This window comes from Lonchura striata, chromosome 2, assembly GCF_046129695.1.
Source record: "Lonchura striata isolate bLonStr1 chromosome 2, bLonStr1.mat, whole genome shotgun sequence".
In the NCBI taxonomy this organism is placed as follows: Eukaryota; Metazoa; Chordata; class Aves; order Passeriformes; family Estrildidae; genus Lonchura; species Lonchura striata.
In genome coordinates this window covers 59,797,160-59,869,248 of record NC_134604.1, presented here as the reverse complement: position 1 = coordinate 59,869,248, position 72,089 = coordinate 59,797,160, and the positions used below count along the sequence as shown (strand labels likewise).

Sequence of the window (72,089 nt, the reverse complement as noted above, 5' to 3'; positions counted from 1 at the left end):
ATCTGAATTAATATATCCCTAAAAACATAATGAAAACAAACATTTGGGATTCTGCAGATTCATGCAAAGGATGATTGCTGCCTACAAAAGTCCTTTCACTGACATAGATTTGTTTTCACTGTCTGTTCAAAAGTTGAGGTGTGTTGGTCAACCCAGCTGTTTCAGGACAAGGAGTGGGAATCAGATGCGTGGTCTAGAATCATACTTGCAGATGTGGTGAGGAGTAATGTGAGGAAAAGCCTGCTGCATGCACACACAACATCATCTCATCAAGATCTTTGCTTTGGGCTTTGAGAAAGATAAAAAAGAGAAATAACAAATGGAAAAATACATCTCTGGAGTTTTTCTAAAAGGCTCTGTTAGGCCTTTCAAGTGTAATTTTGTTTTATGTCACAGAAAAAAAAATAGTCATCTTTAACAGCTGCTAATTGATTGGGCTGGGATCATATGACCCATCAACATCCTTTCAATCTATTTCATAGTGAGCAAACAGAGAAAGGATATAATTGAAATAGAGGTAACAGGACAATCCAGAGATACACCCTATTTTAACAGTCACCTTAAAATGCCCTTTTCTTTAATGTTCCATTTTTGTACTACATGTTCAGAAGACTTCAGTATTCATTTAAAGAGCTGCTCAGTACAAACTGAAAGGCTAGTCTAGACAGTTAAATTGAATAAAAACAACAGAAGCACAGAGTAGATAAAATAGAGTTCAGCCCAATCTGCCATAGGATTTAGTAGCCCTTTGCCAATTTTTTTATTTAGACTGAAATTTCCCTTTCTGTGTGTCTGCTTTAGGCCAAGATTTTTTTTTTGTTGTTTGTTTTATGGGTCTATCTATAGATAGACACGCATACACTATTTATTTGAAAAAATATCACCAGTTTCTGAGTGTGGGGCAAGGCAAAACACTAATTTCTCTGTGTGTTTCCTCAAGACACCTTTTGTGTCACTAGACTACAGGTGTTCAGATTTGACAGCAAGGCTTCATCTTGCTCAAGAACTTGCCCAGTACTATTAAGAAAACAAAAATCATGTCTACATGGGGCTTGGTTATGAGGGTTTGATAAACTACCATGTGTGCAGGCTTAATAGAGGGTTGCCAGTGCTTTATGTGCCCTGCTGTGCCCCAGTCCAGGGCTCAGAGAGACTTTTCCTACAATTTCAGCCATAGCCAGAAATGAAGGGTAATTAGAGTGAAGCATTCTCTTCCATCTTTCCTACCTTTGATGCCCAGGTACTGGAGGGGAGAATGCCAGCAACAATCTGAGTCCAGCCTAAGGAAAAGAGCCTGGAATATTACTTGGAAGAAGAAAATTTAGGAAGACAAACAGAGACATCAATCCATGTAAAAATAGGTTACAGAAGGAAAGTTAGGAGTAGATACAAACAAAAAGGCTCTGGAAAGTAAAAATTAAACTATTTCCACAGACCCATTCCCATCTTTAAAAAAAAAAAAAAAAACAAAACAACCAAACAACAACAAAAAAAAAACCTATAAAACACACACACACAAAAAAAAAACAGAACCTCCTCTTTTATTTTTTTTTTAATCTAAACAAAATTGAAAATCAATGTGTCCTTTTTTGTTCCAAATCACGAATCCTGTTAGATTAGATGTAGCTTTCACTGTGTTGTTGTCAATTCTGCTAGAACATCTAGTGGCCCCACAGCTCTGCTGCTGTTGATGAAATCATGTGGCCCCTCTCTTAAAGACCAAGAAAGGGGGTAGAGAGGGAATTAAGTAAGAAAAAATATCCATTAACCTGGGGATTTCTCACTTGTAGCATCCTGTGACCTGGCATTTTCCTACCTTCAAAGTGCAGCTGCTGATATTCACTTGCAGCTGTGAATGCTCAGCTCTCTCACAAATCAGAGCTGAGGCTGAAGATGGACTCCTAGAAAACAAGAGCAGCACAACAAAGCATCACTTCAGTATCTGCCTAGAGAAATGAAGGAGGTGGAACCCTGCCTCGCCCTCTGCACAGAGAGCTGGAGACAGACATTTTGGTTTGGGTGGCATCATCCTCATTGCTGATGGAAGACACAGTATTTACGGTCTCACAAGGGGTCCTTGTTGTGGCATTTTGTGGCTGGGAGGCAATAAGCACAGTTGGCCCTGTGATTAATTTCTCTGGTGTGCCTGTGTGACAGCTGGATTGGGAGCAGCCTTCCTGCTCCCTGTTTACATGCCCAGCGCTGGAGTGGTTTGAATGCACTGTGACCTAAATGTACTTCCAGAGTCAAGGCTGACCTACTAATATATAAAGATAGATCTCTCTGAGATTCTGAGTGACACCTTTCAGGCAGATAAATTCATTACATTACACTGCCTTGCAAAACCACCTCATCCACTAAACCAAAGAAGAAATTCTAAATTGTCAAATTAAGTGTGACAGCTCTGCTAACACAAGAATATGTTGCTATCTCAGGTGAATAAACTGAAAATCTAAACTATCAGCTGAGGAAAATATTTGGAAAGGCATCCTGTCTCATGATACAACCCAATAAAAATGCAAACCTACCCTAGCTGTAAAGTTTGGTGTAGCAAAAGACAGAAACATAGAGCAGGATACAACGAAATAATTTGTTCTCTAAGGGTGGACAAATTTAAATGTACAAAGTTATTTAATTGCTGGGTCAAAAAGTGTTTTACTTGCTTTATGGAAAGGTATTGATCCAAACACTGCTATAGCCTAACTTCTTCTTTGGAACGTATTAGAAGTTCAGTGCAGAGTCTTAGACTAAGAGGTAACTTGTGCAGAATTAGACTCTGAATTCTTTTGTTTTGTTAGACTCTGAATACTTATATTTGTTTTGGCCTTTTGCATTGCTTTAAACAGAAGGGAAGAGCATGTCTTCCTTCAATATCCTTTCTACCATGCTGAGAGTATTGGATGAGATCCTCAGATTATTGGGATTTGAATAAACCATATTTTGATCAGAGTAAAAATGCTCAAATACAAAATCATGTTTTATTTCAAAGCATCTTGGCAAATTGAGGAAGAATTAGAATCCCTTCACTGACCAGCCTGAGAATCAATGATGCTGAGAAGCAGTAGTCAATATTCCAGGGCTCTCTACCTAACCTGAAGAAGGGCCAGGAGACACCTAAAAATAAGCTTGAGAGCATTTGATCGTAAATACAGAAATATGGAACTTCAGCAATGAAACCCCAAACCAAGCAGGTAACTCAGCAGAATTTTCAATTTCTTATAGCCACCGTACTTGGCCAACACACTGCAAAACAACCACCCGGCTTTGGAGACTGTCTCACAGCTTTGGGTTGTGGCTTGAGTAAAACAGGGATGAGTTTCAGTTGAACAGCCCTATTTATAGTTTCCGGCAGACACCAGGCCAAACTCTGTGGTTTTGCCTGGTTTCCGTCTGAAAGACAGCAAAAATTGGCCATTTCAGCTGATTCTTTGCTTTGGGTTTTGGTGTGGATGAGAGAAAAGAGGGAGGAAGTTTCATTCAGCAGTTGAAGTGATGAGAAAAGTAAGAGTCTACGAACCTCACCAGCCAAAACTACAGAAGGTTGACATAGAGCCCTGGGAACAGAAACCACGGTGATTTTTCTGTCTCCCATGGTAAGCAGAGACTGTGTGGTGGGTGATAGTGCTGTAGGAAAATGTCTGAGTGGAGCTCCACAGACAGGAGGTGGATTGCATGGACAAGAAGCAAACTGATTGCTGCTGGATGGATCCTGTCCTCCTACATTAAAGAACTTCTGATCTAAAATCAGCCGCTCACACATTAGCAGAAAAACCTTTACAGCATGCACCTCTCAGCTGTGAAACCTCAAGGCACGCCAAGAGGAAGCTATGTGGTCTTCTCAATGGTTGGAATAAAAATATGAGAAGCCTGGAGTACTGAGCCACTGACTCAGAGTGTGACTGTAAGGAAGTCACTCCACCTTCTTGTGCTTCAGTCCAAAATAGGTTTTAAAAGTATGTATCACTTAAAAAAAACATCCACTCTGACTAACCCATTTGTTGAGTAACTGTACATGTGATGTCTCTGGTAGCTTTCTTGGCATATGAAGCACCTTCCCAAAAAGATAATCACCCAAGATAGTGCAGGGTCATGATATTGTAAAGGGATCTCCCTTTAGGGAAACAAGAAAATACCAACAGAAATGATCAATGGAATCAAAACTAACCTGCAAATGTAGATGCTATCTTTCAAAAAGACATCTGGAATCACTATAATTTTATTGTTACTCATTTTCACAGGATTATTTTCTACCTCATCATCATTTTCAAAAGGATGAAACAAAATAGACCAGAATGAGAAACTACTGCTAAAATGGAAGAAGACATCAAGATATACCTTTTTTTCCTTTCTCACAACTGGATGGAAAACAAGTGAAGCTGAATTATACTATCATGCATTTATCTTACTTTCAGTAGTGAGAGGTACATAGCAATTTGGCAAGCATTATAAATACCTCAGTAAAACTTAAGTGAAAAAATTTCAGTAAAGTGATATTATTCACACAGTATAATGGCATCAACAGAAAGCACATTAAAAGTGTCGAGCCTTTTCTCTTCTTCCAATCCCAGCAGCATTCCCCCAAAGCTTTTACTCCATCTCCCAGATAATGCATAAAGAAACTGAGGCAGACACAAAAGTTGTATCTATAACAGAAAATTAAATGCAGTCTGACAGCACCATGATCTTTTGCACTGGCTTTAGCTAAGAGCAGCTCAGACACAAACCACACTCTAAGTGAGCTAAGAAACAGCCAAGCTATATCTGCTCTAGCATGACCTTTCTGATCCAGCCAGGTATTAAAAACAAAGGCACTTGAGCACACCAAGGTGCCAAACCTGCCCAGTACAACAGTTGCCAAAGAGTGTGAAGAGATGTAGACACAGCCAGCCCACTCCTTCTTTTTCCTTTGCCCACAAGGAACTTTGACTTGAGGCTATGCCAAACAAAAGACTCTTTAGCTCATTAACACAAAATGTTGATCAGTCTCAAGGAAACTGGTTTTAGCCCTAATCAATGGATATCATTGTACCGTATGGCTACCAGTCAGAAAGATTATTCAGGGAAAAGAACAATAGAAATCATAATTTATTTCTGTAAGGATGAAAGTTTACAAAACAGAATAGACCACATGCAACATTAGAACTACTCATGGTCATTGAAAACAGTGTTGTGTCACATGCAACCCATCCTATGTATAAGCAGAGTTCAAGAGATCAGCTGATGAAGGTGGAAATACCAAAAACAAACGCTGATTCAGGTGAATAAAGACCTCTGGGTGTCATCTATATTATTCCTGATCATCTCATTCCCTGAAGAAAGCAGGACTAGCACTGAAGTTCAGCCTTTCCAGATGAGTTTTGAGTATCTCCAAGATTGGAAATTGCACAACTTCTCTGGACAATCTTTTCCACCTCTTAAAAAAACTTGAGAACTCCTCTTTTCTTATGTTGAACTGGAATTTCCCTTTCTGCAACTGATGTCTGCTGCACTTTCCTTCTCTCTGTGTGCCTCCAAAAAGGGTCCAACACTCTTTTAAGTTTTACAGTCCCTACAACTTTGGCATTTGGTCCCTGCAAAACCATCTCTTCTCAGGCTGCACAAGCCAAGCTCCCTCAGGCTCTCCTTGCACATGGCATGCCTCATTTCCCAGCCACAGTATCTCTCTATTAGCTCTCCTTTTTCAACAATCCTTCAGCCCTGATGTGAGCAATGGCCCAGCCACAGTCAACACTGAATCGTAGGAAGATTGCAACTGGAAGGGACCTTGAGGTATAGTGCTGATGTGGGTTCTACCCTCTCCTCAACAGCAGCAGCATTCACTGATGGAGCAGCTGCTGCTGCTGCTGTTTTTGATGGTATCAAACTAACAAAGTTTGAGAAACCTCACTCCAGGGTGGAAAATTCTAAAAAACACACAAATCCCACTACTTCCTGCAGCTGCTCAAAACCTCCCTGCCTTCATATGCATGCCTGAAGATGTAGGATTTCATATTTAAAGGTTTTGGTGGCACATGTATTACTTTGTAGGAGGCTATTTATGGTTCACTGATGCTCACAGCACTGGCTCTTTGTACTGCCCACAAGTCATGTAACCTGGCTTTTTCCCAGCATGGTGTTAGTGGAAGACAGTGGGTACACTGGTTATGCTTTGAGATGTGGCCAATAGGCAGCTGAGCACAATAAGGAACGTACCCTGGACCTTTGCTCTTCCCAAATTGTAGGGCTGGCTGGACAGTGTCCTGGTCCCCAGAGTATTTATACTTCAATTTACCTCAGCTCAGAGACAAAGCAGAAGAAAATTCCTGGCCATACATAAACTTGGGGAAGCAACTAAGCCAGACCTCTCTACTGACACTAACAAAACATCTAAACCAGAACTAGATGGTCAAGTTTAGGTGACTGACTCTTAACCTTTGCAGAGACTGAAAGACTTGGAAGGCAGCAGTCTCCCACCCTTCCGGGAGAGTCTCTGGGAACAGTCCAGCCTCCCAGAGACATGCTGAGGATTTGCACACCATCTTGAGCAGACTCACTGTCTTGTTTCTCCAACATTTTCATCTTGCTTTTACCTCTTCCCCAGTCTTCAAGAAAACACAAAACTCTTTTTCCCTCTCCCTTAAACACCTGCCCCTCTGGACTCACCTTCTTCTTCCATTCTGTTCTTAGGAATAGCTGACCAGGCTGATGTTTACGTGGTGAGAGACAAGTAAGACATATCCCACAATAGTGCTTGTATTCCTTGTGGTCCCAGAAACTCTGAAATAGTTCTGAATAGCCCTTCTTTTTTCCAGTGCATGAGCTCCCATGATTTCTTATGCTGGCATTAATGCAGCTTTTATTTGCCTGAGAAGCACAAAGTACATGGACATAGAGAATAAAGGCCTACGTATTTATTTAGTAGATTAAAGATCTTATATTAGTTAAAAAGACACAAATATCAAGGGAAAAAAGTACTGCACAGCATAGGTCTCATGAATAGTCAGATTCCAATTACTGTAATTATATCTTTCAAAGGTAAGGTATGAAAATTATCACTTAAACGAGGGAACAAGGAAAGCAGAGAGAACAGTACCTTCTTTCTCATCTTATCTTTGTCTCCCTGCCATTGTACTGAATTGCCATGATTACTTTTTGTTAAAGTCTTTTCATTTTTCTCACTGTTCTCTTGAGGATATAAGGCTAGGTGAACAAAGCATGGTTATCAACCAAAATTCAATTTCACAAACTCCTAAAGGGAAATATTTATGAAAATGCAGACTTCAGAAAGATCAGGTTCCTGTCTAACTTTCCTTTATGAGTTTGAACAGTGAATGAACAAAAGTAAATGCTTCAGTGATGAGGTTCTTTTTGGTTGGAGGTTGGGCAAAATTAAGGGCATAAAAACGCCTTCCCACAGAACAAAGTCAGCAAAACCTGCCTTCTTCTCCAGGTTCTTCTTATTCCTGCCTTCCTGAAATCTTCCCATCTTCATTCTTTCAAGCAACTAGGGGTGGGTCTAGCTGTCATTGAACTATTGCTGCAATTGCCTCTCACAGCTAGTACATTCCTGCGCTGGTGCTGCTGAGGTCACCACCAGCTCCTGCTTTCCTCCCAGCTGGATGGCATCTCTTGGACCATGAGTTACTCTTTGTGCAACCTGGTCCCATTAAATTGTGCATCTATCAGTGAAAGGAATACTTTTCTCTTTGAAAGAGGAAGGTATCATCTCAACATGGATGGCACCAAAATAACTCTGCAAATATTTTTCCTGTTAATAACTCTGTTCCTCAACACAATACAAGGCCTTTATCCTTCTCAACAGTCCAGAAAACTCCATCAAGCTTAACCCCATGAAGAGCACTGAGTCCATTTCATGTCCATTGGGTGTGAGGCAGCCTCAGAGTGCAGGAGTTGAGCACGAGCTAGTGACACATTCCCTGTGGCAGAGCCATCCGAAACACTGTTTTTCTTAAGGGGATCACAGTTAGACTTTCTTTTGGTGTCAGGGCAGAGGGTTCAGAAGGAGAGGAAGCTAAGGGAAGGAGAGATGTAAGGAGAAGTAATGATGAAAAGTAAAGAGAGGAAAGGGTGTGAGGGTTAAGGTCTCTCACTTAAGAGCACTTCTGACAAGATCCATTCTGCACAAAGGACATCTGACAGTGCTCCACTTGGATATGCAAATGGACAAGGGAAGGAAGCTCGCCCCACAAGCCCAGTTATATCCTTGTTAGGAAATTTGGCACAGATCAAGAGGTGACCTCTCAGCAAGAGATGGTGGGGCAGCTGTGACAAGGTCTGTGACATGTGCTTTGGGCAAACTTGTCCCCACTCCCTGCTTGGCCTGGATATGCCTGAGTAAGGAAGGCTTGGACATCCAGTGTGCCTTTCCCCTCTGCTCTGCAGAGTATTTCTCCATCTGATGTCACCTGCAATAGGACTGAATTTAGAACAAACACAGAAATAAAGCTGTTCTGTTGTAAGAAGCCTCCTGTGCTGTATTATTCATATTTCTCTGCCTCTAGTGAAAGCCCCTGAAGAGGTCTGGTGAGGTGACACAACTATTTAGATCCAGCTTCCTAATGCAGATAATTCACAGAAGTACAAGGAACAAGACAGAAGGAGAGTTATTAACATTGCTTTAAACTTTGATGGAATAATTTGATGACTGAATTTCAGCTCTTTTTGAAGTCAAAATTAGTAGTCATGAACGTTGCATTTCAAGGTAACCCTGCTTAAATTAAACCAGACAGTACCGAACTCTCACTGGAATCTGTTAAATTAATGGCAGAAGTCTTTAGCAAAACCTTTCTCCCCCTACCCCGCCCAAACTGTGATAAGTGAGGAATTAGTTTTTTTAAAACAAAAATGCAATTTAAAAATTCAGTGTTGAAACTCATACAGAACACTTAGCTTCTCCACTAATGTCAGATAACTCCTACACACACCAGCTCAAGATAATATGGGTCAGAAATAAAAAAATGCTGATAGAAGCTGAGTTATAAACCATAGATATAATGTTTGTAAAAACATCCTGTAAAAAAACATGTAATATCATGGAGGTGGTGGCTGGAATTCCAAGCAGACAAGAACCAGATGAGAAATGAAGTGTGAATTTTGAACAGCCATTTGAACACCTTCAGTACAGATATGGTGGATTCTTGTATGAAGTCTTGAAATAAAGGATGTTTCTTTTCTGTGAAGCTGTTTTGGCACAGCAATGAATGGTGACCTGAGTGTGGAAGTCTTTAAGCCAAATATTCTGCCTTTTTTTTGCTGGAGCTCAGACTTAAGGGTAATAGACCTGCTTTCCAGCCTTGGAGTCCTTGAATCTTTGCACAGGGATGTATGTACATGGAGTATATCTAAAGCTCTCCATCTAGTGGCAGTTCATAGGATCATAGGACATAGATTCCTTTGGGCTGGAAGGGACCCTTCCAAGGCCTCTTAGTCCACCTACCCTGCAGCAATCAGGGATGTCTTCCACTATATCAGATTGATCAGAGCCCTATCCAGTCTGACCTTGAAAATGTTTGAGGCATCTACCACCTCTCTGTGCCAATGCCTCACCACCCTCACTGCAATCTAGATCGACCCTCTTTTAGTCTAAAAAGTGAAGAGCCTTGTGATGTTGCCCATTTGGTGGAGGCTCAGTCAGGTTGTTCCTGTGCACTGAGCAAGTACTGCACATGCACACAGAGACACAGGCCAGCCCCAGCCCTCTGCCCAACACCACCCTGCTGACTGCCGCTCTCCTCTCATTTCCTGTCCCCAGTAATAATTACAAACGGAAAAACTGTGAAGATTCATCAGCTTCCTTAGGACTTTCTCACTCTATGAGTATCTTTCCTTGGAGATGAGATATCCTTATCATTATAATATTATGTTATCCTTTTGAATCCTTTTTAATGTGGATGTACAAACCTTGGAATTGGTGCGACTGAGATAAGGGAACACAGAGCAAAGTAAGGTTGAGAGGACCACCAAAGATCCTTGCCAGCTTTGTGGACCTGTGTGTCTAAAAAACACCATTATAATGAGCAGAGAGCATATGAGAGAAAAGGAAAAAGGGGGAGGGGGTGGGAAATCCTTCTCATTCAAACTCTTCTATGCACTTATCTATAAATCAAACAGAACCTCTCTGCAGTTCCATCAATGTCACTGAGCTGGTAAGTGTTAGGTCTAGGAACATACAGGGTGTTAATCTTCATCTGTGCTTCCAGAGTAGATTTTTACATAGCTGAAGGTTAGCTCTGAATCAGTGACCAAATTGTCTTCTGCTTCCTTTCTGGTGAAAATGAGGTCTTCCCCATGGGTGTCTGACAAGTGTGGGCACAAGAGTTCCCTTCATTCTTTGTCTCCACTAGAGCTCTCACTGGATTTGGTGGGAGACAGCCCCAAACAAGGGGTGAAGGTCACAGAAAATCATCTGCAGTTTTTCAGGCTTTTAGCCAAGTTTTATGTGGTTGATTGTTGGCTGGCTTGCAGATTTTCCAGCTGTTTGATTGAATTTATTATTTTTTCCCCTGCTCTCTAGCTTATGGGTTAATATTCTGGCCAGATGGTGCCAAGCTGGGAGTGACTATCTTGCCTCTCTTTGCTCCCTCATTGTGCTATTGATGCAGAAGTCAAGTTCCTGTCTGACAGCCTTATTTTCTAAACTCTGTTGCCTTATGCTTTTTTTACATAAAGATAATTTCACATTACCTTTATGTGACACATCACAATTCTGATGCAGGACTGGCTGAGGAGCATCAGGAGCAAAGAAAACTCTTTCATGTGTCATGAAATACAGAAGAGGCCCATCTCTGACTCCATTCAGGACAGAGTGAGTTATACTTGACAAGTCCATCTTGGTTTTTGTATTTCTCTATATCAACCCTAAAGGTGGAATGGATTCTTTGATGCCTCTCTTTGGGCAGACAAATGCCATCCTACACTGCAGGGACCTTGATCAACACACACAAAAAAGCTCTCTGCATAACAGACAGACAGCTTTCTCAGTACAACTCTTTTTTATTAAGCTCTTTATTGTAACATGAAAAAAATTATTCCACAAATTGAATATTTTGGAATTTTTGTTTTGGAACTATATAGTAACTGTTTTTTTCCTCTGCTTAAAAACAATAATTTGATTAAAGTATACAAAATACACACACCCATACAGTTTAAGAATGACAAAGAAGCATTAAAACCTCAAGTGCTATTTTAGATGAAGGAACCATAAATGTTGGGAAAATGTCATAAAATCATAGAATCATTAAGGTTGGAAAAGACCTCCAAGATCATGGGATCCAATCTTTGACCAAACACCATTATGTCAATTAAACCATTGCACTATATCCAGTTGTTTCTTGAACAGTTTCAGGGATGGTGACTCCACCACCTCCATGGATAGTCCATTCCACTGTCTGACTCTCCTTTCAGTGAAGAAATTCTTCCTGATGTCCAATCTGAAGCATTCCTGGTGCTTCAGGCCATTTTTTCGTCCTATCAACAATGTCAACCCAATGCTGTTTGGTTTTTTTCCTTACAATAATACAATTAGTAAGCAAGAAACCAGATTATAAACAGAACAATAAATAAATCCATGCAGATGATTTCAGCATTAAACAACTTGCCCCTTCTGCCCTTCCTCCAGAAAAACAACTGCTTCTGATGTCATAACATTTGGGTACCCAGAAAAAGCATTATAAATCACCCTTAACAGAACTCTTCAGAAATACAGAAATAGGGCATTTGGTAGATGGAGGTGATTTATTTTATGGCCATCAATCTCTCCTATCTCATATGCTTGAGATTTATATGATTATGTAGCTTGACATTTCCACTCTGGTGACAGACTTCTGAGAGCTGTCACTTCTTTGAGGCAGTGCTCCACGCTTCCCTACACACATGATCTTTTCCTCTGAGTGATGAACTCATGTACAAACAGCAGACAACTGCTGGGGCTCTTACAAAAAGCGCGTCCTGGCTGTCTTTTGACCTGCTTCTGCTCCCTGTAATCTCAACAGAAAAAATCCCCGTAATTCTGTGAGCGGGAACTAACTAGCTGACCGCCTCCATGGACATCTCTTTGTTCTTTGTTGACTCTGATGAGGGTGTCCTCTGGTCATCTTCAGCCCAAAGACCTATGGCAGCAAACTTCAGCTTTGGTCTTCCAGTATGCAAGGGGTCACAACACAGCTGCTTTCACAATACACAAATTAAAAATTGAAAAGTTGGACAGGGAAAAAAGGAGCATTAGAGAAAGAGAAGGACATACATGGTCTTTCAGTCCCATGAGTGTCTGTTGCTCTGTTTTCCTCCATTGTGTTATTTTACTTTCTTAGTCAGTCAAGAGAATTTCTATTAGTATGTTCATTTCCTACTTGTCTAACCCTCAAAATGTGAGATTTTATTTTCAACCTATGAATTAGCTGGTTTTTTTCTTTAAAACACATGAAAAGGGAAATGACAGGAGCATTTCTGTTGTTAATGTATCTATTAAAAACCAATAAGGAAGGAAAAAAAAAAGCCTGAAAACCTAAAGGGGAAAGGAAGAGGTATAACCACATCTAATAAACAATACACTGGATAAAAAGAAGGAATCAGGTGAAATTTTTAACTGAGGACTTACCTCATTAAAACCTACAAACATAGGGGAAACAAGGACCATCCTTGGAATCTAGGTGCATTGGAAATTCAACTTGTGAAGCTTATGTGTTTGTACCTTCCTCTAAATGTAAACCATGTGAAAGCTCCCAATCAGTTTTGTACACAGTAAATTATTAATGTCTATTAGCAAGAAAATCTCACTTTGTGACTCTGACTCAACCTGTCAAAAGATAAAGAAATTTTATAGAAAGCAAGCAATTGAAAATTACAATTGTAAAAGAAAACAGCTCATGCCTCCAAAAGTATAAGATAAACATTTACCAAGTGGCCTCTTGAAGCAGACAAACAGAACGTTACTGAGACAGAGTATACTATAGCCAAAAATATCTTGATGCTTTACTGGCATCAAATAATAGGTCCAAGTGTCCATCCCTGAAATCCTTGTTTGGTGATTCAGATATTGGCTGCATATAGAGAAGATGTGTGTACACCTGGGGAATGGTAATGTCCCATCAGGGATGGTACCATAAAAATTAATCTAAGAGAACAAATTGAGTATAATAAGACATTCTGGACATTTTTCATACTGGGAATCTCACCTCTGTGAAACACAAAATGGGCAATTAAAAATATTTATTGAACTACCTCCCTCTGGATACCGAAATGTGAAGGGTTCATTATGCGATGCTATAATTGCAGCAAGAGAGGACAATTAAAGTAGTTTAAAAAATTAATTTTGACACAAATGCAAGATAATTCCCTGACTGGATAATAGTTATGCACATGGGAGAAAAAAAAGAAGAAAGACATTTCTAACTGCAATCAAATCTATATTTGGCACTTAAAGGAAAATAGGACAAAGGGCACTTGAATGCAGAGACACAGAATGCAGTGGGCAGATCAGCAGAGCTCTTGTTTCAGACCAAAAAAAATTGAGTGAGAAAGATAAGAAAATTTGCCTTGAGCTTTTACCGTATGAATTTCAGCACGCTACAGAACAGACTGCTGGGAATGAAAAAATAAGGGTCAGTTACCCTCCCTCACAGGACATTTCTCAAGTCATTGGGAGACTGAACCTGCCTTACTTTGTATTGTTTCACCATGACAGCGACGAACCAGCAATTCCAATTCTTCCCAGGCACTTCCCTTCCTAGGAACCAAATTCCACTTGCACTTTGTGCTGAAACCAAGAAGACTTTCGTCTTTTGAATGCAAGCTTCTTCAGGAGATGACAGTCACTTGTTCATTCAGACAATGAGAAGACTATCAGGCTCTGTCATAGGGTAAAATCTGGCTTCTTTAGCCTGTGGGAAAAAATAACAGCAACCAACCTCTGGAAGTGACAAATATTTTTCTTGACAAAATTTAAACAGCTGAGTAGGACTTGGGGGGGAGGGGGGTGGGGGGGAGGGCAGGGGTGGTCACAGGGTGTGTTTCATCCTCCATATAATAAGTGCACATTTTATTCTGAATCCGTAAAAGCACATCTGATGAAATAAAAATTTAAAAGTGCAAATCTTTAAAGAACAGCTTGTCATGAAGATGGCTTCAGCTGTTTAAATACAGAAGTCCAGTGATATTCTAGACTCCCTACAGCACCTGGCATATCTGCATGTGGCTAGCAGACAACTATTATCACACTAATTCTCTTTGTAGGTACCTGTGGTAACTTCTGTCAATTCTCTGCAACAGGATAAAGGAACTCATGAAACTAGCTGTTGCTTAAATCTGTCTACATCTAGAGGATTATAAAATGAAAGTAAGTTTTATAATTCAGTAGTGCAGCATCTCAGCTTTTTTCTTCTCTTTTCTTTTCTTTTCTTTTCTTTTCTTTTCTTTTCTTTTCTTTTCTTTTCTTTTCTTTTCTTTTCTTTTCTTTTCTTTTCTTTTCTTTTCTTTTCTTTTCTTTTCTTTTCTTTTCTTTTCTTTTCTTTTCTCTTCCTAAGAGTTTCCTTTCTGCCTAGCCAAAGAAGAACTGTACTTACTCACAAAAGGTGTTCATTGATTTCATCATTCTGAGGAGTAAGCCCCCAGTAGGGCTGTGTGTGTTTTTGTGCTTCACATCATTTTGTAGATAGATAGGCAGTAAAGAAACGGTGTATTTTGCCTAGGGCGGGTGGAAAGGGAATACAACAACCCTGCAGGCTTTAGTTGTTTGAGGTGAAGATCCCCTGACTGAAGCAGGGTTTGAGTTCTCCACTCCTGGGTACTTACAATGCATGCAAATACTCCATTCACTGATGGCCTGGTGTTTCCAAACTTTGCTCATTCTACCTGCCTCAGCTTTGTGCATTACCCTTTTGACTCTCCGAAGGGTGTTTGAATAGATGAAACAACTTTGTTCCCATTGTGATCACAGTTCTCTTGATAAACACCACATTTCATGTGGTGGTGAGCTTTGGTGAGCTTCTGGCATCTTTTAAACCCATCCACACGCGCCCCCCCCCCCCCCCCCCCCCGCCATCCTCCCCACCTCCTAAACAACAAAAACAGAACAATAACTTAAAACATGGGAATAGGAAATTTTACTGTTTCCCTCTCTGCCATGGTTCAGCAAATAACTTCATTGTTTTTACTCTAACCTCTCTGTACCTTGGTCAAATTTGGATGAAAATTACAAGTGGAATAATACATCCAGTGGTTTATCTAGGAGGATTTGGGTACAACAAACCAAATATTTGTAGAAAAATTGCTAAATATTTGCAATCTGGGTTTCTGTATTGTTTAAAGTATTTTCAAAAATAGCTTCCTATTTCACCGCAGTTTTTTTAACTTGGAAGATTTTGTTTTTTGAAAGTTTCTCTTCCAGATGTTGTTAGGTTTTCTGTCTTTTCTCAGTCCCTTCTAAAGATCTAAATCTTTTCCTGTGCCAGCCTTCCTGTGAAAGGTGAAGGAAATCTCAGTGTGGAGTGACAGAGAAAGGAAAGAGAAGTAATATTTAATGAACTACCCTTGAAATACTTACAAGCATTGTCCCTGCAAGAAATTTCCCAGGTGACTTCTGCAAATTATATGCTGTAAAAAATTATTTTTTACAGTAACATACAAAGACACAAAGCAAATTTGAGAGCCTGATGGTGCAAGATACTGGTAAAAATAACAGGGCAAAATCTTCTTCTGACCCGGGGAGCCATGATCCTGCTGGGAAAGGGAGTGAATGCTCTAAATCAAGGAAACAGTTGGCTTTTAAGCATTCTGCATTAAAAGAGGGTGGGAATTGCTTTCTAGAGAAGAAAAGATTTGGGCTATCATCCAAATCCTGAAGTAAGAAGAAATCAGCATCTTTAGGAAGAAAGACAGAACTAAATCTTGCTATTTGTCATAAATTCATTAATGAAACAGATGTTTCATGCTTACTCTTACCAAGACTTAACTGTCTTTCTCTGAGTCTCATTATATCCAAGACACCTGTACTGCCTCATCTCAGCTGCCATTATTGAGGACAACACTGCCTATGTTTCACCTTCTAGATAACAGTGTTTGTGTTTGATGCTGCTGATCATATTATATTGTAATGTTCTAGGCCTTTGATTGTAAAATCTCATCTGTATCTTCTTTCTGTGTTTAGAATGGAGAAAAGCAGCTGTAAAAGTAAAAAGTAAGTGCATGAACAGAATTGTGCAGATCAATAAGCAAAAAATTAATGAAAGTACTTCTACAAGAAAAAAAAACCCAACTTTGTCAGGCCCCATAAATAAACATCAGGCATTATTAGGAACATAAATACAAAAATGTATAAAATATGAAAAATTATGTCTAAGTTTGGGACATATGAAAACTGTGGTTAAGTAGAACATTTCTGTCTATTGGGACTTAAGTATTTTCCTCTCCCATTTACTCTAGAGTTAAAGAACTCATTTAGCATGTAAAATTTGATTTGGATTGCACCTTTTCCCAAAAGGGCCTTGGATCTTTTTAAGTGACTGCCCTGTTCTCTTGTACTCCAGGTTGAGCTGTTTCCTACCTTCTCCTGTGAAAATTGCTGAATCTTGGCTTGACTATTTTGTTCACCAAGTTGTAGGGAAAAAAAAGGAAAAATATACATTTTGTGTGCATGAATGAACTAATAACCTGCTGTACAAAGTGCCAAAGAAATACATTGGGTTTCAAACCCAATTTCCAAGCAAGTGTTCTTGTTCATCCAGATAGTACCTCCCCAATGTGTCCATCATATAACATAGGCATTATTCTTAGGCATGGGATACTTAGATTTAAACCTATCAGGCAGCAAAATGATTTCTATTATTATCCTGCAGACTTATTGAGTGCCCACACCATTGAACAAGGAGAATGGTACTTTTGTACACGAGCTTTTGAATTGGTTTGCTTTTATTAAAAACTAAAAGAACCCATTTTTTTCTGTACCAAACAAAACTTTCTTTTTCCCTTTCTATTTTTGGTTATAATTCTGTATAATGAAAAAAACTGAATGTTTTGTTTTCAATATTATCTAAAACTGTAACCTCCCTTGATTTGAGTTCTGAAACAAATCCCAGTTGTTCCCTCAGACTTTATTCATACTGAATCAAACCTCCAGCCTGTAGTGGAGATGGTCCATAGTACTACCCTTGTGGAACAGGGATCTGCACTGAGAATTCTGGAATACAGGCAGACTTTCTCCCACCATCCTACACATCTATTTAAATGTTTTGTCATTGTTTTCTATTTATGAATAAGCAGCTTTCCATTGCATGATAAAGATTCAAATGAAAAACACTTCAAAATGCTGATGGAAAACTATTTGAAGTAGGAGCCACGTGGGTGCTCAATAACAGAACAAAGGAGAATCTTAAGTGTTTGCTAATCCCTGTGAACCTTTTATAGAGTCAATTTCTTTCACTGACTAGAAGAAAAATTGCAGCAGATGATGACTATTAATATACATTAAAATCTCAGATGGTATTTTGCAGTACAGGTAGGTGAAATCTTGCCATTCTGCCCGATAGACATGAAGTTCTTCAAAACTGGGACAGGAAAAGCTGACCCATTATAGTAAGCAGAATAAACCAGTTATACTTACTCATTGGTGTTTATAAGAGGTTTTAGCTGGCTTCCTTCCTGACTGGCTATAACTGGCAAAACAATTTCCTTCTTTGAGAGGAGCTGTCACTGGTGTAGTTTCTCTTAGGGCCAGGAATGGAATAAAGCGTTTATTCTCTCGAAACATCCTCCTTTGTGTGGAAGCCTATAAACAAGTTGTAATGATAACCAGACATTCATCAAATTGTGGGGAAGTGATTAGTGGGATGCCACAAGAATTAGTGTTCAGCCTAGGTATAATTGACATCTTCAGTCTCTTACACAGTCTAATAAAATCTAGCTGCTGGAAAAACTTTTCTCATTTCATTGGTTTACTCTCATAGTGTCAAGGTAAAGATTGTTAGAATACTTTCAGCAATTATTATTTTTTACTGTGGATTTTTCCACTGCTTGTAAAATACTGACTTCACAGATGTCTGTCCATACTAGAAAGCAAAGTAGTTTAGAAGTAACATGACAGTGATAGATGTTGCTATTTAGCACAATTCATAACCTCTTAGTCCAGAGGGACCACAATGTGTGAGCCTGACTTGTACAGCACTGAACCAAAGGGACTTTTCTGAATTCAGAACAGAGAACACACAACCAGGTGAGAAATGTTAAACTGATATCTTGGTTTTGTGGACAATTGAACCAAATACTCTAAGTTGAAACTTATTGTTTCTATTTCTAAGAAAACAAGCTTTTCTCTTCTCAGCATTTCTCCTGGAAATTCATTCCAGGGCCTGTCATTCAGAAAATGAAGAAAAATTCCAACTCAAAATTATTAGTTTTATTTCAGTCCCCATACATTTGGAGACTGACTGTAAGTCTCTGAACTAGCAAAGAGATTTTTTTGTGGGAGCTTTTTCAGAGGTTAGGCTATACTTGCAGTTTAGACTCTCAAAAGCTTGGGGCCAAGCCACAAAAACTTACATTGCACTTTTCACAGGTCTGATTTTGCTAACTTTGCTATATTCCCATATTCCCATAGTTGAAAGTGGGAAAAGTTATCTCCCTTATTAAAGTATTCCAAAATTTTGTATAAGAAACCTTAAAATACATGTTTGGTTAACAAAAACAACATAGCACTAGTTTGTGTAGTTTCAAACCAAACTAAACCTTCAATTAAAATTTAACACTAGGAGGTAAATATTTTAGACCATCTAAATGAAATGCACAAAATCAAGAGTGTAACTTATGTTGATAGCAAGTTAAGATTTCATAGTTTAATTATGTATCAAATAGTCCATCAGTTTAATGAAACAGAAAATCAGGTTAATAAGTTAATAAATATAACAATTAAGCAAATACATACATATATTTCCATAAAAAGAGAGCAATAATTAAATATATACTATTGTAAGAAAAAACATCTTGACGAATGTTGGGGTCTTGAGAGCTGCTACACACCGTTCCAACAGTATTTGTTGTTGTTTGAGCTAAAAAGCCCTATATGCGTCATTCCCAATGTCTTTACCAACATTTGGCCCAAATACAGGTATTTTTATGCAACTACCAACTGCCCATTTCGTGGTCTTGCTAAAAACAGAATCTACATAAAATGTGTGCAAGTGCAGTGCCACCCCTGATGTGTTATGAAGATTTAAATATTTTAAGTCCAATGCATGGTTTGCAAGGCTTAACTTGGACCTCAAATATTTGCAGGTGTGGACATAGTGTACAACTGAGGAGCAGCGTTTGCCAATGGTGAAGAGCAAGGCAGAGAAGCAAAAGGGAAGACTTTTGGTTAATTATCCTAGGTGAATGAGAATTACTGCCAAAAAAGAACATTCAAGTGCAGAGCAAAACCAAAGTAGTGATTATTATTGTAAAAAACAATAAGAAAGTGCTTAGATTGGAAAAATACTACTAATACCAATACATTTTCCTTTTTTTAACTTTTTTTATTTTTGTCACAGAGGATTCCATTCGTTTTTTGTTATTCATATAAAGGGTTAAAAAAATAATACCTGCAATGCATTATTTTGTTGTACTGGAATGAGTTTAGGAACTGAGGAAGATGGTTGATAGTACATTTGCATGAAGATATTTATGAAGTTGAAATAATAGCACAAAGGAATTTTTAAAGGAATTAGTAGGGTCATTATCCCACAAGAATGCCAAAAATATGGTAATTACATTTGATACATAAAAGAGGATACACATATTCTAATATTTATGTAATAAATATATTATTATTAACAGCTGGGGCATTAAGTGATGTAACGAAAGGCACTATGGAGCTTTTTGTGGGATGATGCCTTTGAAATCTGTTGATTTTCTTGCTTTTCCAGGGAAAGAAAGGTGTCAGAATACTAGCAAATTACAAACAAGATTTTTGTCATTTTATACTAACACTAAAGAATTTTAACTCTTAATCACTTTTTAAATTGTTTCATGTCAGCACTGTTCCCTCAATGCTTTGTGGTTTTAACTCCTGAAATATTTAGAGAGAGAAAGTATAGTCCTCAGTTTGCTACAATAAGCAAGTCTAATAACAACTCAATCCCTTGTGGATAGTAAGACTTTTTGTGAAATTCCACTGATCATTTCAGTAGCCTCTTTCTCATTAATCTTAAATATGGTAAACTTCAATTGAAAGAGAAATGGTTGCAAGACCCAGTGAAACTAACATTGGAACTTTACCTCTAGAAAGCACATTTTGTGCAACATACTTGAGGGTGCATTTGTCTTTTTCATGGCCGTATCATAGTACTGACTGATGGCATGTAGCTCCAGAACTGGACTCTAAAATTTATGTGTCTGTATGTGTGTGTTTATATTACAGTCAGTAGCACCAAGCTAGTTGTTAATCTCAACCTTAAATGAGCCTCTGCAGGCTCCATTTTCTGTAACAACTTGATCTTCGTTGTGTACTTTAGGACCTCAGCAATCCAGCTTGCATTGAGGCACATATATCGCAGATGCTGAGATTTAAGAGCCTGAATCCACACCCCCACTTTACACCACGTATCCAGATCAAATAACAATGTCTTTTCTTTCCTAGAATCCTATGTACAAATCAGAGAATAATTCAAGCTGGAAGCTGGACTTAGGAGACCTTTTGTTCAGCCTTCTATTTGAGTTAGGGTCTACTTTGCACTATGCGACCTATTAGAGCAGTCCAGGCTGTCCAGGGCTTTATCCAGCCAGATTTTCTTCATTTTTAACTGATGACCATCTTTCATACCAGAAATTCTTGCTAACAGTACCGAGTTCTTGCTAACAGCACTGACTTTCACTTTTGTACTGTCAAAACACTTTCATTTCTCTTTCTCTATTTCTGTTTTCTTGCAGTGTTCCAGAAGGCATCTCAGTCTTGTCTGTGTCATGCATGTCCAACTTCAAATTCTCTTTGAAGCAAAGTACAATTTTTAAAACAAACAAAAAAAACCACACCAATCTTTACCCCCAAGAAATCACCAGTGATAAACTCACCATAGGTCTTGATAAATTGCTTGTTAATTTCTTAAGCTTGCTGAGTTTTAATTTCCAACCATGTATCTCACCATTTCTTCAACTGATGGATGGAAGAGTCTTCAGGAAGCAATTTCCCACGCCCTTTTTGAAAACATACATTAATGTTTAGTGAATATTGCAGTGTATTATGTTTTACAAGCAGAAATTCTCCATTAGGTCACCACTCACAGGGAAGCAAGTTCATCAGGTAGGAGTAGAGGGCAAGACACCTCCACCAGGCTGTAGCTGAAGTATGGTAACTCAGCAAGGCATTTCTGGAGCTCTCATTCACCCTTAATGAACTTGTCTAGTAACAGCAAATCCCTGCAACACAGATGACTATCACTGCCAAAAATGTCAACAACCAGTAAGAACACAGGCAAAAAGTACCAGGATGAGGAATGGTTTGAAGATAAAGATTTGTAAGAGAAGTCAGCAGGGCTAAATGAAGATGGTACAGCTTGGCTCAGTGACATCTTAGAGAGGCTGATCAACAGCTTCATCTGCTTTTTGCAATTGTATGGGTTCAACAGTCTCCCTGTGACAGGCTCAGACCAAAATAGCCTTAACTATAATGACATTGCTGCTTCTCAGGCAAGTATTTACACATGTGAGGATATAGCATATACGTGGGTGGTGACAGGGAGAGGTACAAGAACAACTACATTTTCTTGTCTCTGTTTTGCTCAGAGCCAGCTTTAAATCCCTGCCTAGACCCTGGGGACACTGATGACCTGACTATCCCTGCCCAGCCTTCAAGGTCTCCCTTGTCCCAGGGTCCAGGATCCCATGTCATCCCCCAGGCTATTATTCCTTGCCCCAGCAACTCCAAGCATGTTGGTCTTGTTATCCCATATATACATTTGATTTTTATCTATAATTCTAATTGTTTTGCAATATTTGGCTGTTATAATCATACTGACTCAGCTTTCAGGATTTCACAATAATTTAGCAGAACAATACTTTGCTTAGTTATTCTTAACTGATCTGCAATTCCCTTCAAAACCTTGCTCATACACTTTCCTTTCCACCTTTATATATATATTTTTTTTTTACTCAATTCTGCTGGAATCTGCCTTCCTGTGTTGGGTGAGAGGACATTAAGACACAATTAAGACACACACAGGAGAAAGTATTACACAGCACTATTGCTGTCACAAGTCCCATGTGGCAGATGAACACGATGTCATCTTCTTCACCAGGAGATTCCCTCCACAGCTGAGTCATTGCAAGGCATGTGCTACAAGTGGATCCTCCGTATGTCCTATCAGTTAGAAAGTTTTGTGGCAAACAGTCTTTGAAAGAGTTCTCCCATGACAAGGAAAATATTGTCTCTTTGGAACAAACTGTGATCAGCGGCACAACAGAGCTTAGACACTCAGTCACTGATCTGTATTTTGACACTTTGGAGAAATATGACAAGGTGTTTTGCCTTCCATCTGAGGCATCTCATTTCTCATCTAATAAGCAATTTGCTGCCAAGTCTTTAATTAGGGCTATATCAGAAAACATTCTTTTTTGTCAGCAAATCATACAACATCTGCCTGGTAATCTATCTTGCCCCATTTCCTCATCCAGACCAACAACTGAAAATAATCTTTAAAAACATCATCAATTTCCTGCCTACTCAGAAAAAAAAAAATACAACCCTACTAAGTCCTGTATTGTCTGACTCTCAGATGCCTCAATTCTTCCACTGTCATCTCCCTCTTGTGTTATGCTCCTTCTGCTGAGCAGAGCTGCCCTGAGCAGCGGGTGGCATGGGAGGGCACTCTGCTTAGAAAAGTGAAGACAATTCCAGCCACCTCTGGCTGTCAGGTGGAGCTGTCAAACCTGGATGGTGAGCCAGGCCCACGGAGCACAGGGAGTCCAAAGAGAGCAGCACTGCTGCCTCAGTGAGGGCACCCACCATCCTCAGTGGAAGGAGCCCATCCAAATGTATTGCCCTCCCCCGTGCCCCTAAGAGCCAGACACATCCCAGATCTGTGTGATTGGTATGGGTCCCATCCAAGGGAAAGAAGATGCCAAAACCGCAGCTGCCCTCCGGTGCGTGCTTGAAGCAGCTGTGCTAGCAGGGGGATTCAGGGATTCTGCAATACTCTTAATTTCTCTTCCTAAAAACAGGCTGTTGGGAGCATACTACGGAAATTCCCACACATGATCTTTTTTGGTATGTATGGAGATTACAGTGCATCCACAGATGGATTTATACACATTAGGAAGACTTGTAGCTTCTGCAACTGTAATTATTTCCCATCTGTGACTGTGAGACCTGAGAGGAGCAGGCTGCTGAGGCAGGCCACTCTGCTGAAGAGGCAGCTCTGCTTTAACACTGTGCTATGCACAAAGCTGGCCTGTGGTTCATGTGAGGCAGACGTCTTATCCAGGGGATTTATCAGGAACTTCGCTTCCTAAGCTCTGTTGATTTATTTTACGTGAGAAGTGTGGGTGTTGGGAGGAATTCTTTGGCCCTCCCTTGCTGCTGCCTGCAGAAACAGAAGGCTGCTGTGCATCCATCTTAATTACAGTGTTTGCCTTGCAGAGGTTTGCCTTTCCAAAGCTGTCTTCCTATGACAAAGGTGACAGTCTTCACTGTTTTCTTCTGATCAGGAGCCGAGTCACTCCATTCAAAGCCCATAGGACAGATATGTTACTAATGCAGTTGCCCAAGTCGCTACAGGTTCACTGAAGCAGTGCAGATCCAGTTCTGAAAAATAGCTCATTGTTGCATGCCTCTAATTAAATTAACTAGAAAATCTTAATGATATCACTGAAAGACGCCAAATCATTTTTTTCTATCTTTGCTTTCTTTTTGTAGCTTAGATGTCCAGCATTTTCTTCCTGTGAGCTCAGTGGGCTTCGAATGGCCCTAGAAATTGGGCTGTTGAAGCCATATTCAAACAATTTCCTTATATCTGCCTACTTTAGATATTGCTGCTTCTTTTGTCCCCTTAGAACAATCCTTTAAAACAGGTAGACATTGCTTCCTTGTTTCAGGTGGCACAATATTTGTAGTTAATAATTTACACGTACAGATAGGTAGTCTAGTCCAGATCCTCAGAAAAATGCAGGTGATTAGAGTGAATTATGTTCCTACACATCTTCATAAAACTGAATTTCCATCCCTGAAAAGCAGTATTTGTGAGGGACTTTAACATCACAGATGTGTTACCCTTAAGTGTTACCCTTTCAGTAAAACAAAGGCATTAACTTCAGTGGGAATGGGTAGAGAAAGAAAATTCCTGTTTGAAAGCTGAACCCCAAATATACAGTTAGTGTTCTCTTGCCCAGAGAATGTTGTCTTTTAACTTTGCCTGAAAAATAGGCTGAGATAGAAAATAATATCTGAATTTATCTTCATTGCATCAATAATTTTCATTTGAGTATTTCTTTCCCCTAGCATCAATCCCAAACACTACTTAAAAGCAATCTACTCCTTGCTCTGGTTTCAGAAAAAGCTGTTTTACTACTGTTTATATAGCACTGAAATCAAGTTTATACCTGATGCTATCAGTGGTTTTTTTTATACCACACATGTACATAGAACAAACTTCCTGGCGAACGACTATTTCTAAAAATTTCATTACTGAAATTTCAGTCTTAAGCATTACTTCTCCTCACAATCTCCAAGTCCATTCCATTTGGGTAGCGTTAATCTGCTACACAGATGGAGGTAAGACATTCCCATTATTTGCTAAGATAACTAATTCCTCCTCAATTTCTGCTGACAAGGCTGGTTTTGAGCTCTTCTAACCCAAAAAAAGCTGACCAGAGTGTATTAGGAACTCAAAGACAAGGCCCTTAGGATTAGTCACTGCATCTATGCAAAATGTTAAGTCTTTTTATTTTTGTTCTTATAGGCCTGGGAATATGGAAGATGGTAAAACTGCAGGTCCTATATTTTATACTTGATATACAAAAGCAGTAAGTTCTTATATTGTGTAGGATCAGCTTTCTCCTGCGGGTTGAATGTTCGAAACTCACTGAGCCCAGTGAGTTCTTTGCCTGGGGAAAATGTGCCTTTTACCAAATTTTAAGATAGTCTCTATAATTAGTGGTCTAATTTTGTTGTGCACAAATGACCTTACCCACCCAAGTGGGAACACAAAACTCTCATTTGCGAGCTCAAATTGGCTGAATGTGTGTCCTCAAACAAGCGTACCCTGAGTCTGCTGCATACATAATATTAAGTATGGCAGGCTCTGAAACTACAGTCAACAAATGAATATGAAACACTGCAGAACTATTTCTGGTATAATATAGGTGAGGCTAGGAAAAGGCCAGAATTAAAACTTTGACTTTTCTAAATTGGCTCCAGTTCAGATCCCCAAACATAAACAAATTCTCCCAAGAGACTTGGGGCACTCAAAAGAGTTTGCAGTATCAATGAATTGCACTAAATAAGAAATTAATATTTGACCTCACAATCTTGTCACTGCTTCAGTACATGAGGATCTAAAACTCCACTGCTGGAGTGCCTTGAGGCTCTGCATGAAGGAGGTCTGTAAATCCCCGTGAACCAGCTACTCTATACCAGACAGAACAGAACACTGATAAATGCAGTCACGATCCCAAAAATATACTTGCATCACACTTACTCTGAACTGGCGTTTATAGCCTTGATATTCATACTGTGCCTATTTCTGTGTTTGTAAGCTGCCTACCAGAACAGCCCAGACACTCTGAGCCTGATCATTCCTTAACAATTGGCTGTTCCTGTTTCAAAACTTCTCTCTCCTTTTCAATTATCCAAATCAGACTAAAGGAATGAAGAGTGGCAAAGGCACTAATTAGTGCAATGACCCAAATCTCCAGGAAAAGCTATGAGAAACCATCATGGCAAGCAATGTGTGAACCACCATACCTTGATATTTTCTGTGTTTCCTGCAATATTCCAGAGGGAAGCATAGTACAGTAGGAACAATAAATCCTATTCACCTGCCACAAGTGGAAGAGTCATTTGCTTGTGAGTAAATACCCCAATTCCATTATTGTCTTCACCTTTTAGAGCTACCTCCTCTACATAAGTAGAATTTGTATGAACATCAATTATTGTTAATTGATATATATAACTAAGATCTATAACTAATAATTAACTATAACTAATATCGCATTTCTGAAATTGAGGCTATTTTTAGTTCCACAACACAAAAAGCTTAAAACAGGTGCAATAATTTTCTTGAAAAAGTCACAAAATATAAAGTGAATTACTTTTTTTTAAATTTTTTTTTGAGTGAAAAACATAGTCAAGTTTCACCCTAGGGCAAATTTCTATAAATGAGTTATAAATCTCTAAATAATGAGTTTTTTAATGAAAACAAGGCTAACTCAGTGTGAACTGTAGCACAGCAAATTGTGTCACTATAACTGTAACTTAATGAAAATCTACAGAATATTGAATTTTTTTCTGAATATTGCTTAATTTATCAAAACCATATCATTAACAGCACATTCTTAATGATGCAAATGCTTGTCCAAGGATGTGGCAGAGATAATTACAAAAAGCACCAAAGAGGCACATAATGAGTAAGCAGAGGAATAAGTCATGTGAGAGAAGATGTTGTTGTTGTTGTTGTTATTATTTTGTAAATCTGTGATACCAATGATTGTATTAGCTATACCTGTGGGAGATGGTGGGAAGAACTGAGGACAGAAGGCTAAATGGAGAGAGGGATACAGAACATGAATGGAGAAAGCATTGTGGCTGGTGAGTCAGTAACATCATCTCTAATGTTTTCTTCCCAAGGCATGGTGTAACTGCTGTCTGTGTAGCATTTTTAACTGGAAGCCTGAGATGCAATTAAGCAAATGAACAGCTAAGCCCAAAGGCTCCCAAAATAAAGAAAATGTTGACAAATTAGCTCTGAAGTAAATAGCACTCATCATTTGTGCACCATTTTGTATTTTCAAGGCATTGTACAAACATTGACTAATAAAGGGCCTTTTTTTTTTTTTTTTTTTTTTTGTTCTCCCTGGAGTTCACAAGAATTAAGGAATCTACAAACTCCTTAACAGGCCAAAAATGTAGTGCATTAACCAAGGATAGCAGAAGAAGGGACATCAAGCTATAGCTGGCTACTAGGTAGACTCATGGAAGATAAAATCCCAAACCAGCCATGAATGGTGCAGTGCTGACCTGGTGCATTAACATCATGCATTCTGCTGCTGGTCCTGAGCAGAGAAGTCCTCCCTCCCAGCCACGCACAGCGTGCCTGAAACATCACAGAATTCACCAAGGGGATCACAGACCAGAAAATTGCGTCCAACAGCAGCTCACACCCGCTGCAGGGAGAGCCCATAACCACCACATGGACAACATTGCTCTTTCCTCTCTGGAAACTTGACCATCATCCAGAAAGGAATGGGAGATTCATAGAATGGGAAAAACTAAAGCCTAATTTCCACAGAGTTCACTTGCTGAGGGAATAGCCATGTTCCTGAGTATTAATTTTATGTTACATACTCTTAAAATAAAATACATTAACTATTTTGGCCATGAGGGAAGAAGCACTTGCCAGTGAATGCCCTTATGATAACGTGATTTTGCAAAGGATCCCTCTGGTCTCACAATTATTTTAGTTTTCATCTTTCTGCCTTTTACTCCAAATGCAAAACTTCTCACAGAACCCTGGATTGTGGGAGAAGAATGTACATCTCCTTTTTAGATGAAGACACAAGAAACATGATTTTACCACCTCAGTCAGTTACAGAAGGTGGATGTCACTTTCCCTTTCCTCTGAACAAAAGCTTATTTGATGGCTCACCATCCTGTGAGTTCGGTAAACAAAGATGTAGCAGTGGTTTCTCTGCTTTAAATGGAAATCAGTCTCCCCAGTGTGAGTTAAGTGTGCTAAAAAGAAATATACCAAACCTGACTGCTTAGGAATTTAAGCCTACAAAGCCTTTGTGGGTCCCACAGGAACTTCAGACTAATCCCACACTCAGCTCAATATGTAGCATCTCTGAAAATGGACACAAGCAGGACTGCCAAAGCCAGGCAATAGTGCAAGCACTGGAGTCTTCACTTCTGAGGAGGGTTAGGCACGTTGCTCATGCCTCAGTTAGACCTGTGTGGCATCTGAAGTGCCCGAGTGTCTTTCTGGATGTGGGCATGGGTGTTGGAGAGAACATTAACAACACAGCAACAGAAGCCCTACAAGTCCTGGGCTGTCAAATATTGAGTCCTTAGCAACAAATACCTTCTGAGCAGTAAAGGCTGGATCACAGGAAGAGATGCTGAGAGTGTTCAAGTCATTTTGTGACTGCGTAGTGGCTGCTTGTGCAAAAGATACATTTTCAAGTGTTTGCAGTACCACAGAAGCCTTGCAGCTGGTTCTGAGTCATTCTGAGCATCAGAAAAGGTGATGATCATTATAGGAAATGATCTCCAGTTACTTCAAAATATTAGCCTGGAATGGAAATTTCTGTGAGTTATTTGCTCTAGGAGGTATTTTGTGGTTATTAGGCTCATTTCTGTTGTTTTTGCAGAAAAGCACTGCCTACTCCTGCCCACGACTCTGCAATGATAGGCACAGCTGCATCCCATGAAGACTTCCCAAAGCATGATTTAAAGAAAGCCAATAAACAAAGCAACAAATAATAGCTCACTCAGCAGATGCTGAACATAGTGTCTTATTCTGGTACATGCTGGGATTCTTCCTCCTTACATCACTGCAGTGAATATTCAACAAAGCTATCACAAATCAGAGGCTTTATCACCTAAGAGGACCAGACTCTATTATTACAACCTGAGCCAGAGGATTCACATAGCAGCCTCACCATCATTCTGCTGACTGCTGTCAGTTCTCCTCTCTGTCTCCAGGCTTCCAGGGCAATGGTTTGGTCTGTTCCTTCCTGGATAAATTTATCCCAGCTGTTCACATAAGTGCTTGCTGGAGATGAGGATTGCTTCCAGGCCTAGGAGCAGAAGCATAGAGGCCAAGCAGCTGGGACTACTTGCTGGTTGAAAATGTACTGAAGGTACAAAACATCAATCTTGCAAAATTTTCAAAGAAAATTTTCCTGACACTGACTTCCATTCTATTGCAGCCTAATACCTGAAAGGAAATGGTAGAAGTTTCTTGACTTAGGCAATTAAGTCTCACCTGCTGAATAAAGCTTTTAAAAACAGACTGCAGTGAGTAGCTTTTCCTGGGCAAGAAGACAGCCTCATAATTAGGGCTTGCTCTCTCACATGTCTATGGTTCCTGAGAGACTACAGTTAACCAGGTAATTAAGGTGAAAAAAGGGAGCTTAAATGGTAGCCTAAACCTGTGAGAAAGGAGAATGATTATAAACAGTGCAGACCATATTAAAGAATTATAGTAAAAAGAAAAAAATAAAGCCTCAGAAGGATTAAAGTGTTAAATAGTAGCTAAATAGCAAAGAGAGAGAGAGAAGACAGTCTAATGCCTCTTAATTTTTCTTCTTCTTTACCTTATCTGTGTAATCCAGATTTAGCAGAAATTTTTGGATGCCTGATGCCCTGGTGTGTGAAAATCGGATGCATTTTCATGAGATTAATTTCCTCAACAGGGATGGGGTCAGGTGAGGGATTTTTGTAACTTCTTACTGCCAGACAGCCTCCATTGGTGGCTGGTCTCACAATGGTGGAGGTCTCAGCACAGGGCTTACACCTTGCTCTCTCCTTCCCTGGGAGGCAGTGCTTGCAGGAGGGAGCTGGGCAGTCCTGTGAGTACCACTGTTTATTTGGAGAAGGTAGATACGGCATAAAACAATCCTTTTAGAATCTGGTATCAGAGGAGAAAGACACCCTCAAAAAAAAGAAGGAGAAAAGACTTGTCTGAAAATGAAGCATGGATTGGATAGAGGGCACCCCTTATACGCCCCTATGGCATGGTAACCCAAAAAAAAGATGGATTTAATTGGGAAGCAGTTTATGACCACAGCTGACTTACAAGGTGAGTCACTGAAGCACATACTCTAAAGAAGGCAGTGCCCAGTAAAAACTGACTACATGTGGCAAACCACACACCAGCCCTGCCTCAAATTCATGTGTGCTGGCCACCTTCCTGTGTCCAGCCTATGTACCAAACCTAACCCAGAGTGAGACAACCCTCCTTTCAGGTTTGGCAATGCCTGTGACAAGATTTAAGCTTAGAGTAAGATAATATATCAAGCTATTTGCACTGTGTGCCTTTGTCATTTGAGTGAAGAAAAGAGACCAGCTGAGAATCTGTGTTTAAATATAATTTAGCCTGTCAAGCAACAGTGCTTCTCGGTGGGAGGTGTTTAAACAGGAATCAAGGTCCTTGTCATGAAGCAGCAAGGTCAAAGACGCACAACCACCGTCCCAGCCCTGCTCCCAGCTCCAGGCTCTGGGGTGATGAGAGGAGGCTCCAAGAGAACAAGGCAGCAGTTGGGAGAGCTGAGGAAGCCATGCTGCAGGGGTGGGAGTGGGCAGATGCCAGCTCCTGGGGCTTGCATTTCCCGAGGCAAACATCCCTTCTTGTTTTTCCTCTGCTGCTACCCACTGCCAGCAAGCCAGTCTGCCCGTGCATGTATCTAGCTCCAAAATCAGCCACCTCCACAAATCTTCCCCGTACTGAGCTCCCAGGTCTGCCTTGGGGAAGCTGCCTCTGGGTAGGGAAATTCAGCCCCTTGCAGGCACAGGGATGGGAGCAGTGCCAGAGCCACCTTTGCACATCCTGCTGTGTATGCAGTCAGCTCATAGCTGCCTAGCTACACCAACCCTTGAAACAATCATTCCAAGAAAAACACCTCCTTAAATAGTGGTGATTTGGGTGATTTTAAAATGCCACCGCGCTGCTGCACGGATCTGCTGTCTGTGGCTGAAGTTTTCAGTACTGACATTCACTTCCCGGCAGCACTGAATTCTGTGGCTCCGGGTCCCTGCATTACTTTGAAAATTTGCCCGTATGTACCCTCCAAGATCTATCAGCTCAAATTACTGACACAATCAAATGCTTACTGTTTTCAGTTCTGCAGAGCTGGGATAGCTGAAGAGCAAGCTGTATCTACCTCTAGCAGCATCATCAAAATTGCTAGCTAATTTATGAGTTCCAATGCCTTATTATTGCAGTGAAGATATAAGAAGAAAAAAGAAAAAAATTTATTAGGTTTTATTTCCAGTACCCATATGATTCTTGAAACTGTAATTGAAACGAAAAATATCCATCCCCACTATGCCCAAAAAAGGAACCTATTTTTCCTCAATGGCAAATTATTTTCTCAACACAAGAATAAATTGACTAATATATAATTTTTATTATAACTCTGTGTGGAAGTAAATTCTCAAAAACAATGGTCATTATTATGAGCAAAAATTTTGCCACTCATGATTGTAGGCAGTTAGTAACTGAGCATCCTGATGTAACCCAAACTTCAACTCTTTCGGCATCATCTCTGTATTTAATTGAAAGTACAAATAACAAAGCATTGACAGCTCTTTGCGAAAGCTGGGCACCTCCTCAATGGTTGTAAGCATTGTGGGAGAGACCAGGAACATCTAGTTAGAAAAACCTGGTGAAAACAAAAAAGGAAAACAAAACAGATGCCCAAAACAAAACACATGCAATACAAACACCCTTGGAACTAAAGCCTGAATAATCAGATTATATTTTCTGTTTGCTGATGTGGCTTCTAGGACCCAGAGTTTGGGGTTCATTGAGCTGCCAGAGTGAGCTTACAGTTTTTGTAGATGAGAGCTAAAACTCTGAAGCTTGAATATCTCTTTTTTTACAGCTTTTTCAGGAGGGTAGTTGCATCTAATTCCTTTCTTGATGGATAGGACTCTTCCTGAGGAAGCAGGGTCTCAAACTTCTTCATGCTGAGGAGGAACTCAGAAGCAAGCTTCACTCAGGCAGTCTCTTCTCAGAGCTGGTCACAAGCCCTCCAGTCAAAAGAGAGGTGGAATTTAAGATAACCTGTCTCTGTTTCCTGCCTTTCATCTTCTACTTCCCCCACAGTCTGATGGGCTCCTGACCTTGGAAATCAAGCCCCATCCAATAAGGCAATCACCAGAGCACAAGCCATCTCTCTGTTCACACACTGCTTCAGAGGAGGCTGGTTTTAAGTAGCCAAGTGTCTTAGTTCTGCACATCTGAGCCCACCACACTTATTTAAAATACACATACACATAGCATTGAGCAAGTGTGGAGTCAGAAGCAAGGACAAGCAGAAAATATCATGGACAGGAGAGTGCAGAAGAGGACACAGATTATGAAAAAATATGTTTTGGACAGGGAGGTTGCTCCCACTGAAGCTCCATGGAGGTCTGAGAGACCAGAAAATGTTTGTGCAGCTGTAGCTATGACCCACTTAGACCTGTCAAGCCTCAAGATTTAGGTCTGAGGGGAATTTGTTCAGCTGACTCCTGGACTGGTGCTCAGCAGCTTGGAGAGCAGCATCAAGGCAGATTTTCTCTGTCTGTATCCCCATTGAGCAGCTATATCCACTGCAGGAGGTACCAGACCTAAGGGAGGTTCTGGCAAGGGATGGAGGCAATGGAGTTTTTCTTCCTATTGGGCCATCACTGGTTGGTACCCTCTGGTTTCATACAGCAGCCACAAGTAACATGGATTGGATTGGATTGGATTGGATTGGATTGGATTGGATTGGATTGGATTGGATTGGATTGGATTGGATTGGATTGGATTGGATTGGATTGAGCTGGACTGGGGAAATGTGGTGTCAAAAGCCATCACAGCCATCTGTCAGGTATTCTGACACCTGAAGTTTGTTACCTTGAAAATGGCTGATGTCAGCCCTCGGTGAAGTGACTTGCATGCTGAGATTGCAAAGAGCTCTGATTTAATAAAATAAGGCATTATCACAGGTATTAGTAATACTAGTTTTGTTATTACAGCTTGTTTGGCACACCTTCTAGTTTTAAAGGCCTGGAGAAGCCTGACAGCTGATATGGGGATTAATGTTGTCATTTGCTATGATTACCAGCAAACTTTTCATTAAATTCATTGCTGCAAGGTAAACTGTATTTCCACATTTGCTCTTGTTCTATGGCTGCAGCAAGCTGTTAAGGTAGGACTTGGGATTCAGCTGTTTCAACAGAAATGTGGGCAACTGATTCACTGTAATTTGGCTGTCATGCTATTTGGCATTTGTTGTTTTTTTTTTTTAGTGCATGCAGACAATGATTACTGCACAGGCAGAGATGTATAGGCTAATTTTCAGGGACCTTCAAGGCACCACTCAGGTTCTGATCCACCTCTTGTCAATAATTCTTTCTCTTTTGAAATGACTGAAGCACATTCTTCATTCACCAGGTATTAAATGAAATGTATGAGTTTGAAACTTCCACGGTGAAAATGCTAGATGGAAATAAAAGGGCAACTGCTTTGTAGTTATAATTCTACACAGTATCAATATGCCCATTTCCATTAAAATATTGCACAGTAAAGGTTATAGGAAAGGCTATGCTGCAGAAATAGTTTGATTTGTACTGCTTTTCTCTATAGAGTACATAAGTCCTGTCTTAATTTTGTCAGATGATATGCCAGCCTAGAAGAGGGTATGCAATTAAGAATGAAAAAAGCACAAATAAACAGTGCCATCTTTTGGGCACCGCTTAAACTCCACATATGTTAAATTTCAGATACAAGGTACAAATATTACACAGGAATGTGCTTGCACATGTATCCATGTGGCAGGTGATTTTAGGTCATCAGCTTTACTGTCTCTTGAGAGGTGGTGATAGGGACTCAAAGCCTGAAATTCTCTACCCAGGTTCCTGTAGCTGATCACTTCTCTGCTGTGGTATCCCAGGCTCCAGCAGCATGTGGTGCAGAACAATGCCTGTTTCTGAGAATGCCTGTGCCATCTCCCTGATGGATGTAAATCCTATCAAGACAGATGGATGGATGGATGAATATTTCTTGCGAGTGTTTGTGTTTTGAAAAACACGGAAAGTAAGAAGAGTAAGGTAGAAATGCAATGTTTTCATTTCTGTAAGGGGGAAGAGCTTCATATTTTACCAACATGATATCCAAATGGATTACATGCAATTTAAGACTGCAAACTTCTGGGACAGGTTTTCTAATGGAATTTGCATAAATGACCTTCCCCCAATGGATACAGGCTTTCCCACTGTGATTCACACTTCCACCACTGCTGGGATTAATTATTTCAACACATTGCTGTAAGGAGAAGGAGGGCCTAAAATGAGCTCCAGCCCTATCAGAACAAGCCTTCCAAACCATAAACAACACTACCTCTGTGTCTCAGGCATTGCCTTAACTTTTTCTGAATGCCACAACAAACTTCATAGGTTTTAGGTGTAATTATATGTACATTTGGCTAAGAGTTGGGTGCTCAAAATCCCTCTGAAAATCTGATCCAACCTTGAAAGAAGATTGGATATTCAATGACACTTTTCTAAAAAGATACCCATAGAAAGAGTTATACAAGGTTAAGGGCTAATTACAGGCTGACAGAAAAGTGCTGCCCTTACCAGTGATATTTGTGCATTGCAGTCATCACCATTACAGCTGCATCATGGTCAGTTGTAAGCAAGAAATCAACTCCCTGAATCATAACAAGGGATTGGGCAGTTCTTGAAACATGCAGAAGCACTCTGGCCAAGAAGGGACTGTATAAGGAGACAGGACACCAGTCAATCTGCTTCCAGGTAAATGTTAAATAATAATTTGTATCTGAACTGAGAAGTGTGATCATTGATCATGGTTGTGTTTAGTCATGATTAACATAACTTCTCAAGGCTTATTATTCAGTAATCCTGCATGATTTCAGTACACTATGAGATCAGAAGGTCAAGCCCTTGCAGCTTCTTCTCTGACTTCCTTGGAGATATGGTACTAAATCCTTGAGTCTTGTGCAGACACTGTAGTCCTGGATCCACCAGAGTAAGCAAGGACAATAAGACAGAATATTCAGAGATAGAAGAAGTGCCGACACTTGAAGCCATTACTGTTGCAGGCAGGAACTGAAGAATACAGACAGGCAGACAATGCCTGAGCTCAGGCTGGAGGGCGAAACAAAACAATTTCTTTTTTTGCACAGATTTTTAAAGATGTTTAGGCTTTTAAAGCTCCAGAAATTAGCAGGGGCTGGTTGTCTCTGAAGTTCAGCTGTACAATGCCAAAGTTTCTTTGACAGACACATTTCTGTGCATCTCCTGTCTCTGTGCTCTCTCCTTTCCTTTTCCTGCACAGCTCTGTGGTGGGAAGGCAGTTTACTGTTACATTTCCAGATAAGGTACCACTCCTTAACATCTCTCTAGGGAAGACCTAGAATTGGACAGGGGTCCAAAACAAGCCCATTTAATTCGGAGATCTCCAGATTCCCACTGTGATTCTTTACCTTAGCTATGTTCTGGGTAATAATTCTCTTTTCAGATTAGCTTTCTCCTGCTAACATTGTTCTGCTCTACATTTTTCTTCTTACCATCATTAGATGCTAAATTTTTAATATTTTCCCAAGGATACAGAAAGAGGTCTGATGTGCTCTCTTTATTTCTGTAAATTGATATGCTCCATTCTCTTGCTCAGAGGAGTTTGGCAGCAGTGACCACAACCCAGTTGTGCATGGCACACATCACACATTGCAGAAAGATCAGCACATCATTTACTGCTTTTCAAATAGTAAAAGGCTTGATTAAATTCAGGGTTTGTGTGTTTGCCAACCTGACTTGAGTGCATAGTCAATGGAATCAAAGGAATCAAAATTTCATTATTGAATTGGTGTATGCTCAAGAACAAATCATTATCTTTCTCATCTGCAGACTCTTCAATGGCTTGCATGTATTATTTCCGCATGCAGTCTTTTATTTGAATTGGTTATCAAAAAAAATGTTGTATCCAGTTGCTTTCTGGTGACAAGAATGCATTGTTTGGCACTGTTTGGTACGGATACATTTTCAAGTTTCTCTTCTTTACATTACTGCTGAAGTAATGTAGAGAATTACTGTTCTTATTACATTAATGTTGAAGGTCCAGGGTCAGCCAGGGGGATGCTACCTTAGGCATCTGCTACAGATTGGAAGTTACAATAGAAATGTCAAGAATCAAAGAAGAGGTGGTGCCTTCTTTAAACAACTGTATGAATTCTCTTGTCTCAAGCTCTGGTTCTCAAGGTGGTGTTTACTCACTCCAGCATCTGCCGTGGGGCTCAGGCAAGACAGGAGATTTCTAGGATGTGTTGAGAGCAATTTTAACAGGCTGAACATCTAGGAAGGTGTTCAGCCAGTTCAACTGCTTGGGGACAATGAATGACTATCCAAGCATGTGATGACTGACAGCACCCTTGGCTGTTGGGACCATGAGTTGGTAGAGCCTATAATGACCCTTAGTCAAGTGCAGAAGACAAATGGTGCAAAAAATTTACTATGAATGGAAGGAGAGTGGACAACAACTTTTTTCAGGGCAACAGTAGGCAGGATCTTGTGGAAGGCTGTTCAGAGATCCCAGGAGAGCTGGTTGTGAAAAACCACTTTGGAGCACAATAATAGCCCACCCCAATGGGCAGGACAGAGCACATGCCATTGATACAGCCAGCCTGGTTGAATAGGGAAATGCCAAGCTCAAATGTCAGAAGAGGATATAGGAAAGGGAGGAGAAGACAGGCTGTCAGGAAAGAAGATAAAGACATTGTGAGAACATGACAGAGGGAAGTATGGTTGAAACCAGTGTGAAAGGCAAAAAAGAGCAAAAGAGCTTGAATAGTCATGACTCTTTGGACTTACACATCCTCAAGAGATTCACTCCACGCACAGTTCTTGCTTCACAACTTATTATGTCAGCTTTGCACCAACAACACAGAGATGGGCGAGATTATTTCAGTGGGAAAATAACATTGTCCTCACAAGAAAAAAAAGGGGGGGCAATTTTGCATGAGAAATTTTTCAGTTTTATTCAAAAATGTTTTGATTTTCTGTCAAGTAAATTGAGCAGAGAGCAGCCCAGCTGCTGACTTGGAAAGCTCTTTCAACTGTGTTTCACAGTGGCAAAAAGTCAAATCAACCAAAGCCTGCCAAGGGGGATGCTAGAGGCCACTTCATCTCTTTTGGTTTACAGTCGTCTCTTCTTCATTTATATGCCCAGCAAGGAAAGTTAAGTTCTTCATCTTTCTGCCTTGCTGGATTCTGCTCAGCACATCTCCAACCACAGAGCAGGAGAGAAAGGTAGGCAGCCCCTGCTACAGCTGTTTCAGCTATGGGGACATGTCCTTGCTCCTCCTACCCCCAAGTAACATGGAAACAGCCAGCTGATTTCACCTGACACCCCCTAATCTGAACCTTCAGATGAACAGCCAGAAACCTTCCCTGTGAGATTGCTTTAATTCTTCATATCTCTTTTATAATTTCCACCTCTACTTCATATGTTTTGTTGGTTCATGTTTGTTTTTTGTTTTTTTTTTTTTTAATCCCAAGGTTTTCCTTCTGAGGAACCATCAGATTCCAGGCCAGGATGACCACAGGTTGCTTCTGCTGAGTTCTTCAGGCCACAGAGTTTCAGGGATGAGTGTGAGGCCAAGCCTGCAGGTGGGCTCCAGGCCATCCTGCAGACAGCTCTGCCCAGTGCAGAGCAGGGCTGCAGCAGCAAACAGCAGAGCCACAGCCAAACAGCACACAAAGCACAGGAGCCTGTGCTCAAACTTTCATCTTTTATTCAGTAGCACAGCCATACCCTTTGGCACAAACCAGGACCTTGCTTCAGACTACCCAAAGACATGTCTACTGACCAGGGGGAACTCACAGCATCTTCTGAGTCCTCCTTACTCCTTTTGACACCAGAAGAAGTGATGTCTCCCTCTGGGCTCTCATCTTCTGGGAGCATAGCAGAAGCTGGTTTTCCTCTACTCTTGACAACTTGTTCAGCTGTTCCTGGGAGGCATCTGTGGGTGACCTCAGAAACCTGGGATTTGCCACTGATACTAAAAGCTGCACCCACCAGGAACAAACAGGTCTGCCTGGACTGCTGTGGTAGCATAAAGATTTAAAGTGGGATTTTAAAATGTCTCAGAAACCTAATCCTCATATGACTGGCACTTTAAAGGCTAAGGACCATTGTGCCCTACTAGTGGCAGTCCATCTTATCTAGGCATAATGGTAGTGTTTCTTTGACATCATAATGCTTAAAACATTTACTAGGGATGTGTTTTATCAGCCAGCACAAGAATTTTCTTGGAGTTATTCACGCTGCTTATGTTCCAGAGAAACAAAATTAACAGTTAGTTCAGAAGCAAGAATTTTCATTTGTGAATGTATATCTAGAAAACATTTAAGAACATATATATATATATATATATATATGTATGTATGTATGTATGTATTTTATCATAACCCTACTACCTAATTTGCATTGGCATTATGAGAATTTCAGCTCCTAGGTGAAAGTGGCATTTTGGAGAAATAACCCACAGAGAAGGAAGTAGAGTGGAGTGTGAATGTCTGCACCTTTACTATGAGAAATTAAATGAATAACAGCTTGACACAATTGAACTGATTTCCAGGACTAGAGGGCAGGTGATGAATTCTAGCATGTGCTGAGGTTATACCAGATAACAGCATCATTTGAAATTTTACCAGATAACCCATTTCCTGCTTCAGATTTTTTATGATGTATTTCAAATGAAAAGGAAATTCTAGGTAGTGCAGCTGCCTTGCTGTGTTATACCACTCCGGTCTGCCAGTGGCTGATATCTGGTGCAGTTTAAGTGCTGTAGATGCTGGCTCAGAGTCTAATAAGCAGCATAGATACTGGTTAATGCAGATATTTCCTTTGGCTTTGCTACAGGCCAAATCAGAAACTGCAAATATCTCAGTATCTACCCCTTGTTTGTTAAGAAGCAGCTGCCAATGAGATGTATCTCTAAAAGGTCCATAAATCTGGTCCCTTTATGTTACATCTCACTTGGGGATCTTGGGTGTTTTGGGGTGAGGAGAAGACTGATAGGAAATAGAAGTCTGCTTTGATCTTAGAGTATTTAGATTTTAGACACAAAATAAGAAAGGAGGAAAGGTCTTTCCAGGGACAGCCACTGGAGAAGTGGGGCCAACATCTCCTTAAACACAAGAGATAGAAGGACCCTGAGAGGATAAAAGTTCTTAGTTGTCTTAATCAGTGCACTGATGCTGGGGAAGAAGAGAGGAAGATGAATAACCCCCACCTCCCTTGGAGCAATGTGTGTTGTTTCATATGTGCTGCAGACAGGGAAAGCTTTTCAGTGTGTACAAATAAGGGTGAAAAAAACTCCATTTGTCTCATTGACTGACCCCCTGGGACAAGTTATTTGAGCTCCATGTAAAACATAGTTAGCTTTGATCACTATTATTCCAGCAAAAGCTAACCAAGGAGCTCACCAGCCCAGGGGTTACACAGGCACCAGAAAGCCGTCCCTGGGCATTGGTGGAGGCAGGTTGGACTCACAGCAGATGCAAATCAAAAAACAAATCATTGCAGCAAAGACTTTCAGTGCCAAATGGATGCAGGCTTCTGAACCACCGTTCAGAAAGGGGTTCCTGTGGGACAGCAAGCTAAGAAAGAAGGAGAGGAACAGGGTATGGAGGACAGGAGGGCCTTCAGCTGAGAAAAGGAGGGTGGCAGAATGCCGCAAGAAGCAGGATGTGAGCAAGCAGTCAACACAGGAGAGAAAATGAAGGCAGCAAAAGCCCCTGGCATACATTCTCAAGTCTGCTGGCTGCAGGCTTTCCCCTGAGCAAAGGAGAGATGTGTTGTCGTGCATGTCAGCAAGTGTTAGATTCAAATGGAGTCTTTGCCCACCAAACTGGGGCTGGACTTATTTGGGGAAAATGTGGCTCTGTTTTATCTCTTCTCAACAGCCATCCCAGCATTGGTCATTCTTCCCTACAATCCTTATAGTATGTACACTTCTCATTCCACACAGTAAACAGGAAAATTCAGAGGATTGGGTTTTTCTAGGACAGTGAAAGAATTCTAGTGCTCAGCTCTCAGGAAAATTAGTAGCTAAATCCTTGAGTTCAGCTTCAAAAATATCAGCCAGATCAGTCACTGCAGTTGTTATTCTGTATTCAGATAGTTTTGGCCAAGTGCATTATTTATGGTCCTAAATACTGTCCATTACTGTTTGCTATGACACTGAGTTAGGACTTACTGGGAATGTTAAGAAGAACCTGCAGATATCAACCCTTTCTTGTGCAGAAATCAATGCGTGCAAGAATCAGAACAGATACGTCAAACTGTCAGAAGGGTTAGTTTTGGTCAATTGATTCCACAGACGTGGGGAGCATCTGAGGCTGCTTCTCCCATTACTGAGTCTAAAGAACCCACTGAGTATTCTAGTTTTCATGTACAATTTCCAAAAGCTATCTACTTTGCATGGTATTGTGAGGATTATTAATGTCAAAATGTTTCATTGGTGAATTTAGAAAGCTCTACATTTCTCCTCTGACCCCTGCAAACCCAGGTGTCTTTCAAACTTGCCAGAGCAAACCTCCCCCTTATTTATGCAATTTATAGAAATGGAACCAGAAAAGTCTGTGTTGAATGTTCCTGCTCAGAAAACTTTAAATTACTCAGCTGAAACCACAAGCAGCATCAATGTTTGCACCACCAATTATTTTGAAAAGGAAATACATTTCCATTTTCATGAAGCAGAGTAAGATAAAGTGATGTTTTATGAACTTCCTCTTATGTGTCAAGCTGGCTTGGTTGATTTTTGGATAGCACTTCATCGCGTTGAGTCTTTTCCAGGAAATGATAATTTACGAGCTTTTGAAACTCGTACTCCCCCCTTCACTAGTCAGAAAGTACGACCTAGTTTAAGTTACAGCTTGAAGATGTGACCTAGTTTCACAGGTAGCCTGCACACACTGAACTCAACATTGTAAAATCTGGGAATCTTTTCTTCACAAAAAGTGAGTTGGATTGTTGGCTTGGATCATTGCTCCTTTTAATCTGACCCCTGAAAACTTAACAGCATCGCTTAATTTAGAAAGATCAGGGAAGAAAAAAAACAACTTAGAAGTAATTGATATCCTTGATTTAGTTCCAATGATTAAAAAAGGCACGAGGCACTGTAGATCCCTGCAAAGGATGATAATCTGAGGACCAGTTAAAGACCTCTCCACCACTGAAAGCACAGCTGGGTAGCCCTGTGGTTGGGAAGCTTGAGCACAAATAGTGGTTGGCACTGCTGACATGGGAACAACCTGGGAGAAACATAGTGTGGTGTGGGGAGGGCACAGATGCCAATTTTTTCCATCTCACACAAACAATATACAATGAAGGAGGAAAATGTTTCCTTGCTTTTCTAGTCTCTCTAATTCATGGCTGAATATTTAAGCACCTCTGAACATTGAGCAAACACCCTGTTTTATACAGACCCTGGATGTATTTGTGGCTTGATGTTAGCACAGCAGTTGGCCTGTTACCCCTGGGGCAGAGAGCATACCCCGGGGTATGCTTTCTCTTTACTTCTCTACTTGGAACTTGCCCAGATGGGCGCAGTTCTAAACATGTCCAAAATAGCAAAATATGTACCCTAGAAAGCAAAGACAGATGGTGAGGGTGGATCTTCTACATGGAAATGATCCGGCAGCTTTTCTGGAAGGAGCTTTTCTCTTAAATGCTCTGATTCTAGCAGAGCACATCACAGCTCTAGCAAAGGCATCAAAACCTTCATGAGCTTGTCCTAACTGCTGATGACCATTTGCAGAGATCTCCATGTGGTTTCCCACTACTTTTCCAAGTTTTTCACTGCATTAAATAAGGTTCTGCCTTAAACACTCTAAATACCTGAGAGCAGTGCTCATTGTCACAGCCAAGCAGATGAACAAGAGGAATAATACTAGAGAGAAAAGTTTGTATTTTTTTACCAAGGGAGCACTGCTGTAAATAAAATGGAGGTTCCTCTACGTTGATAGTTACACATAATCATATCCATCACATCAGTGGCTTTGGGGTGATGAGCCAGACTTCCAACAAATGTCTCACTTCTATAGCAGAAGAAACACCTAAACATGCAGCACTGAAATTTAGGAGTAATACAGAATTTGAGCCTTCAGAGGCACATACTGAGTTAATTTTCCTGTTAAGAAAAATTAATGCCCTACAATATGAGTATGGGGGAGCCATAGGGATGATTATGTGTCATCTCCTTTGCACATAAGTAGAAATGAGTTAGGTGAAAATGGTATTGCAAAGGTTACTTGCATCACCTAAATCTAGGTCACATCATGAAATTCAAAGAAAATTTCTGAGTTTACCAATATATTTTTAGCAAATACCACATTTCCAAGTACGCAGGAGTTGATAATACGAGAAATACCACTATTTCGGTTAGCCCGGTCTTTTCTCACTTTAATATTAGCCCTGTGGTGAACTTTTGGATAAAGGTTATATAATGTGAAATAAACATGTAGAAAGGGCCTTGGTCTAGCCCAAACTTGGCTGCCTGTCTCCCTGGCTGAAGCAGCATGACACTCCCTGTCACCTTCCGTCCTGTTTTACTCTCTGTGAGAAGCTGACCAGGGTGTGCTGGTCTTGATGTTCAACCCAAACTACTGACTCCAAACAAAAGCCAACAATGAAAGATAATTCATTGGTAACCATTGGGCAGCATCAACTATAATTACTTTGAGAGGAGGAGCTGGTATTAAACCCATGGTACATTCTTGGTGTTGGTCCTTATTTTAGTGGCTCTTATAGTCTGTTATTTTTTCCTCCCTCTAATGGCCAAGAGGGAGAGGAGATCCTGCCCTGGCAGTGGGAACTTGCTCCAGCAGACTCTTTGGTAACTGGCCCATTCCCATTGTTGATTCAGACTGTCTCGTGTTGGGAACAAACCCACATTCATATACTTTTTCTTTTTCTGTAAGAACTTAAATTACTTTTCATTGAATGTGTCTCCAGCCCATAATGGTCATAAAGGCCATCTGCGCTCCCGGGCATTTGGCTCGCAAGAGGAGCAGCGGATGCTGACTCGAGCCTCCGTTCAGTTTTGTAAGCATCACCAATACCTGGCAAAAACAACACTAGTAGAACAAAAAAAGCCTCCTTACCACTAAGGCACAATTTCTGCCTGGGTCTTATTTTACACAATGCCAGTGCCTTAGAGATGGAAGTATGGAAATCTCTGCAAGTCAGGTGTTTCATATTTCTTCTCTCACTAGATTATAACCTCAAAACTTGGCATGGAGCAACTAGAAACCCTTGTGCCTATTGCTGGTCTGTTCCTGGCTGGGATGCTGACAAAAGATGGGTCATTCTGGACATTTTATGAGCAAAGATACTTCTACCACTTATTCACTTGTTGTAGATGTTGTCAGAGACATTTGGCATAATCCCTTTAACACAGGCACGAAAATGCCCAAACAAGTTAATAATCTTTATTCATAACAGACCTCACAATGGGTACAAAAACAATGTATGTCACCAATGAGCAAGTATTATTCTCAGGGCTGTATTATCCTCAGTTACACATACACTGTAGGTGCTAAATTTGAAATAGATATAATAGAAGAAACATTTATTTGCATTACTGCTTTGTATTAAAGAAGTTTTTACTGCACAGTGGCAAATATTAAATATATATATATAGCATATATCAAAATAGTGACCAGCCAAAAAAAAGGCTTAAAAAGAAAGTGTCTCATATAAAACTATTTATGATAATGTTACTGATGGCAGCATGAAAACATCCACTGATTTAAAACTGGGAAGCTCAGCCCTTTCTTACCAGTGCTATATTAACCAGGATTAATAAAACTGAATGAATTGTAACAAGCAATTTATGTATTTTGGAGGAATTTTTCACATTCAGCAAGTCTCACAGCACAGCTGGGCCAATAGAGTTCTCAATTATCTTTTTTATGTGAGCTGCTTTGTTTCACAATCACACACATCAGCAAAATTCTGCAAGTATGCAGATGGTATATACCAGAGGACAAGAGCAAAATTGAGGAAATTTGTTTAGATATTTTCAAATAAATCATGGGGCATTTTGAATTGGTTCATATTTTGGGGAAAAAAAGTTTTTTAAATGTAATTTTAAGCCAAACTGAAAAAAAAATAGATAACAAAGCAAGAACAGAATAAAGTGCTACAGGAAGCAGAATGCTGGACTGTAGTCCAATATATTTGTGAGTGAAAAATAGTAATCATAATACTACTTTTTATATATATAATAAGACTAATGAGGTTTTAATAAAATTCTCTCTTTTTACATAATGGTATGATAGGTCTGTCAGATTTGAGAGAAAAATGCAGATTCACATAAATAGTAACTCAATTACACATTTATAGATGACAGGTGACAAGAGGCAGTGATTTCAACAGTTGCTCTCAGGAAATATTAAGCAAATTAAAAATACCTTGTGCTACCAGAGTATTCTCAAATTTATTCTTTCTTATTGACAGTGATAGATTAAAAAAAAAAAAAGGCAAAAAAGGGGCAGAGACTCAGTCCTGCACCTTTGCTGCCCACACAGGTTTATTTTAGCTCTTATGCCAGCCCTGTTTGACCTGCTTGGAGGAGCCCCCTCTGTTGAGCCCTGAGCCATGCAGCACATATGCTCAGTTTCATGTGATAAAAACACAACTTAGTGGCTTGCAGCTTGGTAGGATCTTCTGCTTAAGAGGGAAGCTGGCTTAAGCTGCAAGGCTGTCTGCCACTCAGTGCCTCGTAACTCCAGCCCTCTTCCAGTTAGCAGGACAGAAATAACCTAACTATCCATTTCCAGAACTGCAGATGTTTTCCCAGAGAAAGATCTGGAGCCATGATGAGTGATAAAACATTAAACCAGATGAATCTTGTTTTGTTTTAGATGTGTCACTGCATGTGATACTGCACTTCAGAAAAAAAAAAAAAACCAAAAACAACAAAAAAAAAAAATTTAGTGACACTAACATTGCAAAAAGCTACAGGTCAAGCAGGGAGCTAGTCAAATTTCAGTGTAACAGAAAAGTTTATATCTGGGAGGTTTACACAGAAAAAGAGTAGTCAATGTGCAAATGGAACTAAAGCAATGTCATGTGTTATTGGTTCTCAGAGGCCAGAATAAGTATGTACAGGTTACATTTGCTGTAAATCAATTCACTGGGATGCCAGCAGGGTGGAGAGCCCATGCTGGGGTCAGAGCAAGCACAACAGTAAACTACGGACAAGCAAGGTAGGTCTGCTCCACTCTGCATTCACAGCCAGCATCTGTGGTGAACTGATTTTATCTGTGATATCCAGGGAAGGTTGTGATTATGGCCATGTGTTTGCTTGTGATACAGTAAGGAAAAAAATTCCAAACACTACACTCATTCCAATTAACAGAAAAAAAGTAGGTTAAAATCCTTCAAACTGGTGGGATATGAAGTTAAAAAATTACATACAAGAGTATCTGAATCTCACAAAAAGTTATCTGCCATGTGATCATGTTTCAGTGCCTCCAAAATCTATCACCTATCGTGGAGGGGATGAGGAGAGGAGATCCTCTTTGTGAATCTTCCCCTTAAGGAGCTGGCGTCCTCAAAGCCACCCACCAGGCATCCTTACTTAACTGCTGATAATACAAACATGTAGGGAATCTACAGGATGAGGAAGCAGCCACATCATGATCCCATCCAGAAGGCTGGGAAAATGAACCTTCTCATTTTGTGACTTGCAGCATGTAGGGAGCTGAAAGCAATTGGAGTTCCTGCTTGTCTTCTGTCACAGCCAAGCATAAATGGATTGGCACTTGGTGATGTGCAGTCTGGGGAAAAGCAGCATGGCACAAGAGAGCAGGCAGCAAAACAGCACATGACTCAAGTGCTGAACAAATGCAAGGAAAATACGCCCTCCCTAAACTTCATAAAATGGATTGTGAACAGATAGCACCAAATCAAAGATACCCAAGCCCTCACCTCCACCCCAGCACAAATATTTCCTTGGAAGCAAAACTAGAAACCCCAGCACATCCATACTTAAGGTTAAAAAAAATCAGAAAAAAATATTTGGAGTTGCCAAGAAGTTTTTGAAATCTGATTCAAACAACCTCAAGCTGACACAAGTTTCTCAGCTTTCCAAGACTGAGCTTTTTGGAGCTAGTCGCAAATGGAGATATTAGGCAACGGTATAGGATATACAGGATTAGACTCCAGTGAGATTAAAAAAAATAAACAGTTGGCAAAATGTGCAGGTTGTGGTCCCAAATACAGCAACCAGGAAATACTGGACAAGGCACCAATACAGAGAGGGAGAAAGAACAAGAAATTGCCTATGTATAAGAGCATTTTCTGGTTTAGGTGTGATTTTTCTCCAATCACCGCAGTAAAATGCTGCACACAGCCATCTATATTAAGTTCTGCTGCAGACTAAATTTTTTTAACAGCAGAATACAAACATGTGGTTATTGTCTGGAGCCCTCCAAAACTGGTACATCAAGCCAAAGGGCAGCACAGACTGCTTTGTGTGTCCAACCTGCTGGTTCCTTATTCGCCAGCTATTTTTCTTCATTCCTATCCAGCTCAGTCCTGGCACCAGTGGTTCAAAAATCTTTTTGAAAAACAAAATTCTTGTTTTTTCCTATGAAAAAGCACAGCAAAGATACCTGAAAGTGGGCCAAAAAAGGGGGAGTATACCTAAATCTGAACAAAGGCATTTGCTATCACAAGGAAAAGGAGCTGTAAGTCAGTAAGACTGGGGTGAGCAGAACACACTGGCAGCTGGAAGAAGCCAGAGAAAAGGAAGTGGGATAGACAGAAAAAGAAACAGCCACTGGCTGGAGCAAGCTTGGAAAGGAGGGGGGGAGGAGTACCCAGGTGCCAAAATATGCAATCATAACCCCATGTATTAAAATTAACTTAGCAAGAACATGGTAAGAATATACAGATGTTTACATGCACACAAATACCCTGAATTGCAAATAAACTATTTCCAAGTAAGATTTTTTTAACTTCAATTTTTCAGCATATAATAACCTTCTACCCACAGACCAAAATTATCTTTGAAGATTATAAAATAAGAATCACGGGTATGTTTATTGGCCTACAGCACATTCCCTTCTTCTCAAGGTAACTCCCTCCATTGATTAGTCTGCTCTTTTCACTAATCATGTTCTGATGAAGCACACGCCAAGGAATGGACAGTTCTGGGAGCAGACTTGGTTTTAGGAAGGTCAGCGGTAGTGCAGGCAAGTTTCATCACCTTGGAATATCTGCCCAGGTTGCTTCAAATGACACCACTGAAGCTTTTCAATCTGTGGCTACTCTGATATAAAAAGCAAACTGTACCTAGCTCTACATGGAGCTTCCAGCTTCCTTTTAAATGAACAACGGCTAAGAAGGGACCAAGGCATGACAGGCAGAATAATGAGGTCTCTTACTCGATTTCTGTTTTGTAGAGAGCAGAGTAAGGGCTTGGCCTCTAATTGTTACTCTCACAGTAGCCTATAAAGCCCCATGAGGACATTATCACAACCCTCCCACCTATTTTATCACACAACTGGACAACTCGCAGCCAGAAGGTGCTAAGGAAGAAAAAAAACACAAAAACCGCCACAACCCTCAAACCAGCTAGGCTTCAAAGCTGTTGCACAAGGGAAATTTAAATCCTCATATTGCATTGTGAAATTTAGATGCTTACAGCCCTCCTATTGAGAACATGCATGCTAAGTTGAGCCTCAGGAGCCACTGTCTCAGCTCTGGTGGCTTAGGATGCACAGACAACTAACGAGTCTGTGCTCAGGGGTTCAACACATGCTACAGGAGACCTTCTTCAGAACACACTCACAGCCCACAGACACTGTCATTCAGGTGACATTTAGTGCTGGGGGCTCTCCTCCTGTCATTTGCTAAATTCAGCTACTAAGTCTAACTTTACTTTCAAACCACTCAAACCCCCATCTCTACCTCCCCAGAAGGTGACTTAAACCCCTAGGACACAGAACAGACATTTTTCTCCCAGCCTGTCACTGGACATATCTATACTAGGAAGAAATTATTGTGACTTGTAGCCCTTGAAAATAAAAAAATAAGAGCCCCACATTCCTCAGTCATTTGTGGGTTTGAAGTGACAATTGTTAGATGTGAAACGTCATGGGGAAGCCTTCACTTTCAGATGAATTTCCAACTCCTAAAAATCTAACCTGACTTGAAAGTGGTGTATGTAGATCCAAAGCCAAATCAAAACTCCATAAAATTCATTGTAATTGTCTCAAAATAGTTGATTTATGCCTCAGTTTTCTTGAGTTATACCATACCCAGCATGTACATTCTGAAATCTGAATAGAATTATCAAAGCTGCACAAGAAATACGGGTACACATAAAAATAATGAAATCACAAAGTTGGTTTTTTTTCTTAGAAATATATTTTGTAAGAAAACAATATTAATATTAAAAAGGAATGTTTATTATACAGTATAAAATAATTGCTTGAATTCAACTCAGTTCCTTTAACAAAAAAAAAAATTAAAAGCCTGAGGATTTGTATGAAGCCCCAATTCCTACAGATTTGATTCCTACTGCAATAAATAGAGGGCTTTCCCCACATCATCCATAGAGCACACAAACACTTCAAAACGCTCCCTCATCCCCCTACCCAACAAGCTGATATCCCCTGCGCAGATGTGCTCTAAATATCACCTCTTTATTTGCAGTCCTCCCCCTGGCCCCCATACCTGCCCTCAGTTTCCATCCACCCGCCTCTCTTGGCCAAGCACTGTACACACGACAACTCATGCTGCAGGAGTCTCCCCAGTTAATCTCTTGGCTAAAATGAACAGTGGCCAGCCACTGACAAATGTATAAATGGCTGAGGTGTTCTCAGCTGTCTGTCCTCATAAAACCTGCAAGAATATCTCTTAACTCTGCCATTCATCTGCCAAAGCTGGCAGAAGGGCGCAGAGTTCTAAAAGCTACAGTGGGAGACAAGAACAGGCAATGCAATGACATAAGCTTCACTTTTTTAGTAAATTAAGCTAAAAAAGTTGCTGTTCAATTGCAGAATTTAACACTGGCAGATTTTGTTGTAGGAAAATATGCATGTTCAATAACTATAAATACCCCTAAACATTTTTGGAGCTTACTATGTATTATTTTGTTTTAGTTTCATTTTTGCATCATGCCAGTTTAATTGCCCTGCAGGTTTGAAAGGCACCCAGTGACCAGAATTCTGGTATAATTACTCATGGCATTGGTATGATTTCATCTCCCTTAATACTGATAAGTTTAAAAAAAACGTATTAAGTTAAGAAGAACAAAGATATATATTACATTTGCTAATTGCAAACAATCTCTTATAGCTGCATTTTTCCCATTGGGATTAAAAAGTGCACAAGTTTAACATGTCTGTACATAAAAACAGTTTAAAACATTAAATATACAAACAGCAAGAGATTTTAAATATTTTGTAACAAATACTATAGGACAATATAATTTACATTTTTTTACACAAAACATTACACCTGAAATATAACTTTAGATATTACAGAATAGAAAAATACATACTTTCTGTTTAAAAAATGTATTTGCAGGTTCTGGCACAAAATAACACTTTAAAGGCACATATTTTGGCAATGTATTTTGCAATTTACTGTGCAACAATAACAATATGACCTGTAATTAATTTTTCAGAACTGAACGGCCAGATGATGTCCCTTCTTCCTGGAATGGCTCTGTTAATCAGGTAACAGCTAAGCTGGACTGTTTAAGTGTTCTCCAACACATTTCTGCCATGGTCTGAGCTCTCCGATCCTAATCCAGCAAAGCAAAATCAGCCCTAACTCAGCATCTGAAAAGCCACATCAAATGCAATGGGAATAGACACACTTTCATAACATTTGCTGTCTCAGGGTCAGAACACTCAACCCAAACAAAATGCAAGCTGGGAGCCAAGTTCTGTCCTGCTCTATGTTTGCACCAAAACCTGTAAAGGTAAGCAGGGCAGAACTTGGCAACAGAAGCTCAATAATATTAATTATTTTGATTTCAACTACAGCAATGCAAAAGGCACAATGACTCTAGTGAGGCCATTGGAGACAAATGAAGTAAAACTGCTTTAAGACTGCATCAGGAGAACTGTATAATTTTGCCCTTCCACATATTTGCAGGACTCCTGCTGGAATTTGCATGGGACAAAAACATGCCTTTAGAGATATATGGCTTATACAGATGTAATTGGGTTGCAGAAGATTTTCAGTTCTTCAGGTTGTTTTTGGACAACTAAAAACTCAAATTTTCAGCATGCTAAACAAAGATTCAATCTAAATCCCTAACTTTAAATGCTCCAAAGTAAGTTGCTTCTTGTGAAGAATCCAGTAGCGATGGGTTTGATACTTGGATACTTATCATTTCTCCAGATTTTAATTTAAAAAATCCCCCTACATTTACAGAATAAAAATGAAATTCTGAATTCCCTGACCAGTATTTGGTGCTTCCTCCCTTCATCAACACATCAAAGCGCCTTATTTTAAGGTTTGTCTTAATCACATAAACCATCAACTGAAGCCCTCTTTTAGTCAAGTTTCCTGAAGTTTCATGATGTCTAAAACAAATATTGGCATAAAGATAGTAAAATCCATCTTGATTAACAATTAGTTTTCCATCATTGAATGTCATATTTGATAAGTTTGCCTGGCCTTTGTCATGATGCCAGGATGTGAGGTTCACTTTACGAGTTCCTGGGAGAAAAAAAAAAAGAAAAGAGATTATTTATAAACATTTTATAAAGCTCAACATTTAGAAAGCAAGCGCTATGTTTTTAGAATCAGTGGCAACTGTTCTATAGGCTAAAGTGAGTATGAAACAATTTTGATAAAAATTCCTAAAAAAATCTCCTCTTTTCACCATACATTTCCAGACCTTGCTTGGTACTTGTAACTGTGCCCCTCCAGCAGAACACCTGCTGGACTAGGGTACAGAATAACTGCTCGGCCTATAGCTTGATTATGCTAAGCAACCATGCAACAAGCTCTGCACAGGCATTGCATTCCACCTAAAACTTTGTTCAAGTTACAAATAGTTGAGGGGAATGTGAAAAACTTGTTCCACATCTTTAATATGTAGGTGTTGACAAGGAATAACTAAAATTCAGAAAAAAAATGCTGAACTGGCAGTTCCAAAAAGAGAAAGCTTATGAAACCTTCCACATTTTATGTTATGACTGTAGTGGTAGAATGGTAAATATATTTTCATTTGATAACACCAAAAAGATGGGGAAAGGTCAGTACAGTTGCGTATCTTTAGTACCACATACTAAGTTGCCTCGATTTCATACAGCACTTCAAGTATTTATGACAAACTTCCTGATAGGCACAAGCAACTAACATTCTGTTATTCAGGGTAACATCCAGGGCATAACACAACAGATGGGAGGTGGCCAACTTGTCCCCCTAACCATTAGTAATTTTCAGCACACAAGACTGACTCCACTTGCTGCCTCCCACAGCAGTGGGCCCACACAGGTACCAGAGAACTTCACACCTCAGCCTCCCCGTGCATCTAAATGACTGCTTGAAATATTCAGTACCTTATTCTCCCAACATCAAACCAAAACAGTCCTTTCACAAGCTTTCCATGGCACACAGCAGGGCACAGTGCCCTCTGCTCCAAGCATGCACAGAGGCATGCCCCAGGACCCCACCTGGTCTGGGAGGGGAAGTAGGAACAGAAGGATTTGAGAGACATGAATCTCCCCTAACTGCCAAGGGCAAGCGGCTTTTCCATGTGAGAGGAATACTTTAACAGCAACCCAGAACAAAAACTTTCTGGCATTCTTCCACAAAGACTTAAGCAAAAGCACTGTCAAAGGCAGGTCACAAGTAGCTGCTCCCCTATGGGTCTAGTGCAGCCATGTAGAAATTATGAAAGCAAAACCAGATAGAGAAGTGATCTTCTCTGCAGTGCCTCCAAAAACTGTCCAAAACCCACCAATTAACTGGAAGAGACAATAAGACATTGAGTCTCTTAGCCTGCAATTATTCACCTGCAAAATATACTGAGTAAGGGGTACCAAAATATTCTGAGTTAGGAGTGCACCTCTGAAGTACCAGGAACAGACGAGGAAATTACAGGGCTTCATCTGCACAGCATTAAGTCTGGAGAAAATACTGTCCCATGGAGAGTGGGCTACCTTCAAGATGAGGAGGAAAGGCAAGAAGTCTCTGCCTGCATCAGAGGAGAGGCATATTGGATAGAGGACAGGAATGTAAACCTATGGTGGATCAGAAAGGCATGCCATGATTGCCTGGTGGCACACTGGGTAGTTGCTGGGCTAATTTTATTTACCTGACAAGTCAACATTTTAGTTGCCAGTCAAGCTGCAATTTTGAAGAAATCCTCTGTGGGAAGATTTTTCTGCTGAAGAAGGGAAAAGAGAGCAAATAGGTGCCACAGTCACTTGTAATTGAGACAGGGGCTCTGGGTATATTTTTGTTTACACTATTTGGATGCTCAGGGGAACAGGCCAAGAGCCAAAGGGAGATGACCCTCTCTGTTTTGAGCAAAGGATTTGTACAGATAACTTCTGGAAGTCCGTTCCAAGCTAGATCACAACACCTGCTGAGGCAGGCAGGCATTTTGCCACAATTCATAGCTCCAGAAGAGGCGTGCCACAGCCAGCAGCACAGCACAAAGACGCTCTGGCAGGAGTTACGCCATGCAACCTGTAATGGGAGGAGCGAGCAGGTGCTCAGCACTGCTGGTGGTACCACACCTAGATTTGGAGACATCAAAAGAATCAGTACCCTGAAACACAGAAGTGCAGGAAACTGGAACATGTAAGTGCCAGATCTGCTGTCCATGAATGTTATTCTGATACATAACCCAAGCCATGGGACAGTCAAAAGTGCTGCAATACAGTATCTTCTGGGAAATAATTTACTTTGCCACCAATGAAAAAACAGCACAAGGTAAGTCCTGTTGACAAAGAAGAAAGAGGCTGGGGGATAATGAACAAAATAGCCTTCCAGAGAGGGCAAAAAGCTTTATTTAAGAATTCAAGATAATGCATGCTTCTTCTCAAAACTGAAGATAAATAAAAACAATATCTTTCTTTTTTGTGAGCTTGAACTACGACTAATACAAATGAGTTAAATAAAATTAATTAGCAAGAAGGAAGATGATGTGAGTGCAACAGAGGAGAAAGGACACCTGTTTTGATCATTTGTTTGCATCCTCGTAGTTTTAAGGTATAAGTAAAGCCTGAAAAAAGGACCAAAGTACTGTTTGCTCTGAAAAGTCTTTTGAAGGCAAAGGGCAGCTAAGTCAAACCTGCAGCTGTAAATAGTTCAGAATACTACAGCATTTCCTTAGACAGCTAAAGGTATCAATTCACACCCCAAATGATATATTTAACATTATATTTATTTCTGTTTGTTATTTTCCCCTTTAAACTGTGACTAATTTCTGCAATCAATTTATAAACCAAAATTCACTGTTTTCATTTAAAACCTAGGTAGCATTTATAGTGAGCTCTGGTAAAAACCAACCAGCAAGCATCCAGCTCTAACCTAAGGCAGCAAACTTAAAAAACACACACAGCAAGCCAAACCACTACAGCTTCTGTGCCAAAGGGTGGGTGGGGACACCACAATCTGAGAAAGGTTATTTTCCCCCCTCCCTTGCACTATCCCCCCAGCTGCAAAAGTCCACTTGAGGCCTGACATTATTGTGAACCAGGTCAAAGCAAAATGTTCTCTCACAGACACTCGGTACCCCTTCGTGAAGGGTGTTCAGCAGAAAACTGCTTAAAATCCTGTTTGACAGTGATGAAGACTATTTTTTTTCCCGGCCACTGGATGAGTTTGATGACAGTAGAGAACCTAAAAATATTAAGAAAATATCTGTCCACTCAGGGAAGACAGAAAATAATTAAGATAGATTTCAGGCATGCAGATTAAAGAATCATGGGAGGAAAATAGAAATTGCCATTTGCAGTCAGAGAAAACAAGATGGGAGAGGAAAAGCTCCTGGTGACCCCTCAGGCATATTTTTCTTTCTTTAATGCCTGTTACTAATCTCTGTGCTACCCAGCCAAGTGGTTACTGCCTCATGCCAGTGAGCATGATATTAAAGTGCCTCACAACCAGCAGGTTCAGGGTTCTTGCTATCCCTAAGGATGCAGCCCCTCACTGCTGCAATGCCCACAAGGGCTGCAGAAACGGTGCTCATGGATTAACTCCTGCCAATGCTCTTCTGAAAGAGCCAAAAGCCAGATCAGAAGGGAGTATATGCACAGTTCATCACATTGTCAAGAAGTTGATCTACAGCAAAAAAAGAACAATGTCTCCCTGGTTATTACCTATAGGCGTGCTCTGCCACACCCTTAAAGGTTAATGCAGCAATGCACAATCGTAAAAATTATTAGCATCTGTAAATTACAGTTGTAAAATTACAGTCTACATCCAGGTAAGCAGTAAATAAATTCCACTCAGAAAAAGATGGATTTCTCAGAATCTCCACTTCTGCAGGTAAGTGATCTGTTTCTATGACTAGCAAATTAATTTAAACATTCCAAAAGATAAAATGCTAAGGCAAGTTTACTGATATTGAATCCTCTACTATGACCTATTGTTAAAGTAGGTCAAAGCCAAAATTTGATTAGAAGAGAAGATTGTCGGGAGGCATTTGAGCTAACAAGAAAGCTTGTGGAAGTTCTGACTGCCATCTGACAAGCTGTTTAAGCTCTCTGCTATAAAACTCTGGATTGTGGCAATGCCAATGCACTTGAAAGAATCCCATCCCTCCAGGCAAGAAGCTGTACAGAAGTGCTTTGTCTTTAAATAGAACAAGAGCAAGAGCAAGGTATTACTATGCAGTCTGTTAAAATCTCAGATTTCAAGTCTCAACACACTATTCCCCTTTGGCTTGATTATATAAAACAAAAAGCAATGTGCATAGCTCAATTAACAATGAGTTGAGCCCTGCAGAATGTATAAATCTTCAGAGAAAGAAGACTCTGATCAGTGCATCCCTTCTTAGATCCTCTACCTAACAGCTTCATAAAAAACTCTGGTTTACTTATACCACACCAACTGTTGCGAATACAGCATTGAGAATACAGCAAAAAATCTCAACTGACAGTGCCTCAGGGCAAAAACTAAAACTATTCTAACATTATCTCAAAATGTTAGAAATGGATCTTCTCCTCTGGAAAGTGTGTCCCAAGGCAGACTCATGTCTTGTTCCCTCTTATTATGCTAGCAAGGATATTCACAAAGCCATCTGAATACTTGTGTGCAGAAAATAAGAACTCTGGCAAGATAAAAGAATGCCATCCTCTTACCACAGGGGCAGATAAAAGCCACAAGAACAATGTTTTCCCCCTGCTCAGTAGCTTGGGCAATGTTTGTGCTGGTACATATTTGTATGTATGCATGCATCCCCATGGCTGGTGTCTAGTGGGAGTGAAAACTGATGGGCCCTACAGGCCAAAGGAAAATGGGAAACTTTAGAGGAAAGCATTCAATGTAGATCTTCCTTCCTCATCTGAAGACAGCACAAAATGGCAGGATTTGCCCCTCAAGAAGTTGGTCAAGAAAAATGGCAATTTGAAATGGAGGCCATTTCAAATCAGCACGAGACTGATACAAAGGGGAGTCATCCTCCTTTTACTACTCCTGCTGCTCCTGAAATCTTTTAATGCATCCGATTTATTCTCACTATCAAAAGCCATTTCTGAAGTCACAGTCTGTTGATGTTTTGCTGAAATATCTTAATATACTTCACTTTCAATACATTTATATTAGTACTGGAAGTATTCACTTAAAAATCAAACTTACCAGATGGAATATTCCTATCATCAATAATGAGATGGGCAAATGGCTGCTTCTCAGGTTTATTCCTCCTGTACAGCTCAAGTCCTAATGCCTCCATTGCAGCTAGAGATAAAAGAATTGCATTATCCCAAAAAGACAAGTTTAGAGGAACTAAAATATTGTTTATTCATAAACCAACACCTACCTTTTTCTGGTCTTGGTGGCGTTCTTCCCATAGCACGCTGGACTTCCTAAAATGAGAAGGAGATGTTGCTTTAATATTTTCTTGGGTTTGTAACAATGTCCAGTACATTCAGATGTCTGGGATATGAATCATGTAAATATGATAATTTATATAACAGGCATAGACAATCAAATTACATCTAGTAATTTGGTAATTCTAATAAAGGTGGATAGAAATGCTAGTATGTATGATCACTGCATGATTTACTGTAGTAGTGACAGCACATTTAAAACCTTTTCTACTTACTGTACTTGGAATATTTCTCTAAGTATAATGGAACAATGATTGATAAGAAGACATCACATCTAGCAATGGAATTTATGAACTGATTTAATTACTTTGAGTCTAAAGGCAAAGAAAGTGGCATTTCTATACAGGAACTAGTGTGTAATCACTCTAACAACTAAGGATAGCTAAACTCTCAATTTAATTTGTGATGAGGTGCATGAAAACCTCCATGCCTCACCACTGGCCACCAACAGGGAAGGCTACAAGGTGCTACAATCAAGACTCACTTCTAAAAAGGTATGCAGGAAGTATCATCCATACTAGACCAAAGGGACTGCGTGCCAGACTTTTAAAGTATGTAATTCTCAGCTGCAGATAAATTTTAACATGAGACCTATGCCGCCCAGACCCAAGAACAGCACAAAATGCAGGCATCAGGCACCACAAAAATCCTTGCTTTTAATCATTCACACCTATACTCCTCTTGCGAAAAGGATACAAACAGCAGATTTCAAAATTTAAGCAGCCTGGTTTTGTTACAAGCCTAGACTGAGTCTTAATATTAAGTTCAACCCTCAGTTCTGTCTCCCTTTTCCCCATGACTATCTGTTTTCTAAAAAAAACAGGGGTAATATGTTATTCTGAATACCTCATACCATGGAGCTGCCAAGAAGCTGTTTAGTAAAAGGAAACATTTTGCTGAAGATAGCAAGTCATGTCCTTTTTGAACCTAGGACTGGTCCTTTGTTTCACCTTTATGCCACACACACTGCTGTTTGCCTGATTCAATCCATGTATATGAAATACATCAGATTTGGTGAGATCAGCAAAGTCCCACTGTGCTCTCAATCACTGGGGTGTTTCAGAATTTGAAACCCTGCTCTGAAAAAACCTGAAGTCCTGCTTTTATGTAGTTTTGCAACCGCAGTGAAATATCTAGTGCCTAGGCTGGTGCATTCATTACTCTCACTTTCCCCTTTCAGTAGGTGCTTAAATGTTAAACCAAAATGAAAAGCCACAGCGGTGTAGAAGTTGTAGTATGACTATCAAAGCATAATACTTCAGCTGAGATATGCTGATTTCATGGATAAGAATCATGAAGATGCTTTTTTTCTGTAAAGATGAGAAGAAAAGCAGAAGAATCACAACTTCAAAAGCAGCAAAACTGGCATTGACTTCCTGCATTTACATTCACTTTGCTTCTCTGATCTTCCTACTTCAATGTCAGTTCTAGGAGCACAGCAGATGATAATGAAGCTCAATTCTAGGAGCTGCATGTCAGCATCAGCCACTAGCCACACATTAGAAGTAAAACAGGGAGATGGCAAGAGAATGCAAGTACTAGGTACTGTGAAAAATGACAAAAGCCTCTGAGGAGAACAGGATGTAAGGCAAGAAGAGCTTGGGAGATGGACCACATTCTCAGAGACTACTGCAACACACCTATCCCAACCCTTTTTCCCTTGAAGGAGAGACATGTTTGTCTTCTTGCTTTCTTAGTGGAAACTTCTCAGATGTGGAGTTTGTTTGAATATCCGCTCCTTTGAGAGGATGTGATAGCGTCCTTACCTGGAAAGCCTACTAAGCAGATCCAAAAAGAATAATTTTAATCTCCTACTATCTAGATTTGGTACCAAAAAAAAAAAAAAAAAAGAAAAATCCAATGATTGATAATTGCTCAGCTCTTGAAAGTCCTGAATTAGTCAACTGCTAGTCTAGTTTTAACTTACATTTTTCTTAGGAGCATTCAGTTCTGCTTCTGCACATTTCCAAAGATGCTATAGCTTAAACAGCTGAATACCTCATCTTCTGAAACCCAGCAGCCTGACTCAGCTCATCTTCCACACAGAATGGTTTAGGTCCTCATGAAATCAGTCTGAGCTGCTCTCCTTCTAACTGGTGGTGGTGCTGTTCATCTGCAGCTTCACCACTCGGTAAGCAGGACAGCTGCCCAGGAGGACTTGGGTCCACAACTCTCCTTGTCTGGAATTCATGATTAGCTCAACTGGTTAGATATGGCACTAACAACCCCAAAGATGGGGGGTTTGAGGCAATTGTTCATTGACTCTTCTGTGAGCCTATCACTGGATCAGAAGTGGCTAGACTGTGGCCAGAAAACAAAATCCTACAGCAGCTCTCTATGCTCGAGACTAGTTCTTTACTTGATTCTGACCAGCCTCATGAAAGTTTGATAGTCTTTCTGCTATGTTGCCCCAACTTCCAAAATGAAGTCAAAACACATTAATTAGTCCCTAGAAAACAGATATAGAGTTGTAGGTTTCCTCCTAAAAAATAAGCAGTTATAAACATTTCTTGATTTTTTTTTTTTTTCTTGATGTTCATACAGTTCCAAGGTGCTGATATACAACCTACCTTAGAAAAGCATTTAACAATGTATTTGCTTCTGACTCTGAAGGACATTTTTCAGTGGATGCTTGAAAGTAGCCTCTTAATGGGATTATAAAACCTGCTGGTATTCTTACTGCAAGAAACTAAGAACTGTGATTTCTCAAATCACTGAAGTATCAACTGCATTTTTTAGTTCCTGAATGTTCTTCGGTGTCTCATACTTACAATGTAGAGACTCATTAAGGAGGGAGAAACAGCTCAACAGAACCCGTGACTAAGACACTGCTACAATGGCATGAAAACTGCTGACAAACATTACCAGCAACTTCTCTTAAACTGCCATCCACAGATGCATATGTGATACCAAGCTGTTCAGTTATTTTTAGCAGAACTGTACACAAAAATCACCCCACTCTTAATCTTATGACAAGCTGCACTTGCACACCTTTGTCATTTGCTCACTGCCCACCAAGTCAACTCTGCTGGCCGGCTTCCCACATTCCAACCTCCTCCACACTCACTGTTTAAACAGCAGACAAGGAGTTAGTCACAAAAATGAAAAACATGTCTTCCCTTCATCAGAAAAAAAAATAAGAGGCCATTAAGAAGCTCCAAAACTTTCTCATTTTAAAGCTAAAAATCATGTTTTAAGTGTCTGGAAAGTAAGGAACTGCTCTCTACTTCATCCACAGCAGGCTGCAGAAATAACTGCTGCTCTTGAACTTCTGTCCAATGCTGAAGATGCAGAGACAAGGCTACACCTGAAGACATGACAGCTGTGAAAGGTTTTTAGTCTCCTTCAGCTTTTATCTAAATATCTCAGCATCTACTTTGAGCAGCTCTAAGTACCCTTTTGAGACCAATGAGAAGAGAACTTCTGGACTCTTACTGCTTCAGATGTGGTCTTACAGCTTCTTCATGCACTTGATTATTTTATTATCAAGAGCTTTAAGTACAGCAGATACCAGGAAGAAGTATCTGATTCTCTTGCCGGAAATTCAGCAATTTGAAGAATGTTAATCAGAAAGGAAGTAAAATAGAAAGTACATGAACCTATATTCATCAGACTGTAGTTTAGAGACCAGCAATAAAACCTCTCTCCAAATGAGTAGTCTACTGCTTGCAGAAAAAAAAAAGGCATGTAAGATGTAGGATGGAAACCTACAAAACTGTAGGTGCAATTTTAACAACTTACAGCAATCACTTGTGAAACCTTTACTTGGTCCATAACTATGTGCTCTTTAAATGTCTGCTAAGTATATAGATCTCTTTATAAATGCTGCCCTGGAGATCTAGCAAAGCACTCTGTTGCCATGTGGGAGAACAGCTTATGCCTTAACTCCACAAGCAGCTAGAACCTGGGAGCACTGCCAAACAAAGTTACTTATGGATTGACCCAGGATATGTTTGTAGTCCTTTCTACTTCAGGCTCATAACAGACTTCATAAGCACTGTGGTTAGAGCATCTGGACTGCCAAAAGCTTTTTAGGGTTACATGGAAAAAAATTAAGCAAACAGACTGGCTAAGAAAGTATATTATTTGTCTGCTTGAAAGTTTATATGCAATATTGAAAATATTCTCTCTACTTAGTGAGCTGCTCCTTAAGCAGAATTTTTATCAGAGAATATGTTAAGGAATCAATCATTATATTCTGATTAAAAGAAAAATCGTTATTTTTTCAGGAGACAAGTATTTTTAGATTGGATCTTGCAGACCTACTACACTAGTTTTCATAAGAGCACTTCCACTTTCAACATCAATCTCTGCCTTACATTTAAGCACTCTGTCTACAGGTGTGCAAAGAAAACCAATAAGAACTGGCACAGGAAGCTAGAAGTGTAACCAGACCATAAACCTGAGCAAAAGAAATTTGTCTATTTTCACTTCCTGAACAGCTCGAATTGCAAAAGACAATATATTGAAAAATCAAAAAACATAAATGGTATTTTGAACTGTTCCATTTTAGTCACTTAGCATGCTGCCAGTTCAAATAAGGATACTGGTTCTTAAAACACACAAGTTAGATTCTCCTTAAGGAAAGTGAAGAAAGCACAGACAACAGGAAATCTCATTTAAGTCACATTAGCTGGATCCACACACAAAGGAGTGTGTGCAACTGCAAGTAAGTTATAGCTGCATCTCTGCTCTTCATTGTAGCAGGATGACTGAAAGGCAGAATTTACAGATGATGATGATAAAGTATATGAAGTATATTCTGCCTTGACACTGTTACTTTCACTTCTCTGATGTACCAAAAAATATGTAAAAGCCTCAGGTCGCCACCTTCCTATCTATTTTTTCTCTGTCATTGATACATGACAAAGCATCCAGACCACTGGTGCAGCTGCTTAATAAACTCCATTGCATTCAAAAGAAATTCAGAGTCTAATTACTTTGGCAAGGGAAACTTTATTGTTCTCAAACTAATGGTGATCAGCCAAAAAAGTTATCCCTACTCACTACTTATCCCAGCCACAGCCATTGCAGCATTTAACCTCCATCCAGACTGGCAGGATATAAAGTCTCAGCTAAAGCCAGTGCCTTTGTTGAGTAACCAGCAGCAAATGACCAGAACACTGGGTTCCCCATTGACTTACTGCAACAAGCTCCTTCCTCTGTCATGAGTGAAGGAGCAGCCCTGCACACAGCACATAATGTAGGTGCAGTGTGAGAGGCTCTAAAACATGCAAGAGGACATCCTACAGACATAACCCTTTGTTTCCCCCTTAAGGTGTTGAAGGAGGTGGCTAGCAAAAGGGACAAGACATAGACTCCTGTGTCTCTGTGTTTTGTTCATAAAAAAATATGTACTTAGAGTTCTCTGTTAAAACTAAATATCATATTAGCACAGTTCAAATGCTGTAAATTTAACTCAAGTACAGTTCATGCTAAAACATATGTGAGTGCAGCTCAAATCTAATGTAATGCAAAACTGCCAGTCCTATGAAGATGTGAGGCAGTAAAGCTGTAATGGGCCTGATAAGCCAGAAAAACCAAATACCATAGCAGACATCCATCTGTTACACAGCCCATAATTAGCACTAAACACTATCATGAACACAAAAAGAGATCAAAGGCAGTAACTGCAGTAAAAGGAGATTGTGGCATACTTTCAGCTTGCCTAGGCTTCTTCATTAGGGTTGACTTCTTTTGTCATTTGTGTTTGGGAACAACCTGTCATTCTCAATTCCTGGACAAAGACCACCCAGTTATCACGCTACAGCCAAGTAGGTCTTCTGCCAGCGTGAGAATTGCCTGCATACTGGCAAAGGGAGCAAAACCAAAGCAGGAACTGACCCTCATTTTGGACTCCAGACTAAGAAACAAGAACAACTGAGAGCAAATGCTATCTCCTTTTCCTTCAGGCAATATTTTGCTTGCTGATGATCTTGAGTTAAGAGAATCTTATTTGGAAGATTCCCTTGAAAAGAATGTGGAACTGACACCTGTTAAGAGCATCTGGAAAACCTATACAAGTCTTAGCATAAATGACTACTGTTCAGGCCCACCCACATGTCAGAATGGCTAATCACCTAACTTCACTTTTCTTAGTACAACTTCAAGTCTTCCTTTCTTAAAAGAAAAATAAAATTAATAAAATGTACTTGAATACAGAATTGGCTAGCCACTACCAGAATCATCAGCAAATAAAATACAATCCGGAATAAAACATCAGGTGTTACTCAAACACCAGGAAATAATTCATATAACTTACCTCTGAATAAAGATTTCAGAAAAATTGTTTTAGTTTCAACAGGACCATGAAATAAAGAAACACATTGTCTGTGCCACTTACCCTCTGCACAGCCCTTTGGAGAGCCTGTTTCACACTTCTACAGGATTCTGGCATTAACTTCACTTCTTGACTTTCAAAGGAGACATCATGCAAATCTGTACTTTCTTGGTGTCCAAAAAGTGTTCTGACACAGTGTGCATGTTCTTTTGAAATTCTAGTAGGGTCCATCTGAAACAAAAACAACACAGTTCTAAGTGTTAGAGACTTTTCAACCACCCTGGCTAAGTTTATTATCTGAATTCTCATTAGTGTCAAGAGAAACCGTTCCAAACATCGAGGTTTATTTCACCCAACAAACATGCGAGATAGGAGAATAAATTATCTTCTGGTGCTGCCTATTTCATTTGCTTAGACTAGAGATGTCTTTCAAAAGTTAAAGATAAATCCCACTCTTATGGTAAAGCAAATAATTTTGAATTCTGTATTTCAACCACTCAGGGCAATATCACAGTTATTTTAGCAGGAAATATACACAGCTATCCTACCTCAAAAGCTATTGTTTGTAAGATGATACATGAATGTCAAGTAGAGAAACTTGGAAAAGTTTGTATGCGTGCGTATAGCACATCATTTTCAAGAGAAGACACCGAAGTTATCTCTGAAACCATTTTATCACTGAAATGGTATCATCACTGAAGCTGTCAGTCAGCTATTACTGAAGCTGTTTTATGGATGGGCTCATTGTGAATAGAGTTTTCTTCACAGTGGCTGTACAGTGGCATGGGGCTGTGTTTTGGATTTGTGACCAAAACTGTTGGTGACACAGGGATGTGTTTGTTACAGCTGAGCAGGACTGACACTGAGTCAGGGCCCTTTCTGCCTCCCACCCCAGCAGAGAGAGGGCTGGGGCTGCACAAGGAGCTGGGACAGGACACAGCCTGGACAGCTGACCAGAACTGGCCAAAGGGATACCCCATGGCATCATATGGCATCATGCGCAGCATATAAAGGTGGGGGAAGAAGGAGGAAAAGGGAGACATTTGGAATGATGGCATTTGTCTTCCCAAGTCACTTCATGTGTGGTAGAGCCCTGCTGTCCTAGGGATGGCTAAACACCTGCCTTCATATTCTATTTCCTTTGTGTGTGCAACTTTTTCTTTACCTTTTAAATTTTTTTTATCTCAACCCATGAGATAAAATTTTACTCTTCCAATTCTCTGCAGAATCCCATCAGGGAGTGAGCAGCTGTCTGAGACTTAGTTGCCAGCTGGGATTAAGCCATGACAGTGGCAAGAGATACTGCTGAGTGAAATAGTCACAAAGACAGCAAGACAGCAAAATTTAAAGACCAAAAGATGATTAAACTGCACCACAAATCAGCTCTGCATCACTGGACAAGGAATGGTAAGTTTAGAGTACCTGCAAGACATTTTTATCAATCAATCTTTGTGACTGAATTAGGTATATTTTTAAATCCTGCATTCTATCACTTCGATAAATTGGAAGACAATCCAAGGATTAGGATTGTACCTTAACAGAATTTTATTGCACAAAAACTATTTAAACTATTTCACCCTTTTTTCACTTTTTACTCCACATCCTTTACACTGAAGAGATTAACAACTATCTTTCAGAGATGGCCAAGGACTCTCAGAAATTGTTCACAACTCACATTTATTCTGCTTTTACTTCAGGCTTAAAGAAGGGTTTATGCACTCAAACTCTTAGTCTAGGTTCTCTAACTGTATCAGCTGGCCTATTAAAGAACACTTACTTCTATCTTTCTTAGTTGGAAAAAACACTTTTACCTGAGAATTACCAAAGGTTATTTGCAATTGCAATGCAGAAATATCAAGACATTATGAACGGTATCTAGTGTTCAGTTTCCTTTAACACAGAGCTGAACAAAACAGCAAATCAAAAGGAAGTTTTTCACAATACAAAACAGCCAGAGTGAATCAAGCATGTAATTTGTTCACAGAACATAAATTCAACACCCCTCCCAAAAATTAGTTAACTTAAAAGTGTAAGGTTAGGATTACAAAGCTGAATTAAAGTCTACACCACCCCAGTAGCCATCCAATAGTAACACACAGCAGAGAGACATCTGTTGCACAGACAGCAGTACCAAATGCTGTCTCCTCCATCACCATCCTTCTGCTCAAGTCTCCACATGGAAAGCTCTTTGCCCAATTCATTCAGACCAGTATCAGCTCCTGTAGCCTGGTTTAGCTGTTTCAGTCATCCCTGCAGATTTGGAATGAAACAGGCATAGGAGGTTCACCTGACGATCATAAGATGCCACAGCTTTGAGCAGAGGGGTAGTGATGAGTTACAGAATGGCTTGGAGGCAGTAACATCTTCCTGTGATGGCCTGACACAGCTGAATCCCCAAAGAAAATCTGTATATAGCCATTGCAGCTCTATGAATCCAGTGCTAAAAACCTACACTAATGCTCACTTCTGAAGTGAGCTAGTGCAGTGCAGCCTCATTAACTGCATAAGGAGATCTAAACCAGCATCTCTCTGCTCTGACCCCCTTCACCACAGAATTTAATTCCTGGATTTCAGTCTCCTCTTCCAAATCACTAACAAGGGAAGAATTTTTGCTGGCCTAATTTCCTTTATGATTAGTTCCCCAAAACCAAGTCACTCCAGATACATCAGACAAGCATCAGAGTCAGTACATGGATAAGAATGAAGTACCAGGAGGGCAGCACTAGCTTTAGCTGACTAGTCATAAAACTGCACTCTTAAGCATCTCTCACACTATGTTCTACTTGTATTCAGAATTCAGAAAATCAACTGTAAACTAAAAAAAAAAAAAAAAAAAAAAAGCACAAAATGTTTACCAACAGCTGCTAAAAGACAGTTAAAGCAGAATGACCTGGGTAGGAAGGTACCTTTGGGCAGCCTCCTGCTTGAAGCAGGGCCAACTTGTAACTTGGGTCAGGTGGGTTAAGGCCTTGGACAAGCTTTGGGGAATGTCCATCAAGGAAAACTTTCAGCTTCTCTAGGCAAACTGTCCTAAAACTTCACTACTTCTAGTGTGTAAAAAAATCCTTGGTTTTTACATCCAGCTACAGCTCTCCTTGCTGCAATTTATGACTGTGCTTCTTGTTTTTGCTGAATGCTTCTGAAGAGCCTGTCTTTGGGTAGCTAAAAACAGTGATTAGCTTCCCTCACCTTAGTCTGTTCTTTGTCAAAGAATCCAGCTCTCCATTCTCTTACATATTATGACTCCTACCTGTAACAGTAGTTTTCTGCTGGACACCTTCCATTTTTTTGATATATTTTTGGTACCAAGGGACCCAAAATAGGACCCATTATTTCAAATGTAACCTCTCATGCTGGGATCATTAGAGACCTGACTGATGTCTCTTAACAGGATCTGGATATCTGAGTCTTTTCCTGTCTACACAAATCATATAATAGAACACAGAAAGGTACAGCAAATAACTGCCAATACATACTAATTTGTATCAGTAATTCTACTAGACAGAGACAGCTATCCCAGTTTTGGATTTATTAAAACACATCTGAATTACAAGCAAGAAAACTCAGTTTTGTAGCACAAAGATCATAAAACTTGTAAAGGCCTGAGTGTCCAGCATGACAAATCATGCAAGCATAGACTCATTGCTATGAGCAATCATGCAAATGTGTCACACAACACTGTATCACAACAGTAACAGCAGATTGCATTGAATCCCTTGCTCAGATTACAGTTTATCTGCTCAAGACTTAAGACAGAAATCCAGCATCTCTGCATCTATAGGCAAAAGACCGAAGGCTTAATGGAAACACTGCAGCTGATGGTTTCAGCAGCTTGGAGCTGTGCAGCCCACCCTGACAAAAACTGCAAGTCTCCAGAGGTACTGTTTGATAAGGGGAAACTCTGATCTTGGGACTAGCTAACCCACCTGTTGCCCTCACCTTTTTCAAATAATACCTTCAAGAATAGTCTTCACCACATTTAACTATGAGAAACAGCTCACTTGCCTGAAAAGGACTTCTCAGAAATCCTGCATCGTAAGTCTTTACACTGAACTGCCATGGCTGTAAACAAGCACTACCAAGCACTGAGATCAAAACTGGGGTAGTAGTGATGCACAGAAAAACTTCCAAGGACGTATTTTGAGAACTTCTAAAGAATGAGAAAATTATGATGAAATACCAGAAGCAGCTTGCTAACTTCCAGGGCAGGGCACCTTCAGCAAAAAGTTGTAAAGATCTAATATCTGGAAGAAATATCAAGATGCAAACACAAAGGAGAAAGCTTTATAAATTGTGAAGTATCCTAAATACTCTAGAGGAATTAAACTAACTTATTTTTAATATCCACTTTGTCTGACTTTGAAATCAGGTCAGACTCTTCAGTGCCCCCAGTTTTCAGCATCTCTCATCACTCTAGCTATATTTCTGGACTCTATTCAGCCACTTCAGGGCAGCCAAAATGAACTACAGCATCATGGCTTAAATTAACTTACAGAATTAAGAACCAATTTTCTGATGTAAAAAAGACTCAGTTTGGTTTTAAAAGACACAATACATTCCACTCATCTTTGCTATTAAATTTTGCAACAATTATGCACTGTTACAATATTGCATTAAATACTTACTCCTTAAAATAAATGTTTACAATCTATACTTGTACTTCTTTTCAAACTTAAACCACTTTCCAGCCTATCAAATATCACTCTGCACTCCATGACCTTTCTTAAGCACCAAGAAAGGGTTCTTTCAGGCTTCTGAAAGATGTTACTGATCTTCAGGAAACTGTTTTTTCTGTTAGCCACAGTGCTCACAAAACTTCAGATGAAGTCTGAAAGGCAATAGTTTAAAAACATACCACAAGAATTCCACATAAGTATGAAATGACAATAAAAACTGGGCTTCCAGGTCACCATTTATCCAACTGTGAACTCTTCAATCTGGTAGAATACTTGAAATTTATACAGACTTTTTTTAAGGGGAAAAGTACACACTCTTGGAGGTCTAGCTTAAACTGTGGGCATTAGACACTCAGCCACCACATTTCATTTTGAGCACTTTCAATTTTCTTCACTGCCCTCCAGCTCAGTCAGTGTTAGATCAGAATCCTACTCTTTTGAAAACTAAGCACACCAAGGAAATGGGCCAGAAAGAAAAGCTCAGAAGCTGAGCTTTTAGAGACTATACCTCAGCATTTATCAAAGTTGAAGAAAATACTTCTCTCACCTTGTGCTATGCATGAGTCTCTATCAAATGATGACCTCCAGCTGCTCTGAGTATCTTTAAAAGTTCATGGCATTCTTACAGAAAATGAGAAAATATTCCTCAAAGTATAAGCAAAACAAATGCTTAGGATCAATACATTGTTTTACTGTTTAATTTCTTGGATTCAGTACACTGCACAGGATAGATCAAAAAGCAAGGATAAAACATGCTGATGTTTTTACATTTCAGTACATTATTATGAAAATACTGGTAAAATTCAAACATGTTGTTTTTTATTTCTTTGTTTTTCGACATACCAACTCATTGTCTCACTTGCATGGCACTGCATTATTTCTTGGCCACAAACATATGTTTTCCCGTGAAAACCTAGTGTCAGTCTTAGTTATGTGTCTTGTGAAATTTCAAATGCTCAAGCCACAAAATAAACAAAATTAAGGAAAAACCAAAACCTCAACTATTGTCTCAGCTTATACTATGTCATGATCCAGCCTAAATGATTTTATGCAAATACAGACAAAATGTGAGTGGTAAAACTGAGTCAGAGTTTACTCAGACTCTTAGATAAGGTTTTAAAAAGCTTCTAAGATATATAATTTCTTAATATCAGCCTATATAGTCAAATCTTTCTAATTCACATTTGCTTAATTTACCAAGCAAACAATTCAAATCTTTTCATGCACAGCTTCTACTACTAACACCTCATTATTTCAACAAAATTAAATAAAAATAATTAAATTCTATTATTAAAGTACAAACTTAAGATAGCTGAAATTTACACTGAAAAAGGCCAAATTGAAGTAGCTTAATAAAATCAAACTTCACAGAAATTTTTTTCAAAGGAAAGAGGCCTGATCATGTCCCATTTAAATAAAATAAATCTCTAAGAGCATGAAATAAGAATTAACTGCTGCAGGACCTACTATGTTTTTCCATCTATATTATTTCACAATTAAAAATGGTGAACAAACACAAATTATCGTATCTCCTTACAGTGAATTATGTACTTAATTCAAGAGTATACTTATTATCCTATTTTCCATTGATGACACTTTTTACATTAAAACTTTTTAGACAATTACTTCAGTCAAGCCTACATTGAGTTATATCACCTCTTCTAGATATTTTGGAGACTCAAATTTATTAAAGACTCCATTCAATAGCACTACTCCAAATCTATAAGAACAAGAAACTAGCAAGAGAATTAAGCTGTCAAATGCAGAGTTACACCTGAACCATGCAATTTTTTAAATCAAGGAAGCAGAAGAAAAATAGCCATTATGGTTCTTTTTACCCTTTGTAAGGCACACATGAAACCCTGACATGTACCTAGCAGGAAGAGTCTTTTATAAGGGGGTACACTTTGATTAGCTGATTTGATTGCAATGGCTCTCGAGCCCCCTAATGAATATACAGCTGTGCATCTCCGAGCTATGTTTTGACAAGAATGTCTTTTCAGGTTCATGAACATCTGGAGTGAAAAACATTCCCCTGTCATAAGCTGAAGCAGGCATTAATTTATTTCACTGTCAAGCAAACAAGTAGCTTTAAGCTACTTTACAATGAATCCCAGAAATTAGATGTCACTCTTCTGAAATATACAAGTTATGATTAACTAAGTGCTGTATTGCCGTTACATTTTATTTTTCGAAAAACGGAAAACACAAAGCCATTTTCAGTAAGAAAATATTAATTAGTCTGCATAATAAATTATCAGCAGCAGTACTGTGTATTTGACAGTCACTCATCTGATTAAGCAGGTATACACTTGTGCAACACCTGCTTTCAGAGTGCACTTAGTTAGGAAATCTAGCCTGCTACCTCAGATCAAGTACCTCTACCTAGAAAGTAAACCGAAAGAAACAGGTTTCCAGTCTCTGCCGACTTCAAATGAAAAGTACACACAACAGAAGCACCACTTCCATGACGGCAGTCAGACCCACATCAACAGAACTAGCTAGCATCCGACAATAAAGCCAAGCAGAAAGCTAACACCTAGTCCTGAGAACCAACTAGCTGCCAGCTCCCCACTTCCTCCGAGAGGGCTCAACTTTACAGGGTAAGAGATGCAGCAGCGAGGGAATCCAGGCAGCCGAGCCATTTCCAAGAAGCAGACTCCTCTTCTCTCCGAAAGCCCAACCGCTCATCACCTTATCTGCCCCCACAGCGATACCTCCCCGCGCTCCTCTCGGCACGCACCGCTGCCTCTTCCCAGGCATCCCGGCACACTTGAGGCCTGGCAGGTGAGGTGCGGCTCTCCCCCAGAAATCCCGAGCATCCCAGAAAAAGCTCCTGAGCTGTGGCAGGCACCTCTGTCCGAAACCCACGTGCACATGCTCCTCCGCAGCGCCCCTGCGCAGCCTGAGTGACAAACCATCCCGAGTGGTGTTGCATGAAGATCTTTTTTGTCCTTAAAGACATTTCTCCTGCTGGTGAAACACTTAAGGCAGCCAAAGACCTCAGCCATGTCACAGAATCACTGATTATGCGGAGTTGGAAGGGACCCTAGAGAATCACCGAGTCCAACTCCTGACCCCACAGAGCATCACCTCCAAAAATCCCACCATGTGCCTGAGAGTATTGTCCAAACACTTCTAGAACTGTCAGGCTTGGTGCTGTAACCACTTCCCTGGGGAGCCTGTTCCAGGGCCCAATCACCCTCTGGGTGAAGAGCCTCTGTCTAATACCCAACGGCAAAATCCTCACCAGTGGAAAACTGAGATCATTAAAAACCTTGTAAGACTTCAGGTGAAGGATCATGACTAACCCGTTTCTCGAGTCAGGGAACCCCTCATATCCAACCTTGCGGCGAAGGCCTGTACCCCAAAATGCACCCGATGCCCGGAGCGCTACCTGGTACCCCTCGTACTGAGCAGCTCCAGTGACTGGGGACAGCACACGCTGGGAGGACACTGCGATCCCATTTGCCCGACTCCTCTCAGAACTGGATCAACTTCAGAGACAGATATGTGTGCTCTAAAACTTTTTGTTCTGTTTTTCTTTACTTTATCCCCTCGATCGCACCGACACGAGGGCCTTGCCCTCTTCCGCAGGGTGCGAGACGGCCGCACTTGCCTCCGCGGGGAGCGCCCGCGCCAGTTCCCGCTTACCTGAGCTCGGAAGTAGAGGAAGAGGGCGACGCTGCAGACCACCTGCCCCAGCCCCAGGAGGACGAGGGCGGCGAGGAGGGAGCGGGATGCGGGCGGCGGGTGCGGGTGCGCGGGCGGCGGGGGCGGCGGCGGCGCCGGGGCGCTCTCGTGGGCGGCGCCGCTGCCCAGCTCCTCGGAGCCGCGCAAGTACTTGGTGTAGTCTCGGCTGGCGCGACGCATCGCAGCTCCGCTCCGCTCCCACGGCTCCACGCGCGGCTCCGCCGAGCTCCCCAGCGCCGGCAAACAACCTCGCCGTCCCGGCCGGGCACCTCTTATAACCGGGGCGGCCAATCAGCCCCGGGCGGCGCGCCCCTGCCGCCCTCCTCCTCCTCCCTCCGCCCGCCGCCGCCACACGCACCACCGCCGCCCCCTCCTCGCCTCGCCTCCCCTCCCCGAGCACAGACCGGCCCTGCCCCCGGTGCCCCGGCACCGCCGCCGGGCAGGTCGCCCGGGGGTGGCGGTCGGCGCTGCTCCGCCCCGCGCAGCGGAGCTCCGCGGGGTTGAGCACCGCGCGGGCACAGCCCTGCCTCCGCCGCCTCCTGCCCCCGCCTCACCCTTCCCTCACTCAGGTTTGCGCTCCACCCAGGCGGCCCCGTCAGTGCAGGCTTCCCTGAGCCCCTGGTTGCATCTGCGGGGTCCCTTTCCCCTAAATTCCCGGTGTCTGAAGTCTGAAGTCTTTGGTGGCTCCACACTCTCAGGGGACCAAAGGCTTCCCAATCCCCCCAGTCTCACTCGCTCTTCACTCAAGCCAGGCTAAAATGAGCACAGGTGCTGTTGCCTTGCACTGTCCAAAGAAGCAACACGGTTCACAACCGTGTTAAAGGAATGGGTTAAAGACACTGCAGATGTGTGCTAGCACCTGGCTGCCAGTGAAACCAGCTCAGAGTCTCCTCATCTCCCACATGCAGCCAGGCTGAGCCCTTGCTTAGGAACATTTTCTGGTGTTCTCCATGTCTCAGCTTAAATTCAATACCAAAAACTCTTCTTCAAAAATCCATGTTACAGTTTGTGGCCATTTTCTTTCTCATGTCCTCTTAGGGTCCTGTTCAGGCTGGATATAAAGGTGAGTTGAAGTCCAGCTCAGGCTTTGAGGAACATGAGAGAATGACACAGATACATCATCTTGCAGGTCATCTTGTTTGTAGAAAAAGGTCTGTGTTTCAACTCAAGTATGTGACACAATATCCTGTTTAGGTCTCTCTAATCTGGAAACTGAGAAAATTTTACCTTCCTGAGAGGTTGACAAAACCTGACGAAATTATGAGCTCCAACGTAGTAAAGGAAACTGGAACTCACCGAACCACCATGCAACAAATCACTATCAAAAGAAACTGATGTTTAGCACTGGACCCAAATAGTGCAATGGCAATTCCTTCACCAACAAGATAACACCTGAGAAATTATGATGAGGGGACCTGCATCTCAACATCACCCACCACAAAGTCAT

At 40.4% G+C, this 72,089-nt stretch overlaps 1 protein-coding gene across 1 annotated transcript; it reads right to left on the bottom strand.

Annotated features, from left to right (window-relative positions):
- Window positions 1-49,462: 49,462 nt before the first annotated feature.
- Window positions 49,463-70,822, bottom strand: TNFSF11 (TNF superfamily member 11). The gene is made up of 5 exons (XM_021530894.2): window positions 70,604-70,822; window positions 62,337-62,504; window positions 55,924-55,969; window positions 55,743-55,841; window positions 49,463-50,642 (listed from the first exon to the last, which is right to left on the bottom strand). The coding sequence occupies exons 1-5, from the start codon at window positions 70,820-70,822 to the stop codon at window positions 50,221-50,223; spliced, it is 954 nt and encodes a 317-aa protein (XP_021386569.2). The 3' UTR covers window positions 49,463-50,220.
- Between the last annotated feature and the right edge of the window lie 1,267 nt (window positions 70,823-72,089).

Coding starts and splice junctions, on each gene's coding strand:
- TNFSF11 (XM_021530894.2), bottom strand. CDS start 70,822: ATGCGTCGCGCCAGCCGAGACTACACCAAGTACTTGCGCGGCTCCGAG. Junction 62,505..70,603: donor TCCTCTACTTCCGAGCTCAG/GTAAGCGGGAAC, acceptor TTTTTGTTTCAG/ATGGACCCTACTAGAATTTC. Junction 55,842..55,923: donor GCCACCAAGACCAGAAAAAG/GTAGGTGTTGGT, acceptor TTTTATCTCTAG/CTGCAATGGAGGCATTAGGA.